This window comes from Delphinapterus leucas, chromosome 4 (genome assembly GCF_059928025.1).
Source record: "Delphinapterus leucas isolate spDelLeu-1000000601 "Yukka" chromosome 4, BTC_Dleu_Yukka2, whole genome shotgun sequence".
Lineage (NCBI taxonomy): Eukaryota > Metazoa > Chordata > Mammalia > Artiodactyla > Monodontidae > Delphinapterus > Delphinapterus leucas.
The window spans coordinates 15,734,149-15,796,000 of NC_143132.1; the positions used below are offsets into that span (position 1 = coordinate 15,734,149).

The following is a 61,852-nucleotide window of genomic DNA, read 5'->3' on the forward strand; positions in this document are numbered from 1 at the left end:
GTCACTACTCAGGCATCACTTCCCCTGCAAAATAATCCTTGATGTCTACAAGACAGAAATGTTCTTTCCTTTCTGCTCACACAGTGTATATGCCACAAGTGCTCAGTAATTGCTATTTATACATGGGTCTATATCTATAAGCGTGGTATAATGGAAACAACATAGAAGTTGGAGTCAAGTCAGAATGAATTCCAAAATAATTGCTAGTTGAGTGATCATAGATGAGCAAATAAACATTATGAACCTCAGCAAGATGTGCATAACAATTGTTATAGTATTATTGTGTATACTTATATATATATATATATATACATATAAACAATAGTATTATAGTATTATCGTCAAGATTAAGGGAAATTACATATGTTGTTACCTGGAGCATAGTGAGTGCTCAATAAGATTATACAAGTATTTCCACCATACTTATTTACATCATAAATAAGCTATTTTTGTCTGTTTCATTATATATTTTCCATAGAGCGTATTACCATATTTACTATAAAATGCTAAATAGATATTATAATAAAAAATTGGAAAAACCTAACATTACAAGTTCCTTTAACGTTGTTAGTATTGTTAGTATTTCTCACACCATCCCTCTTGTTTTGATAAGTCATCATTAGTATTCATTTTTTTCCTCGCCTTCACTAGAAATGGTGTTTTGACACCAGTGTTTGAAACAAATGAAAATGGTTGAGAAATTCATGATCCTTGCAAAATGCTCCTGGTGTGTCTTCTTCATTATTTACAGAGAGAGACTAATGCCCAAACTTGCTGAGCTGGGTAAGGATGAAACTTTCACCCAGGCTCCATCCTGCCTGTTCACAAACTTTGGCCTAGGTGAAGTGGGCAGGGGTGGTCAGAGGAGTGAGACTCTGACATGTGAGGAGTCACCCAGCCTGACTCAGCCATCTAGCTGGGTGGTGTCTCACCACCCAGCTCATGCATTCTCATAATGGCCAAACCAGATTCCAGCCAGTCCTGAACCTGCCACTGTCTTTTCCCCTGAGATGTCATCTACCTGAACTCCATTTCCTCACATTTCGGCCTGTGTTCTTTGCAGCTCAACTTACTTTCCATCTTTTCTAGAAAATCTTTCCTGAATTATCTCCCTTTCTCTAATAACCCCCTTGCACTCCCCACCCCACCACAAGAAACAAAAATAATCTCTTGTAGGCCATATTCCTTTCTCGTAGGGTTGACAGAATACAGGAAGTCCAGTCACATCTTAATTTTAATAAACAATTTAAAACTTTTAGTATTAGTATGTCCCAAATATTCCATGAGATGTATATATACTATTTGTTGTTTATCTTGAATTCAATTTTAATCGGGCACCCTGTATATTTGTTTAGTAAATTGTGCGCCCCTACTCTCCTGTCTTGCACTAGAGTATGGTACTATATCACTTGTCTTGTATCACACCATGAGTCATAAGTGTTATCCAGGCTGCAGGCTCTTGAAGGCCAGGAATCGTGTCCAATTCCTTTGTGTCACCACCACTTCTACCTCACCCTTCCTGATGCTCCACACCAGTGTCTTAAATGCCACTGAGAGAGCAGGACTAGGGTTCTCATTCATTCTTTCATTCCTTCCTTCAGTTAACAAATATCCATTAAATACCTACCAGCTGCCAAGCACTGAAGTATATTCTGCAGATACAACTTTAAACAAGATACAACTACTGTCCTCAAGGAGCTCCCAGCTCATTCAGGCAGACAGGCATGTCAGGAAGCCATTTCAATCAGTACGATAAATTCTAAAATAGGGTAAGACGTGAACACGGGGGAAAGGCACCAAACCCAGTCTTCAGGGGTCCAAGGAGACGTCTGAGAGGAAACAGCAGGGAGGCGGAGACCTAATCATTAATAAGAGTTAACCAGGGGATGGCAAAGAAGGCTTTCCAGACAGAGAGAGTGGCATGAACAAAAGCTGAAAGTAAGAAAGAACATGGCATCAATGTTTAATCACTTAATTAAATCTTCCTTTTAGTTCAAGTTTTTTCTGACCCATGGATGCCACTGTCTTTTGAGGACTCAAGCCTCTTAACAGGTTTTCTCAAGGAATTCAATGATGACAGCTCTTCTTTCTCTCTTACCTCATCACCTCTAGGCTGGTTTCTTTTCTCCTTGTAACCCAAGCATTTTGTTCAGTAACGTAGAGCTAAAAGTGACCAACTGTCTTGGCTTCCTCACCTTCCTTTCATCAGTCTCACTCTGCCTGCTCCATCCAAGGTTCTTTCTTATTTTTCCCTCTGTTTACTCCTTCCAGCTCTTGTTCTCCCATGGAGACTGACGCCTCTAACCATAGCTACTTTCTAATCCTCTTTAGGTGATTCCACTCACCCCTCATTCTCTCCTTCCTACATAACCCGACCGTACTCCATATAGTAGTGGTGAGACATTTGTAGGGTTCCAACACTAAAAGCGCAATCACAAGAGAAAAGAAAATCACATCCCAGGTGAGAGGGATAAAAAAAAAATGAAGAAAGGAAGTTTGCAGGTGAAACCCATTGAAGTAAAGCTGCTTCTTGACAATGCCTTTTGGATTAATCAGCTGTCCTTAGGCATTTCCACAACCCTAGCTTGTAGCACAAAGTAAGCACTCAGTAAACTGTTGATGTAAGAATTTACCTTTTTCTAATTCTCTAATTTACCTTGTTCTAATTAAATCTTCACTTATGGCAAGTGGTAGAATTGAACAAATATAATGAACAGTAGCTAGCTGTCTGTATAAGTGTGAAGCTAGGAATTTGAATATAGAATTTGTGATGACACGGTATTTGTGATGGTTAATTTTATGTGTCCAGTTGACTGGGTCGCAGGATGCCCTGATATTTGGTGAAACTTTATTGTGGGTGCTTCCATGGGGGTGTTTGGGGATGAGAGTAACACTTAAATTGGTAGACTGAGTAAAGGAGATTGCCCTCCCTAATTGGGTTGGCCTCGCTCAATCAGTTGAAGTCCCGAATAGAGCAAAAAGGCTGACCCTCCCCCAAGTAAGAGATTCTTCCTGCCTGAAAGTTATAAAACTGGGACATCAGCCCCTTCTAGGTCTCAAATGTGCTGGCCTTGGACAAGAACTACACCACTGGCTCTCCTGGTTCTCAGGCCTTCAGACTCAGACTGGGATGTATACTACCAACCCTCCTGAGTCTCCAGCTTACAGACTCACCCTGAAGATCTTGGAACTTACCTGTCTTCATAATTGCATGAGTATATATATATATATACACACACACACACACATATATATACACATATATATGTATATATATATATATGTGTATATATATATGCTATTGGCCCTGTTTCTCTGGAGGGCCCTAATACAGTATCACAGGAAACAAGGTAATCAGAAGCTACTTTGATTATAATACCTGCCTCTAATTTGCCTTATAAATTTTTCATGATCCAGGTACATCCCTTCTCCCTGGGTAATTAGATCACTCTTTATTACATGTGGGTGATTTGATTCTTATAGGCCATTTTTCCATACTAAATGTCAAGGTCCTTTGAAGAATATTCCTAATTTATTTGGTAGGAATCGATCCCTTACAAACAGCTCCACAATGTTTGCCACTTGTGTATCCATGACAATAAAGCTGCTTCAGGTACCACATCGTATAAGGGGTGGTCAGAAGACAGGGAAATGTCTGTGAGTTCTGATATTCAGGAATAAAAGGTAAAAAACTAGGTTAAAACCAAGTAATGCTTTCTCATCAGACACTCTTCTGTCCCATACTGTTATACAAAAGTAAAGATTGCAGAAGTAATAGAAGATGCAAGGACATGGGATGAGGGGATGAGGTGAGAGTTTAGTGAGGACTTCAAGGACATCAAAGTGCTAAACGTACAATGCTAAGCAGGGCCAACATCACAGATGTGCCGTCTGCACAGATGCTCAGAAGGGTCCTGCACTGACTTTAGCGCTCTACTGTCACCATCTTGAGACTCTTAATAAGTTTTGAAACAAGGGGCCCCAAATTTTCATTTTGCACTTGGCCTTGTAAATTACAAAATTGGTCCTGATGCTAAGTAAATCTTCCTTTAAGTTTGGTAACCAGTTATAAGTTCAAAGTAAATGTTTATTCAACTTCCCACCTACTGATTATTCTAATGGTCTTATGTTAGGATTCAAGAATAATAGCAAACCAAACTGAAATCCCATCATCCCATGCTCTTCCCACAGATGGAAAGAACAGCAGGCAAGAAAAGGCCTTGAGCAACAGCCATGAGGAACTACGTAACAACCAGTCCTCGTGCAGAGCTTGAGAAGAGATGCAAGTTAATTAGCAGTATTTACAAGAGCTTGGATAACTGCTTCTAAAATCAAGGACTGAACCTCTAATAATGGGATGATATTGGCCCCCCGCCAGTGAAATAGCTTCAAAATGCCCAGTCGAGGAACTGAGTAAAATAATTTGGCACCATTGTCAAAACCTTCTTTTGCCATCCTTCACTCTTGACAAACTTCCCTTGGTGTAAGAAAAAAGAACTGCCTACAATCTGCAAGTGTATTACTTGCTATACAAAAATAATCACCCTGACTTCCATTTCAGGCATTAAAAGAGACCAAATATCGTATTTCCAGGTTTTAGACAACACATTCATATAAACACAAATGTGCATCAGAGCTTTCCATTTGTCGAAGCATTTGTATTTAACATACTCTGCATAGGCATTAAAAGTGAAGGAATTTGTATATGATTAATATCTTCCAAGAACTCTCATCTGGTGGGACAGAGGAAGGCACTGCCACCCAATTTGATAAATGGAGAACTTGGCCTGCTGATTTGGCAATACTTCTGACCAGCTACCAAAATAAAAGACTGCACCAACATCACTGCTGACTCACAACTGTCCTGAAGGTTTGAGTTTCCCTCCTTTGGCAGAATATCTTACTTGTACCCTACATGTTTCACCCCCTATACTTCTCTCCTTCTTCAATGCTAAGTTCCAGGGAATAAGATTGTATTAGTCAGAGTTTGCAGAGAAACAAAACTAATAAACATACATATATAGAGAGATTTATTAAAAGAAAATGATTCAAATGATTATGAAGACTGATAAATCACAAATCTGCCATCTGCAAGCTGAAGACCTAGGAAAGCCAAAGGTGTAGCTCCCATCTGAAGACCAGCAGGCTTGAGACTCAGAAGGAGCCAATGTTTCTGTTCTACTCTAAAGGCAAGAAAGAACCGATGTCCCAGCTCTTTGTCTCTTCCTCCTCCAGCTGCCACCATCTTGGACCATGACAACAAGGGACATACCTAAATAATGGCAGAAAAATTGAGGGCTCTGAAGATTTTATGGAGCAGAAACACCATGTCAGCCCAGGACTCTATATCCCCAGTCTTCTACATCAGAGAAGAAAGAAACTTGCACCTCGTTTAATCTGCTGTTATTTGGTGATGATGGTTTGTGGAGAAGGAGGGGATCTGTGAAAGCTGATGCTAATCCTAACTGATATATCTCCCTTTTTCTCCCATTTCACAGTACAGGAGAGAATGATGGATTGGGCAACAAATTAGCTAAAATACCTACGACTAGAAAGAGAGAAAACCCTAAGACCTGTGTAGCCCTCAACTCTACAGTGAAGGTAACAATCAAACTTTATACAGCACAGTAAAGCTTTTGTGCAGCCTTTCATGACATTATATCTTTCCAAAAATAACCTTGTGAGGCAGAGAAGCCTTATGTTTTAATCCTCATTTTCCTCTCTGAAAAACCTAGGATTGTCCTTGCTTAGATGATAATTTGGTTTTGAATTCTTCATATTAAGCTAAGCAAAACCATGCAGTATCAAGTGGGCAACAATATCTTATTCAATAGAATTCTATCCCTTTACAAACATTTATGGGGAGCTTTAAAACTTCTTTATAAATGCAAATTAAGTCTTAAAGCAAGATGACAACAGTGAAATTCTGTTTTAACCTGATGGACACCAAAATGACTTTGCTAAATTTAAACTGCATTTTGATGGAAACCCATGGTCACTGTGGAACCAAAGGGTATTGAGCCTGTTGTTTGTTTGCTGTGATCGTTTGCAGATAAAGCAAGGGAACACTATTATTTGTGTCAGAGTGCACGTTAGCCTTAAATGCTAGGAGAAATCCTAAAGCTGCAAGAACTCTTTAATTTAGCCCAGAGTTTCTCAAATTTGTGTGACCATGAATCAGTTTTTTGTTTTTTTCTTTTCTGGTTTTGTTTTTTATAAATACTTTACACTTCAAACACTGGTGTTGCAAGAGCGTGTTTTCGGAAGCACTATGCCACTTTCTACTTTGAGGACACTTTCTTCTCACTAAACATACTGCAGGGTAGGAGAGGGTGGGAGGGGGCAGGGGACGGAGGATTACGTGGCTGCACTTGCGGAGTTTTCTCCATACCACCCTCCTTAATTAGGATTACCAGTATTAGCCAATAAGAATACAGGATTCTCAGTTAAAACTGAACTTCAGATGAACAGTAAAAACGAATTTTTTTTTGTATAAGTATGTCCCATGTGATGTTTGGGGCCTACATATACCAAAAATCTATTCATTGTTTACCTGATTTCTGAAATTCAGTTTAAGTGGGCACCTTGTACCTTGTCTGGCAACCCTACCCCTAATCCATCGCCAGGGAGGAGGAGCTTCTGGTCATCCTGGTTCATATTTCGAGGCATTTAATGGGGCTTTATGACTAGGAAGGAGTGCTGGAGTCAAATCACAAGCCTCTGCCCCCAAGTTTGTAAACAGTCTCTCCATGAAGTTCTCTTATTTCGGCCTCTTTTTGTGCTACGCTTCCTTACAAGGACCCTGAGTAATATCCTGTAAGACTAAGATTTAGGGCAAATGGAGCTGCCTTGCCTGAGCCTTAATCCTAAATCTCAAACTCAAACCTAGGTTTGCAGAAAGTCTTGCTTCGGGGGTTTTCGCACCAACAATAAAGAGGTTCCCTTTTTCTTATTTCTGGACCAGCTAGCTATAGGTCAATGCATGCCGCTCAGTAGGCTTAATATAAGCTATTGCAATCCCTACAACTATTATTCTTATTAGCACCTTAAATATCTGTATTGACAATTTTGCAATGGCTGTGTAACGGTTTGGGGGTGGGGGTCAGTGTACTCAAAAGCCATCAACACTCATCTCCCTCTACTTTAGAGAAAAGGAGAACAGACCACCAAATAGAGATTTGCACACAGACCACAACGACCCCGTGGTAAGTCTTGGGTCTTCTTTCTTGCCTGGGATCTGGGAATTGACCACTGTGTTCACTGTGTTAATTTCTAGAAATCATAAAACCCCAAAACTTGATTGACTGACCAGATGTTCTAAGAATACTTAGAGCTGGACACAGTAACAAGTTAAATTTTTTTAATCTTAAAAAAAGAAAGCACCCCAACTTACCCATAATCAATTTCTTACTTTTTTTCCCAGCTATTTTTAAATAATCAAATCACCATAGTCTCTATAGCATTCTGGAGATTACAGGGCTTGTGAGTCATATCCTTATTTACAGGAATGATGGGGGAAAGTCAGCACTTCAGCATTTACTCCATTTTTGAGAAGTGAACAGGCAATTAAAAAGCTCAGGGTGGCGGGAGGAAAGCTGTTTAATACATAATTTTACCTTGTCCTACTATTTCTTTATCTTTCCCTTTTCAAGACTCAGACCTGAGAGAACTGCCACTGCCCAGACACGTCCAGTGACAGATACAATATGTTAGTGTAGCAGATGGCAGACACATATTCTTCCTTGTTTGGCTGTTAAAAAACTTGATTCCTCCTTTTTTTCACACTAGCTCAGTCCTTCTGCTCAGAATTTCTTGTCTTAAACTTAGTCCAAAAGAACGAAAAGTTTTTAAAAGAGAAACTCCTTGGGGAAAACTTTGTTTTCCAGCTTGTGTGACTCAGACCATCACCTCATGGCCGTTACTGTAGCCTCGATAATCTACTCTCATAAAAGCCTCTTCTTTTATCTCCCTTCCCCAGAGCTGTCTGAGAAATGTGCAAATAGGAGGACTGATTAGGAACATTTCCAAAGTTTCAGGGAGCAAATTGAAATCGATATGATTTTAACACTAGAACTTAAAACCCCCCTGAGTATATAAGACACTTTTCTTTTGGGAAGCATTTGTTTCTAACCATGGGAAATAATATATTCCCCGTTAATTAAAACATAGAAGGTTAGAACTGGAAGGGTGTTCAAAGAAGCTAAAGGTTAAGGCTATCAGCTTTGTGGGTGATTTCATCTCTGCCTTGTGAACATTTCACATGTGTGACGTGGTCTGCACGTCCATCTTTGATTATTACCATTCTTTAAAAATAACATGGACAGGTGGAAAATATAGTCTCAAAAGTTCTAACTGCTTAAGAATATTCTCTTATGAGCTGTGAGTTTGGCAACTTTGAAACATGAAATAAACATTAAAAAACAGATCATAGAAATCTTCATTAAAAGGCAGGATTATTAGTGTCACTCAATTAAATATGTTAATGATGACAGCAGAGGTAAATTCTGTCTTCTATTCTAAGCCAGGCCACATGATACGATTAAGGGTTTACCTTCTCTCTAAGGAGAAAAATAGTCACTAAAATGACTTCTCAAGTAAAATGTATATAGTAACCCTATACAAATAACCCTATCAACTGTATAGCTAGCTAAATGTGTATAGTATAAATAACGCCACACAGTATAGCACTCTAAGCAACTTAAAATGAAGTAACTTAACAAAGAAAACCCTTGAAACATGTTACCCTAGAAGATAATGTGTTAACATGTTGTCCCTGTACTTGAAAGTCTTCAGTGGCTTCCTATTGTTTTTAGGATTAAGGCCAAAATTCTTAATGTGATATTCAAGGTCCTGCCTTATCCTGCAACCTCATCTTGTACCACACACTCCATACCTCTTCATGCTCAGCCACATGGGCCTCCCTCCAAGTCTTTGAACATGCCCCAGGGCCTTTGCACATGTTTCACTCTGTCTAGACACCTTCCTCCTCCTGCCTTCTTTGCCTCTTTAGCTCTTACTCATCCATCAGATCTCAGCTCAGTAGTCACCACCTTGAGGAAGTCATCCCAGACTCTAGATCTCAGTTAGATTCTCTTTTGTATATGAACTCATAGACTATATTTCTTTTCTGTTTGGCACTTGCCTCATTTATTTGTTGTATTTTTTTATCTATTGCCGCATAACAAATCACCCCAAAATTTAGTGGCTTAAAACAGCATTTATTATCTCAAAGTTCCTGAGACTCAGAAACAGGAGCAGCTTGGTGGGTGGCTTTGGTTCAGAGTCTCTCACGAGGCTGCAGCCATTTGCAGCCTCACCTGGGATTGGAGGACTTGCTTCACAGTTCACTCATGTGGCCTCAGGTCCTTACCACATGGGCCTCTCCGTAGGCCTGCTGGAGCCTCTTCAGAACACGGCAGCCAGCTGATCCAGAGCAAGTGATCCAAGAGAGAATGGAGGAGAAGGAAGCTCTGTGTCTTTGTGACCTGGGCGTGGAAGCCACATACTGCCACTTCTGCTTTATCCTGTTTGTCACAAACAAGTTAAGTCCACCCCACACTAAAAGGGAGGAGAAATAAGCTCTACCTTTTGAGGGGATTTTTGGATACATTTAAAACTACCCCAGGTAGGTTGTTAAGTAAATGTTTACCTTCCCTACTAGACTAAGGATTCCTTGACTACTAGACCCACATTCCTCTTGTGCACTGTTGTGTCCCTGACACCTTCCAGAATGCCTGGCAAAGTACAAGCATTCAGAGAAAGAAAGAAAGAAGGAAAGAAAGAAAGAAAGAAAGAAAGAAAGAAGGAAGGAAGGAAGGAAAAAAGAAAGAAAGAAAGAAGGAAGGAAGGAAGGAAGGAAGGAAGAAGGAAGGAAGGAAGGAAGAAAAGAAGGAAAGAAAGAAAGAAAGAGAGAAAGAAAGAAAGAAAGAAAGAAAAGAAAGAAAGAAAAGAAAGAAAGAAAAGAAAAGAAAGAAGGAAGAAGGGAGGAAAGAAGGAAAAGAAAGAAAGAAAGAAAGAAAGAGAAGGGAGGGAGGGAGGAAGGAAGGAAAGAAGGAAGAAGGAAAGAAGGAAGGAAAGGCAGAGTGAGGGAAGGAAGGGAGGCAGGGAGGGAAGGTAAAAAGTCAATTTGCATTTGAATCCCAGCCCTGCGAAACACTGTACAAATTATGTAACCTTAATTTCTGGCTTTAGGGAATGGGGATAATTATAGCTACCTCTCAGGCTGTTCTGAGAGTTAAATAATACAGCCTATATGATGAACCTGGATTTTTCTGGTACAGAAAGGGCTCATTAAACATTACTTTTATTCATCTTTTTGCTTCAATGACACCTGCCATCCATCCCAAGGCACGTGGATTCTCCTTCTAATTTTGTCTCTCCCAACCCTACTAGTCTGTTCCTCCAATCCAGCTGCTGCCACTCTCCCTTGTTGCACAGTCCTTCCTATTAGCCTGACAATTTCTGGTATCCATCCATCCTGTACACCGCAACCCTATTCATTTTCTTCAAGACCAGCCCTGACCATTCACTCCTCTTTTCAAAATCTTTATTTTGTCCAAACTCTCCCACAACCAGGGCCCAGTGGAACTTCTCAACTTAATTTGTCACTATCCCCCTACATATACCCTCTGAGAAGACTATCTACTGCCTCCCAAAGTGTGGAACACTGGGATTGTGTCATTCATTTTTGCTGTTATTCTGCTTTGCACTTGGTAAGTAAATAGTAAACTTCTGTTGAATTGAATTTGAATTCCAGATCCCTCTTAGTTCCTTGTTTGTACTGAGTTAATGATACATCCAAGCCCAGGTACCAGAATGACATCAAGATACCAACACCAATGAGAAGAGACTGGACTTTTAGTCACCTGTAACCACATTCTTTTATGTCTATATAAACTAAATGGCCCACAAATAGCAAATTCTTTAGCAGAGCAGTTACACAGTATAATGTGGGTTACATTTTTCTTAAATTCTAGCTCTAAAGCAAGCACTTCGTCTTAATACTAATAGAACCTCTGTACTCATTTTTAATGCTCTATAAATTTTTCATTATTGCTAATAGCAAGAACATTGTAAGTATATTTGAAGATATAAAATTCTTAAATGATTCTATGTTATACAGACAATAGGCAGCGGTAAATAAGATTGGAGGAAATTTGTCAAATGAATGAAAAGATGAAACTGACAATATAAGAAATTTTGCCTTTAGATTTCTCTGACAATGCTACAAATGTAGATGTTTTTATATTTTTAATGAATAAAAGTCTGCTTAAAACTCACACTCCTATGTTGAATCACTATGCTGTACACCTGAAACTAATATAATACTGTAAATCAGCTATACTTCAATTAAAAAATATTAAAACACATACACACCTATAGAAATCCTTACTTTTGAGTCATGAATAGATATCTTTTGGAAACAGTAAAATTCCAGGCTGAGACTAGAACAGATAGGAAAACTATTTACTCAGTGTCTCCTTAACATAATAACAGTGTGTTCAAATACTTTGACCTTGTAAAATTATTTTCATTCTAGTAGAGCAGAGAGATTTTGCAACTATATTTCCATGCCCTCCCCTCCTATTTTCTATAAGGTGCCATGACTGCTTGAATTCTGTAAATACGTGTAACCCTCTTCAGATGGGCAGTGATCAACAACTAATCGTTGTATTTAAAGCTAGGTAACTTACCCTTCATCCTTCCATTCCATTGACCTTAGATTTATATAAATTTAGTCAACAATTCCTCCTTTATATTAGTATATATAAGCCTTGGGGTTCTTTTAAAAAGAAGGCTCTACCAGGATAATAGGGACTTTCACCTTTAGTTAAATGTTAAAGCAGCTGAAAGGTGAATAGGCTCACATAACATTCATAGGCTCTCATAACATTTCGATGAGAGCTATCAAAAAGCTTCATTTTACAAATGAGGAGACTGAGGTTAAGGATGCTAAGGACCTTATGGAAACACACCATATGACAAGAAACCCATGGCCCTGCATCATGTTTCCGCTTGGCATTTGCCCAGCTGCCCAGTGATTAGTCTAACCCAAGGTTCATCAACCTCTGTGCCATTGGCATATTGGGCCAAACAATTCTTCTTTGTTGTGATGCTGTCCTGTGTATTGCAGGATGTCTAGCAGTATCCCCAGCCTCTACTCTCCAGATGCCAGTAGCACCCGCCCCCTCATCCTTGTCATGACAACAAAAATATCTCTAGACTTTGCCAAATGTCCCTTGAGGGTAAAATCACCCCCAGTTGATAAAAACCAGTCTATCCCAGGCCATCTTATTGCTTTAATCAACTATTCTCTTTTATGTTTTCTGGGCAAATACTTTAAGACACTAATGACCATATTCAGTATAGAGCTCTGAGTTATTTATATGAGAAACCACAGTCTTACAAGAAAAGGGACTCCACCGCTTTTTTGGCACTTCCAAATACAACTAAGAGCAAATTCTGACTAGGGTTAACCCATCCCAACTTTTAGCATAAATTGAGGTTAAGAAAGAGACAAAATACAGACTGAGAGTTTTGATCTATGTTTAATGAAAAAGAAGTTACAGGAATAGAAATGGACATAAAACAAAGAGATCAATTTGGAAAACTATGGTGATAGATAGAACAAGGGAAAAATCATTTTAATCTTAAATTTACTCATATATTCTTATTAGTTATCATTGATCCAAAACATCTCCTTAAATCCAAAACAGAGTAATAGTTAGAATTTTACTGTTCAAATTACTGGGCTGTTTTCATGGGAACTCACCAAGGTAATGTCCAAACAATACTTTTCCATTTCTCCCAGAACACACACAAGCAAAGGCAGAGATGTTTACCACGAGGTAACGTGGCATGGAGAAAATGCAGCCTTATCAGCTTTTTATTACAACAGCAAGTTAGCACTGGCAAATGTGCTTCTGGCACAAACATGCTTTCCGCTAATATTTTCATGAGAAAGCTTTTATGATATGCAACCATTTATTCTTAGTACAATCAATCATTGAGGGATTAAACCTAACTCTGGTGAACATAAATATATTTGGAGAAGTTTCTGACAGTTCAGATTAGAGCACCGTAGAAATATTGAAGGTGTGAAACTTTAAAATACACAGATAAGAAACTGCAGTGAGCATCTTACTAGTTTGTTTCATGGCTGAATTCTGTTCATGATTCTTAGTAGAATCAGTCAATGTTCTATTTCTATCATTTTCTACCCAGATCTACAGTATGATCGTATTTTGCTAAATAAGAAAAAAAAATATCTTTGGAAACGAATTATGATCTCTGAAAACATCTGGTAATAGGTTTGTTTTAATTACCTTATTTAAAATAAAATAACCCTTCTCTCAAACTATATCAGGCAAGCATTAAACTCGTTAGTATAGACGTCGGCCATGTGGGTAATAAGGAGAAGCAATAGATTTTACTCACTATCCCTTTAAAATAAAAATCTTTTGGCCAGTGCATAGCAGCCACCAACCTCTTATGCTCACATTGAATAATTTCAAGTTAGGACGAGCCCTGTCTCTTCTGATACTGTATTCTAAGTTTCTCCAGTTGTTCTATACATTGGGACTGGGCCAGCTTCAATGTCCGATTCTCCTCCGTCAGTGCCTCAAATTCCCGAGCCAGCTGAGCGGCATCCAGCTTCTCCTTTTCTGCCTGATCCAGCTTGGCAATGAGCTCCTTTCTGAAGATTCAGGGGGGCAGGTGAGGAAGAAGCATAAAACATAACGCAAACAAATTGAGTTATACAGCAACAGCATAATGGAAGTCGAATATGTCATTCTACTCTTCTAAATTTTACCCATCTCTGCTTGCCTCCAATGAATTACTTTTATTTTTCCAACTTCACAAATGTTAGATGCCTTTATTTTATTCCAGCACCTCGTCTAGATATATCCAAAATATTAAACATATACCAGCGCAGATACAGAGAACAAATGTATGGATACCAAGGGGGAAGGGGGGAATCGGATGAATAGGGAGATGGGGATTGACATATATCCAGTATTGATACTATGTAGAAAATAGATAACTAATGAGAACCTACTGTACAGCACAGGGAACTCTACTCAATGCTCTGTGGTGAGCTAAATGGGGAGGAAATCTAAAAAAGAGGGGATATAAATACACATAAAGCTGATTCACTTTGCTGTACAGTGGAAATTAACAAAGCATTGTAAAGCAAATATACTCCAATTAAAAATAAATAAATAGAAATAAAATAAACATATACCAGAAAAAGCTCAACAAATCCTTTGACAGTCAAAGGGGGTGATCTTTTAAAGAGTACAACAACTTATAAAAATTATGACTATTTTGTAGGAAAAAAACAGAAAAATTTGTTTATAATTTAAAATGCTATTGTCTTACGGATAGGTGAATCATAGTTTGTCCCTTACCTAAGTTTTGTCCTTCAAATTCAGTTATTATCTTCTTTTGTTTTCTATTTCTGAGTTTAACAAATCTTTACTAGGCAAAGTAACAAATCTTTATGAAGAAATTCCAGTTGCCTCCTGCAGATATTATTTTCCATGTCTTTCCCTAGCCCTTATATATATCTTGTCACCCTAACTAACAAAGCAATATCTCTATGTTTGGTGCTGTCCTGACTCCTGAATTTAGGAAGCAAGCTAAGGTTATTGGAGGGAACTTGTAGTGATAACGCCTAAAACAATAAATATTTGTAAATAATTCATTGATGTAAATACACATAATAAGGAACTAAAGATTTGCAGTCTATATTTAGATTTAATAAACATGACAACCCAAAACAGGTCCATTCCCCTTATATGTGTCAGTTAATCTTAAACTAGACTTAACTGAATTTTCCTTTGCCTCAACATAAGGGTATGTCATATTTCTTTCTCCTCTGTATGCAAAAGTGCAGAGACCTGGAAGACCAATTGAACCAACTGATTAAACTTGACATCATTAGTAATGAGACCAATAGATGCCCCATGCATCACAAAAGACACAACATCTTTTCTGTGGTATTCCTGCCAAAAAATACACACATCAGACAACCTCAAATTGAGAGAAACGTTACAAAAGCATTTGAAGCCTGTATGCTTCAAAATATTAAAACTGCTTCATATTTAGAAAAACTAAAGAGAAATGGCAATGAAATGCAATGCGCAATTCTGGATTGGAAAAAAAAAAGCTGTGAAGGACATTATTGGGAAAGTGATGCAATTTAAATATGGCCTGTGAATTAGATATTACTACTGTATCAATGCTAAATTTCTTAATTTTAATTATTGTATTGATGTCAAGTGAGAGAATGTCCTTGTTCTTAGAAAATACTCCCTGAAGTATTTAGGGCAATGGAGCATGATATATATATATACACATATATATAATTGTATATGTGCATGTGATATAGATAGATGGATAGACAACCCATCTCTCTAAGAGAGAGAGAGAGAGAGAGCCCCAGTAGTATGTAGCTTTGGGAGAGGGAGAATAAATCACAACTGGGGAAATTCTTAATAATTAATGAATGCAGTAAAGGAAGTATGAGGGTTCTTTTTACCATTTTTGTAACTTTTCTGTAAATTTGAAACTATCACACAGTTGCCCCAGGAAAAGGATAAAAAACAAATCAGAATAGAAGTTCTAGTATTTTCTTCCTGCATTCAACAGACTGCTTTGTGTACCCAATTTGGTGACCACTGAGCAAAACCAGGCACCGGAAAGAAAGTGCCCAACAGGGACAAAGGGAAGATAATCTGGAACATTCATATGCATATACACAAGGTTCCTTTGGGCTCTTATTGATCTTTGACTCTTCCATAGTATTTGGAATATAAAGGCTCCCAGAGGTAAATTAGAAGTTTGGGATTAACATATACACACTACCATATATAAAATAGTTAAACAACAAGGACCTACTGTAGCACAGGGAACTATACTCAATATCTTGTAATAACCTATAATGGAAAAGAATCTGAAAAAGAATTTATATCTATATATATATATTTGTATAAAACTGGATCACTTTGCCATACAGCTGAAACTAACACAACCTTGTAAATTAACTATACTTCAATTTTTTAAAATGGTTTAAAGAAAGAATATAGGGAATTCCCTGGTGGTCCAGTGGTTAGGCCTCCGCTCTTCCACTGCAGGGGCCATGAGTTTGATCCCTGGTCAGGTTCAGTGCGGCCAAAGGGGAAAAAAAAAAAGAATATAAAGTCTCCCAATAAATAGTTATTGAATAAATATAATTGAAGAGTACCTCAGAGACAACGTATATTTTAAAGATGAGGAAACAGAAACTCAAAGTGCTTAATATAATTGGAAAAAGCCACATACCTAATAAGAAACAGCCATGAATCGAACCTATCCTTCTGATTAAATGCTTAAGGTTCTTTGCCTCTAAACATAGTTTAAGCAATATATGTCAATAATTAAATATTAGTAAAATTTCTTATGTAACTATATTAAAGAAATTGATTAGTAAAATTTATGTAAGTAAAAAGGGACATGCCTCTAAATCCCTCACCCATCAGATCATCTACTCCTGTTCTTTTCTTTTCAAATTAACTGTGTCACACAAAAAATGGCTACTGTCCAGGCTCCATATCTAACCTCATTTAAAATTCCTGAGGATATCTGTTATTAGTTTTGACTAGCAGGGAAAATAAATCACAGATTTTACAACTGAAAGGAATGGTCATGATTGTCTAATCCAATTTTCTTGCATTGGAGAAAGTCAATAATAATTTCTTCCTTACTGGAATCAAGAAGACTCAACTGATAGGTTTCTAAATTAATTTCATGTATTTGATAAGCAGTTACACATCTATTTAATGAATACTGTCAAAACGTCTGTTGCCTCCTGTCCAAGACCTATTTATATAGAAAAATTGATGCTCATTCATCAGCAATTCATATTTAAACCCCAGCACATCAACCTACAAAGATCTTATAAATAGATGATCTGGGGAGCAAGTCAATATGTACAATTGGCTAGAATGTGGTCCTGCCTTTGATTTCTTGTTTATCATTTCCCTTCAGCGTAATGTGATAAAGGTGTAGAAGACCATCATTACAGGAATCTCATTTATACCATAGTTTTCCAGATGATGTACCTCAACAGTGAAAAGGTCATAACCTTGGGTCCACCATAGATCATCTGCTGGCCCCACCCTAAGCCACATGCCTGGAAAAGTTTTTATTTGCTAAAACAAATGGGGGAAGGGGAAATCCAAGTGAGTCGGTAAAGAGAACTTTAAAACTTTCTGCAAACTAATTTCAAAATTAAGGAGATTCTTTATGTTGTAGGAGGTTGGGAAATGGATTCATCATTAGTACAAGTATTTTTCTGTTTCTGGAAAGACCAGAACTCTTGGAACTTTCTAAGTTAACTAAAGACTTTTATTTGGAAAAGACAAAATCCTAGGCAGTTTAGTCCCCAGGAGCTAAAGTTTTGAATAATAATGTAACAAAGGGTCTTCCCTGGTGGCACAGTGGTTAAAAATCCACCTGCCAATGCAGGGGACATGAGTTCGAGCCCTGGTCCAGGAAGATCCCACGTGCCGCAGAGCAACCAAGCCCATGCGCCCACAACTACTGAGCCCGTGCTCTAGAGCCGCGAGCCACTACTACTGAAGCCCACGCACCTACAGCCCGTGCTCCTCAACAAGAGAAGCCACCGCAATGAGAAGCCTGCACACCACAATGAAGAGTAGCCCCCGCTCACCACAACTAGAGAGCACCTGAATGCAGCAATGAAGACCCAATGCAGCCAAAAATAAATTAAATTAAATTAATTAATTTTAAAAAATAATAGTGTAATAAAATACTATCTTCATCATAGGAGAATTTTAGCTTAAATCGTGATTTAGACTGTACTGTTAGTGGTTCTTGAAAGATGTGTGTTCTAGCACCAACATTTATACACAGGAGAGGAGTAGATGCTTCAAGATGACATAAAGGATGTGAAAGTTCACCTTCATCTTATGCAGGTGAAGGAACAATAAATGGTATTGAAATGGAATTTCCAAAACACAGTCTAGACTTTGGTATTGAAGCCCTACAAGTGAATGATGCAGGAAGAATAAATTTACCCTATCTTCTGGGAGCCAAAGGGCAACACCTTACCTTTGCAGGAAGAAGTAAGATTTGCTCTAGAGTTTCTCAGCCTTAACACAATTGATCTTTTGGGCCAACTCTTTATTGTTGGTGGTTGTCCCAGACATTGGCATTATAGAAGGTTTAGCAGTATCCTTGGCCTCTACTCCCTAGATGTCAGTAGCACCTCCCCTCACCCCACATCATCACAACCAAAAATGTCTCTAGACATCGCCAATGTCCTAGGGGTAGGAGGCTGAGGAATCAGCCTAGTTAAAAACCCCTACTCTATAGGAAATGGAGATTTCCACTATCAATCACCCGAAAAAGAGTTAAATTCTGGGTTAAGAATAAGGGGAAAGGCAAAATGTTTTCCTCTTCTGTTTTTTGTTTGTTTCCTTATTTTAATTAATTAAGTAATTTAATTAAAGTACAGCTGTACAATATTATATAAGTTACAGGTATACAATAAAGTACAGTACAGGTGTACAAGTTACAGGTGAACACTAAAGTACAGTACAGGTGTACAATTAAAGTACAGCTGTACAATATTATATAAGTTACAGGTGTACAATACAGTGATTCACAAATTTTAAAGGTTATACTCCATTTATAGTTATTATAAAATATTGGCTATATTCCCTGTGTTGTACAATATATCTTTGTAGCTTATTTTATACCTAATAGTTTGTAGCTCTTATGTGCCTACCTCTATACTGGCCCTCCCCTTTCCCACTCCTCACTAGTAACCACTAGTTTATTCTCTATATCTGCTAGTCTGCTTCTTTTTTGTTATATTCTCTAGTTTGTTGTATTTTTTTAAATTTCACATATAAGTGATATCATCAGTATTCGTCTTTCTCTTAGACATAGACTTAAAATAACTATGATTAATATATTCAAGAAATAGAAGAACAGATGATATATTTCAATAGAAGACTGGAGTCTACCAAAAATATCAACAGAATACATTAATTGAAAAATTAGATGAATTCCAAGTAAAATCTAGAGTTTGTTAATAGTAATACATCAATGTCAGTTTCTTAGTTTCGACAAATGTACCATGGTAATGTAACATGCTAACGACTGGGGAAACTGGCTGAGGGAAAAATGTTTCCTCATTCTGCTCCCCTAAAGATTGGAGTTTCTTTCCTTAGCAAGGGAGACAAAATTAAAGGCACTCTTACTGAAGAGAGGTAAATATTCTGTCCCTTTTAATGTGGTTCCAGGCAGAGAGGATTAGGTGGAGAGATACCTGGGAATGAGATTCCAGTTAAAAGACTGGACTGCCTATAATTAGGTGTAAAAGGCCCAAATCATTATGACTGGGGCATAAATGGAAAGTGTAATCTCACAGTCTAAAGAAATCTGATATATTGGGATTTCACATAAAACTAAATCCTCAAACAAAAGAATCCCCTTGTCCACACGGGGAGGGGGAAGGGTAAGCTGGGATGAAGTGAGAGAGTGGCATGGACATATATACACTACCAAATAAAATAGATAGCTAGTGGGAAGCAGCCGCATAGCACAGGGAGATCAGCTCGGTGCTTTGTGACCACCTAGAGGGGTGGGATAGGAGGGTGGGAGGGAGATGCAAGAGGGAGGAGATATGGGGATATATGTATATGTATAGCTGATTCACTTTGTTATAAAGCAGAAACTAATACACCATTGTAAAGCAATTATACTCCAATAAAGATGTTGCAAAATAAAAAGAATCCCCTTGTCCACACCTCTGCCTCTGAGTGAAGAGCCAAGACAGTTCTTTGGTCCTTCTACTCATTCATTTGACAAGTATTTGTTGAAATCCTATTGCAAACCAAGCCCTGTCCTCAATTCTCGATAGACTGTTAGTCTCGGGGAGTGTATCTCCACTGTTGGAAAATGAACTCAAAACCTATAAATTATACAAAAGGCATCTTATCCATATTAGACATCTTAGGAATGAGGATAGAACTTTCCACACATTACTACATACCCTGCAAACACTTGTGGAGAAATACCTCAATTTATTGTTTCTTTATGACAGTGGAAACCTGCTTTCTGAGGGCTGTGTAAAGATTTAAGAAAAATGTGCCTGGAATGAAAAAGTGAGGTTTGGTTTTCAATGTTTTCTAACTGCGGTATCGTTTTGCAAAGAAAATTGTACCCTGAAGTGAAGCAAATAAAACACATAAAATTGAACTTCCCCTGTTTGGCCCTTATACAGTGCCCTGCCCCCCCATCACCCTCACCATCCCCAATCTCTGAGAGGTTTCCTAGAAGCCAGTTTAAAAGCCTCTGCCTTCAGGAATGCCCATAAAGAAATAAATGTTTCTGATTAATAATAAAAACCTCTTGTTGGAAATTTCAGGATAAAGTAAATACCATGACTAAAAATAAATCAGAATAGGGCTATTTCTAGACTATGCCTTTACAAATTACTTATGCTCCCTTTTCCCCCATCCTGATATGTTCCCCTCAATGAGATGTTGCTCCCTCAATCATCATTTTGTGTATCTTAAAAAAGGCATGAAAATACAGGTCTTATACTGATTGTGGTACTCTCATATGAAAACACTTTTCTAATGTTTTGCAACTAAAATTATATACAACATTTTAAACTCAATAATAAAAAGACAAATAACTCAATTTAAAAATGGGCAAAGGACCTGAATGGACATTTCTCTAAGAAGTCATAGAAATGCCAAAAAGCACATGAAAAGGTGTTCAACATTTTTAGCTATCAGGGAAGTGTAAATGAAAACCACAAAGAAACATCATTTTACACCCACTAGCGTAGCTATAATCAAAAAGACATAATAGGTGTTGGCAAAATGTGGAGAAATTGGAAACCTCATACATTTCTGATGGGAATATAAAATGATGTAGGAATATTCCACTTTAGGAATAGTCTGGCAGCTCCTCAGAAGGTTACACATTGGGTTATCATATGACTCAGTAATTCTACTCTTAGGTACATACCCAAGTGAATTGAAAAGATACATCCACACAAACACTTATACATAAATGTTTGTAGTAGCATTATTCATAATAGCCAAAAGTACAGACAACCCAAATGTCCATCAACTGACAAATGGCTAACTAAAATGTGATATAACCATATAACGGAACATTATTTGACAATAAAAAGGAATGAAGTACAGTCATACCTCATTTTATTGCACTTTGCTTTATTGTGCTGCGCAGATACTGTGTTTTTGTACAAATTGAAGGTTTTTGGCAACCCTGCAATGAGCAAGTCTATTGGCACCATTTTTCCAACAGCATTTGCTCATTTCATGTGTCTGTGTCACATTTTAGTAATTCTTGCAATATTTCAAACTTCTTCATTATTATTATATTTGTAATGGTGATCTGTGATCAGTGATCTTTGATTTTATTATTGGAAAAAGACCACGATTCACTGAAGGCTCAAATGATGATTAGCAATTTTTAGCAATAAAGTGTTTTTTAATTAAAGTATGTATGGTTTTTTTTAGACATAATGCTCTTGCACACTTAATAGATTACAGTATAGTGTAAACATAACTTTTGTATTCACTGGGAAACCAAAAAATTTGTGTGACTCTCTGTTGTAATACTCGCTTTATTGTAGTGGTCTGGAACCGAACCTGCAGTACCTCTGAGGTCTGCCTGCACTGATGCATGCCACAGCAAAGATGAACCCGGAAAATATTATGCTAAGTGAAAGAAGCCAGTCACAAAAGACCACATACTGCATGATTCCATTTATCCCAAATATCCAGAATAGGCAAATACATAGAGATAGAAAGTAGACTAGTGGTTGCCAGTGGCCGGCGGGAGGGAATGGGGAGTGACCACTGAGGGGTACAAGGTTTGTTTCTGGGGCGATGAAAATGTTCTAAAATCGTGATGGTGGTTTCACAGCTCTGTGAGTCTACTGAAAACCACTGAATTATTTTTTAAGCCACTGATTTATTTCTTTTAAGCAATATAACATTTTTCAATCTGACTTTTCTAAGATTTTATCTTCTTCTGACAGTCTAAGTCAATCTTCTAAACACCGGAGCACCTCGCACAATTTTTCATATATAGAGCAGAAGAGTGGTCTCTCCTCTGAACCAGATAAAACATAAAGCAAGTTTTACTAATTGTAAATCTATTTGTAGAACTAATTATAGTTTAACCATATATTTTTTAAACTGCCAAACAATTCAGTGATAAATATCAAATGCCATAAAATATCTGTATCTCACTTCCATGAGTTTCCATTACATACACAAAACCTATATGTGTTCTATAAAAATGCTTATAATATTTATTGAAAAAAGTATGTATACATTTTATGTTACTATATAAGCAATTATATAGAAATGCCTATTCACATCCAAAAGACCTAGAAAAAATAGGCAAAAATGATAGTAGCAGTTCTGTAAAAATGTCAGAATTCTTGGTAAATTTTTAAAGCTTTCAATAAAATTGTCATTTTTTTCAGTTGAGAAGAGAAAAATTTCCAATGAAAGTAAGAACAAGCTTTTTGCATATCACTGGTCAATAAGCCAGAAGCTATTCTTTAAATTAAATTCATCCCATGCTGAATTTGTAATCCCAGAAAATGTTTGACTGTCTTTATCCACCCAACAGACATGATTTAAAACAATAGTTATAATCAACTCTTCTCCCCTCCCCTCTGCGAAGTCTCCCAAACTAGGCCCAGGGAGACCCCCTCTGGAGATGAGAGAGAAGTTCAGCTTAACCTGTGCCCACATGGCTCCAATATTCAAAAACTCTCTTTTAAAATACCTGATTTAGTGACTCTCTGTGTGTCCAGCGTATGCTAGCCAATCACTGGAAGCAACATAATCAGCCACACTTTATTAAATGATGGGGAAGAATTTCTCATCCAAATCATCAAAAAAATGGAGAGTGAATTTACTTGGGTCAAATCCATTTGGCCCAATTTATCTTGCTTGAACACAAAGACTGTTCAGGAAAATACCTGTTGTAAAATGAATTTCTGCTTCAGTAAAGTGTTAATGAAAACACGGATCACCCATAACCCTTGGAGGACCAAGTTCATTTATTTATAGATATAAAATATAAACCTACTTTGAATTTTAACAATTTATCTTAGCAATTCTTTACTGCTGATATTGACTCCATATTTTAAATACAGACAATACAAATTACAAATTTAAAAAATGCATACATGGAGGATATAACAGTTTCCTATCATCAGCTACTGTAAATCACCCCTATTCGTATTTTACCCTATGTGCAGCTTCCTATTCAGTGATTAGGATCCAAAGAGATGCTAAAGGTTATCCAGGTCTGCAGAGAACTATACATAGTCAGAAAGGACAGAAACTTCAGTGGATAGCTATTGATAACACTAGCCCACAAAAAGTGCCCAAAGAATCATTCCAGTGAATTTTCCTTCATCCAGGAAAAGCACTGATCACTGTGGGATGGTTGGGCTAGGGATACAGGCTAAGCTCTTTTCAAGGATAGCATTTGGACAGGTGAAGAGGAAGGAGGGAGACTCTATACTGAGAGCCTGGTGTGAGCAAGGGCACCGAGGTAGACAAAGTGAATAGGTCAACGTAGCTGAAGACGAAGGATGAGCTAGAACATTCTGCAAAGGTACTAAGGCCCAAGGTAGATCTTTCAATCCAGGCCAAGCACTGGGTGCCCTTCTCTGGCAATAGGAAACCATAGGTAGGGAAAGCAGTTATAATATTACATTGATCAAGATTTGAAGTAACAAGTCCTGATCCCAAATGGCAGAAGTGAGAATGAAGAAAAGGAACTTGAGAGACTTTATAAAAAAGAAAGGAAAAAAAAAATCAAAGAATTTGGTCTTTGTCTCTTATCTAGTCAATTATTAGGAAGAAAAGAAAAAAAAAAGACAACATCATGGTTTCAAGAAAACTCCAAAGTTCAAAGAGGTTTAAGGAGGAAGTAAGATTAGTTTTGCAGAAACAGCAGGAATATGTTTTAATAAAAGAGCAGATGAGTCACTCTCATATTGTTATCCTATTGTATTTTTTAATGCAATATACAAAAATATAAACTTACAAAATATATAATTTAGTGGGCAAGTCTTGCATTGCCCCCACCCAAAAAAGCTACACATGGGGTTAATTTAAATAACATTGTACTTCCAGCCTAAAGTGTTTACAAATAAATACATAATTACCTGGGGCTTTTTTTTCCTGTCACAACACCACAGTTCTCACACACACACACACACACACACACGTACACCCACTGGAAGATACCTTTATAGGCTACTGGTTATACAAGTCCTCCTTTAACTTAACCACTGGTCACATTATTAGTAAGCTTCCTCTGTTCCTTTATGAAACTGTTTTTAGGGCTCATATTGTGTGTAAATGGACAATCTAAGCATTCCGACCAATTTATGAAAACTCTTAGACCAAAAAGAAAGTCTCAGACATACAAAGGAAAAGTTGTATTTCTGATTTCCTCATAAGCATCCTTCAACGCCCTATAACCAAAAGTCCAGGTAAGACTTTATGCTTGAAGCAAGGAAGTGAGAAAATAACATGCTAACTGTGGTCTTACAGTGAATGTAGAAGTCTGACCCTAAAACCCATGCTGCTCCCTAGCATATTATACTGTGCAACCACTATTCTGGGGAGTCTCCAAAGAGTCCCATGAATTTCATAAATCTTTCAAAACAAAATATATTTCATTTATATTCATCTAAAAAATAAGTTTTATATAAATATAAATACAAAGTATAAATACTGATATAAATATGGAGTGATACCATGTATCACTCCAGTAAGAAGAAGGGAAGAAGCAGAAACTTACAGACTCACAGTATGTTTGGATTATGTGTCACTCATTCAACAAAAATTTATTCAGTATCTACATGCCATGCACTGTGCTAGGCTTCAGGAATATGATGGTGAGAGACACCTGACTATCCTCCCTTTTATGACACTTAACCACTTGGCAGGAGATGCAAATATTCATCAAAAGATCTCCCTAATAAATGTGTAAGTACAAACCGACCAGCGCTATGATGCTTTGAAAGTATGAAAGAATGGGGATCACTGGGTAGACATCAGCAGAATTTAGTGCAATCAAAAGGAGAATTCTGAAGCATAAAGTTATGAGTAAGTAAAGTGATAGTGCTTTAATTAATAGAACTGCCTAATTCCCTATAGCAGAACTGTAATGGTAATAGAAGCTATCAAGAGAAAAACTTCCTGGACTATTGGGCTATAAAATGTAGTTAGGCAACTAATCCTTTTACATTATTCCAAAGAGCCATCACAGTGACTTCTTTACTTCATGTGGGTACTCCACCATTCAAGCATTAATTAAAATTCACCCCAAGACAAAGTGCTCTGGGGCCTTTGGGCACATTCACACGGAACATAATGTGGCTCTAGGTGGTATTTTGGCATCTTTAATTTCCTGAACTAAAGAATGCTTATTAAAAAATTAAATTTGAGTAGGAAGCACTCCTGTGGTTCCCCTCACTACTCTGTAAAGCATTTCATCTAGCGCCGTTCCATTTGGATCATTTCTAGAATCAAACATGACATGCGTGTAACCTCTGAACTACAGAATGTCAGTTCTGCTCCCTGTACGTCTCCCTCCCTCTTGCTCCCATGCTCAGCCTTTTCCTCCCCTGCCACTCCCAATCCATGACCCCTGGTCCATGATCAGCAGTCAGGATTCAGGGCTGAGGGTGCTCAGGGGGACAGTACTTACTTTCTTTCCTCAAGCAGGGCGATTTCCTTTTTAACTTCACGGTATTCTTCTGCTATCTGGCAGTGCTGTTTGAACACCTGCATGGATTCCATGGAGTCATGACAAGGCGGCAGAGGCTTCACAAACAACAAGAAGAAGAAATTAGTCCATTTCCTTGTAGCAGAATAAATTACCAACCATCGTGCTCTACTGATGTTCTTTAGAAGGAGAGTTTTTGCATGAGAATAGCACTGTCAACCCTCATTGGACAGAGTTCAGCTGATTCTACTTGACTACAAATAGAGAAGTGGTCTGATCCTCCCCACATGTATCTTTCTGTGTTATGCCAGGGCATTCTCAGGCCCAAGCCAGAGCCATGAGACCCATTACAGATCAGTTACCTGCCATGCGCTGGAGGAAAAATAAGTCCCCTAATAATTCTGTACTTTTCCCCAGAAATCTTAGACTCTGCTTTAGAGAATTAGTGATGGGGAAATAGTTCAGTTATCTGTTTCAATCCCCCCCTTGTTTTCTGTTCCTGTAGCTCTATCAAATCTTGTAGAGTGGAGGAGCCCTACAAGAAAGGAATCCAATGAATTTATTCATAAAACAAAAATAGTCACAGATATAGAAAACAAACTTAGTTACGAAGGGAGAATGGGGCGGTGGGTAAATTGGGAGATTGGGATTGAGATATACACACTACTATATATAAAATAGATAACTGGGCTTCCCTGGTGGTGCAGTGGTTGAGAGTCCACCTGTCGATGCAGGGGACACGGGTTCGTGCCCCGGTCCAGGAAGATCCCACATGGCGCGGAGCGGCTGGGCCTGTGAGCCATGGCCACTGAGCCTGCGCGTCCGGAGCCTGTGCTCCGCAACAGGAGAGGCCACAGCAGTGAGAGGCCCGCGTACCGCAAAAAAAAAAAAAAAATAGATAACTAATAAGGACCTACTGTATAGCACAGGGAGCTCTGCTCAATACTCTGTAATGACCTATATGGGAAAAGAATCTAAAAAATAGTGGATATATTTGTATATGTATAACTGATTCACTTTGCTGGACACCTGAAACTAACAAAACATTGTAAATCAACTATACTCCAATAAAAATTATTTTTAAAAAAAGAAAGGAATCCAAACTGAAAAAATGATGCTGGCCTGGAAATAATGCTTGCAAGAATTAACAAAGCATATGAAAGACCAAACCCCAAATAAAACGATGCTTATAAAGCGTGTGGCCAAAGAGAACAAGGCTTCCTGTCTTTGCTTCTCTCCCATCCATGAGGGAAACAGAGGCCAGCATTCAAGCCTTTCTAACCGAAACATGTTGAAAATCTTCTTTCCAGAAATTACTTTTAAAGAACTAGCTTTCCCTGAGTTTGTAATCCTTAGCTCTAATTAGTGGCACATTATTTCTTTTTTTAAAACATCTTTATTGGAGTATAATTGCTTTACAATGGTGTGTTAGTTTCTGCTCTATAGTGGCACATTATTAAAAGCATTACTTGGAGAAATACTAGCTAATAGTCTTTTAAAGAGTGTTTTAATCCCCTTTTTCAATTATTTATAGAAAAATGTTATATAATATCTGAGAAATATGACTTAATTGCTAAATAGGCTCTTCTAATCCTCTCTTCACAATAGTCTTTATATGTAAACTATGTGTCTGACTAGGTCATAGTCTCACTAATTTTATATTAATTAATTTATACTAATGAATTTCTTACTACTTGCTCCTCTCACTATATATTCTTCCAGGACACAGATTTCTTTGGGTGTCATATTCAGTGACCTCACCCAGGATGCAAAAGAAATTCTGGAAAGTTCTACAAAATTCTATAAAATCTGATTGATAAGTAAGATGACCCTTCCTATTTATCATGAAGCCTCTGAGTAGAGATCTTCTAAAGGAAATAAAATTTGAAATAGACTTGGATGAAATTAACCTTTATGTGGAACATCTGTTGTGTTCTAATCCATGGAAATTCATCTAATAATTATATTATGTAGCATCTTTCCCTACTGCCCCATGAACATATTCACAGCATAAACTCAGCCTGTTGGAGCCATTACCTCTTTCTATAGTGAAATAAATTAAAAAGTAGTGCCCGGGAGTATTACAGTACAACTCACCACAGGAGATAAAGGCATTGCCATTCAGAACTCCTGGGTCCTCCAATCCTAGAAATCACCATCCCCTCATCAATTTTCACCTGTTACACTGGCAAATGACCAGGTATAATAGTAAGGGGAATGAAAGCAATTTACTCTGGGCACTCTCACCAAGCTGCTATTAAACCATCTGTGCCCTGTTAAAGGACTTGCATACTGGTAAGCCCCAAGACTCAACGTATCCTATTTCCTGTCCTCATGAACACTCATAAACTACACCCAGTCCAGCCCATAACTTGCCACATGGAGGTACCTGAACCACAAATTCAGCATAGTTACCTATGTGACAGCCGGAAGATTTTAGGAGTCTGTGTTTGCATGCCTAAGAGGATACAGATAAGAGCAGCCATGGAAAGGGAGAAATACCCTTTGCCGCTATAATTTAAAAGAAAAACTGAAAAATTACAGCTAATAATTTTCTTAAGAAGAGAGAGTCCTCTTTTCCCCCTTGGCTTGCCAACCTGCAATGCTTTTTACTAAGGGGGAAATGTTTTCATGACTTCTTTTTTCATTGGCACTATTTAATTGTGGGAAATTTGAAGATGTTTTTATGTACAGGTAACATGATCATGCTAAGGGGACATTAGGATATAGAGTATTTCAGGATATATTCAGTATCCTCATATGTTCTCAGCAGGAAGATCATGCTATACGTCACAATATTTTCAAGATTGCCCACAATTAAGAAGTAGTGCCAATTTTTTAAAAAGCCAAAAATACTTAGTGTTCAGTGTTTCAGGGAGTAAAAGGATGCCAGGTGTCACTTCAGTTTCCGGCTCCTAAAAGCTCTGTCTATACCCAGCCTGACATGTAACTCAGCAGCAGTACATACATGTTCTTCCAATTTGTATGAAAGCATTAAAGAACAAAATTAATTATTTTTTAAGCAAGAAGGGAAGTTATATTGCACAACACACCACAACACTGTAAAATTATCTCATTAGTTGCCAGGGGCTGGGGGTGGAGGGGAGGTGAGTAAATGAGGAATTATTATTTAATGGGTATAGAGTTTCAGTTTTGCAAGATGAAAATGTTCTGGAGATTGGTTGCACAACAATACAAATAAGAAAAAAAACAATATGCATATACTTACCACTACTGAACTGCACACTTAAAATTAAGAAGAGAACATTTGTGTTATGTGTTCTTACCACAATAAAAAAAAAAGTTTAATGCAAAAAAAAGTATCATTAGATCCTTCTGCTGCCCCCAGCCCATCTTCTAAGCATTGCTACCAGGATTCCCTATCTGAGACTCACTTCATTCACACCCTACCTTTCTCTCCTTCCCAAATTTCTCCCCAGGAAACTTAAAATTTCTCACCCCTTTATAATTCGGAGCCATGTACCACTAAACCCAAACGTTGCTGGACAAATCAAAGTGCCCTCTGATCAGCAGGACCCACTGTTCTTAGAAAGCCATTTGACATCATTGGATGTTTACTCCAGTTCAGGAAACTCATCAAAGAATTTTTTAAACACATATTGTTCTCATCCCAATAGGAATTTACCTGATATAAAAAGTAGAACTATAGAGTAATGAAATGTATTGTCCTGCATGACATAGCACACTCTCATTGTTTCATGATATAATGTGGGTTTGTGTGTAGCATCATAAGGTCCTCACTGAGAGTGACTCTCTCTTACCTTCTTATAAGCCCTGAAAACAGGAGAAAATATATGACCAACAGGGTTCACTGAATAAAGTGTTTACCCGAGGAAATAGGTTCCTAAAATTCAAGCACATGAATCAGGTTTCCAATTTAAAAATGGAACTACTAGTAGGCTTACATCATGTGACATTTAAAACACTGGCACCCATGAATTAATCAACTGTACATGGATTTAAGATACTATTTAACATGTGTTCACATTAAAAATAATAATAATAACGTAAAAGAATGCCTGTGATAACCCAGATGAAAACAGCTATTAACATCTTGGAATAAAAATTAACACAGTTTTAAAAAAAATTTTTTTAAGTATAGTTGATTTACAATATTTTATTAGTTTCAGATATGTACAGCAAAGTGGTTTGGTTGGTTGTATATATATATATATATATATATATATTCTTTTTTAGATTCTTTTCCATTATAGGTTATTAAAGATATTGAATATATTTCCCTGTGCTATACAGTAAATCCTTGTTTATCTATAAAACTTTTTATTTCAGTTCTCATTGCTTGATTTTGACTATTTCATCCAAGAGATCTTCATACTTATAATCCTGTGCTGGGAATGGGAAAGCAATAAATAAACTCCATGTTGATAGTGAATTTCTTTTCTCTTCAGGAAGAGAAAGTTTCCTTGTTATTTTCTCCACAATTACCCTACATCCTCCCATGGTTTGTATGCATTTATCACACGCTCTTGCTTAAAGAATGAAATATTGAATTTCAAAGAAAAGGAAGCCAAAGATATTTCACGTGAAAATGAAAAGGTAAAAGTATTCTTCAGGCACTAGGGGACAAACTCTGTAGGGTCACAGAAACAACTTTTCCGGTCCACTCGATGCCATGGTATCTGGTCTACTCACAACCCAGCCAGTTCTAAGAAGGTTAAATTAAGACCTTCTCTTAACAGTGTCTCAAGCCAACTTTGAAACACATTTTCCCAAGACACAGATTGGGGTTTGGATGAGGTCAGAGCCCAGGAGGAGGCACTTCCTCCACACCCCCTTTCCTCTATCCCCCCTTATCCTGCTACTGCCTGAGGATGGAGCTTGCAAGGGCTTTAAATTACATGGCAGTGTGAGAGAGCCGCTACTATCTCTGGTATCCACCCCAGTCATCTGGACCAATTTAACAAGATGAAGTAAGAGAGAAACCACAGGCTCCTGTTCCAAGAATGCAGGCTTGAGCCACACCATCCCATCCACCGGTTTATAGCAAGCTCCTCCCGAAATGGACTCTGTCCTCTGGAAGGAGCCCCGTGGGAAAAGACCCAGCCAAGCATCTCTCCGCAAGAGGCAAAGCCAGCTTAAGCGTTTCCGTTTTCTACTTGGCTTCTTCAAATACTACTGGCCCCATCCACTTCAAAAATGTAAGAATTTAATTTTCCTCTCCCAGCTTCCCACACAGAAGATATATTTAGGAAGCTAAATATTCTACAGTTGCTGAGCAGACTGTATTTGTATTTATTCCTTGATTCTCAGTGTTATCTTTATTTTGGGGGCAGAATGGGGGTGACTGGCTTAAATTCATGTTGCATTTTAATGTCCCCAAATTAACAAGCATAATTTGCTAAAACTAAATGGAAAAACAGACAGGACTAATTGCAATATTTGAAAACTCTGTTATCAAGAACTGTAAATATTTTTAAAATATTTTAAGAATTGACATTTCTATACTATCTACATTATGGTCAAAGTCAGCACTAGTACTAATTATACTACACATCTTATACATTATATAATATTGGAATGAAGGATATTTAAGTCATTTCTATCGATGTAGGCAATATTAAAGGGAGCAAGAACTCGAGCGCCCCAAACGCTTCTAACAATGCATATCCTAATGAACTGGGCTTCTCAAAAAAAAAAAAAAAAAATTAAAGGGATCAAATTAAGCTCCAAGATATCTATATATGTTTTCTGTGTGGTCCCAGCAGCCAGAAAAACGACTGTAAAATACTTTTCAACGTGTGCCTCAGAGAGAAAATGGCAGACATTTTTTCAGTGTTTTCTCTGGATGTTCAAGACTAGTGCAGTAGAATCTTAGAATGCTAAGACTCCTCCATTTTCTACCATTTTTGTTTCCCAGATAGCAAGTGATACACTGATGCAAGACCTAAAGGAAGTTTCTGGAGTGACTGCTCGGACAACAAGATACTATAGTACACAACCAAAGCTACGAAATTGTTTATTTGTGGAGGTGACATCAGTTTCTGGACTTACCAAACTCTGTCTGAGAAAAAAGCAAGTTCAATGTGTACCACAGAGACACCTGTTACTGTCTTCTCAGATTAGATGGTAGTACTTTAGGAGGGATTGAAGCTATTGCTCAATTTGGTTTGAAAAAATAGTCGTATTGTTTTCCAAGTACCTTAGCTTAAAGAAGAGGGCATCAGCATCTCTGTTCCTAACCCAAGAATCCAAAGAGATGTTTCTCTCATTTCATTTTACACGTATAAAGATACTAGTGCTTAAATATTTCATTCAATAAACAATTTCACTAGGGAAGGAAATTGACATTAATTGAGCAATTATTTTGCCAAGCACCATGCTCGATTTGCTCATTATCACATTTAATTCACACAACGATGTGAGATATTATGTCCACTCTGCAGGTCAGAAAAGTGAGGTTTATAGAAAGTAAATAACATGCCCAAATCACAAAACTAGTAGGTGTGGAGCTGAGGTCCAAATTCATGCCAGCCTAATGCCAATGCCTATGCCCCAGTCACTGTCACTCCCATTAGATTTATTACAATCTAGTTATCAGCATGTCCTCCACCTGATTACAAATAAAACATATTCTTCTTTCCGAGGCAACAAAGACCACAAAGCTTAGCTTTGGATCATCTATAGGTCAAACCACAATCTCCAAAACATTACAATGTGGTTAAATTTTAAGACAAATTTGGTTCTGACCCAGACCTTGAGACTATTAAAGGATTGTGCCATCCTTCAGAAAAGGGAGGGAGGTCAATCATTACCTCTTCTTCAAATAGAAGGAAACTGAGGCCTAAAGAAAAGTAGTGATTTTTCATTCATTCTTACAAATGGACATAGAATTGAACCTCCTTTCTTTTGACTGTATGGTCTAAACTAGCTCTACCCAAACATTGCCCCTAATGGACATGAAGAATTTAGAAGCCGAATTCCAGGAAAGGAATCCGCACAAAATAGAACCAACCTACCACCTGCCCCTGGGCTGAGGCCTATAAAGAGATGTTCATTTTAACACCTACCTTAGCCCAAGGTCTCTTGCCCAACATTTTGCATTAATAGAGACATCGAGAAAAATGTTTGTCACTGCTATTCTTGCCCAAGGCTTTTTTTGGCTTCTGTGAAAATAGAAGCCCTACGAATTACATGCTTAAACATGTCCACATTCTTGGCAAAGCAACCGAAAAATCTTGGGGGGTCAAAGTGGTGATAGCGTATCTACCAAACAGATACTTTATAGCTGCATTTTATAAACTATGAAAGAACGTGTAACGGATATCAGGAAGCCAGAAGAGATTTTACTAGGTTGTTCTATAACCACATTATGGCAACTTCACAAGCCAGAAACCAAAAACCCTCCACCTATCAACATAATTTAAGCATGCCATAGGTTCCACCAAAGCTGTAAAGAAATGAAGGCTACCTAGATTCAGAATCAGAGATCTAGTCTGAATTAGCAAATTTATGTAGACCAAACTTTGACCTCATATTTCTCATCCCTAAAGTGGAGACATAATAGTTAGCTTACACAGTTGTTGCGGGGATCAAATGAGGTCGTTTGTGGGGAAACCCCCCTTGCCTAGAGGTACTCAATATGCATGGGTAGGATTTAAATCTGAGGGTATTCAGAGAGGAAGGCCAGCAATAATCCGCTGGTATCAATTATTTTTCACTGGGCACATTTCTAAGGCTCTAGCAGAGATAAGTAAGGGTCAGTTCATCCTCAAGCAAATAGTAACAACCACAAGGCACTTCATATGCCTTTGTAACCTAACTTTTATTTTTCTGTAAAGGATTATGATGGTTGGTTAAATCCCAAGAGTCATTATTATGTGATAAAAGCACACTGGATTGACTGTAAAGACAGCCTGCTCCATGGAATGGATTGTTCCTTTCATACATAAAGCATCTTCATTGCTTTCAATAGAGACTTCCTGCTGCAGAATGTCTTAAATTTATATGCTTATGCTAAGCATGGAAACAACAGTCTGCTTTTAGATGTAGCTTTCTGTGTTATCTTTCCCCTCTCAATCCCCTCCATCTTATATTTTAGTTACTCACACCCTGGAGTGTAGAATAAAGGTAACTGTCTAAGTTGCCCTAGACAGAGGCAACCTTAACCAAATGGCTTGGCCACTGGTAAATGTTTATAACAAACTCAATCATATCGTTCAACCAAAAAAACAAGCCCTTACTGAAATGCTTTTAGTTATAGTGCTGGGAAGGTCCTCTCTGTTCATGAAGAGGCAAAGCAATACCATATTTTAGGGTGGGGAAGTTGGGGGTATCATAACCCCTGAGCCTGAAATCAGCTTCTCAACTGACTAATTCATTAAGGATCAATGAAGATGAAATAGTCTCATTAGATTAAAATAATTAAGTAGACTTAATTTCTAATATATGTCAAATGGAATTAAAGCTATAAAATTCAAAGGGATCTTGCGATGCTTTAATAGAAAAATTATCTGGATAATTGCCAGAGGTGCCATGAATCCTGGGAAGAATGATCCATGAGCCAGGGAAGACCATTAATGTTCCCAAAGGAAAAAAACTGTCAGCACAAGAAAGTAGAATTAATGATCCATAATAGTGGTGGGGGAATATGAATCTAAACATGCTTTCCCTCTTTTATTTGCAAAACGCATTAACTCCTTATTTTCAGCTGACTCCTAAGATAATAAAATAGCTTTGTGGTGACAGTAAAATAAAGGGGGAAAACTGTGACTGGGAAAAAAATATAGTTATTATTTTGCAATCCCAACTACACCATGAGCAGCACACATACAGCCCATCAGTCAGGACAGAACCCAAGCAAGGAAGGTTGTACGTCATGTAAGCACACCAGACGGAAAAGCAGAGGAACAGCTGAGTTGTCCTCCATGGTGAGAAGAAGAGAGGTTGGGGGATATGGTTAGACAGCAGGAAGCAGAGAGCTGGGCTGAAGACCCTGCATGGGGGACGGGAGAGGAAGGAGATACGATGGCTGATAGCTGCAGAGGAAATTTTAGAGGAGAACAGAGCTGTCTTTTGACAGCTGCAAGGTCATTAGTATAACCTCCTGAACAGTCTTCAGAAATCTCTACATTACTGATATTGCTCTGTTGGCAGGCTTTCTGTCGGAGGGCTGTGACGATGCCCAGGCCTGCGCAGAGATGAGACAAGAGCTCCTCCAAGAGGTCTGGTCACACCTGAGTTGTGTTGGATAGATCTTCAGAGGACCACCCCAGCAGTGAAACACCAGCTCTTCAGACCCAACCTAGTTGCTTCCAGGTTTTAATTCAGTGCACTGGGCACAGAGACAAGAACTGGAGCCAAAAAAAAGGATTCTATCTTGGGTTGCATAAGGGCTCATTCTTGGTTCTTCCCACCTCTGTCAAGGGCTGTTCTGGTCCAGGGGCCCCAAACTCAAATGACTTCAGGACGCCAAGCACACCCACACATGGGAAATGCTACCAAGTGTAAGACAAGAAGAAACATCAGTTGGGAACTGGAGGTGGCAGACCCCTCCTAAAGGCTTTCAGAATCAGTATTTAGAGAAAAAAGTGGTGACTAAGCAAACATCTGTGCACAGGATTCAAAACCCCTATTAGACTGGTCTAAATGTGACAGCAAAGTGAAGTACTCAGGTGAACATTTGACCCAAGGCCAGTATCCAGGTATTTTAAGCAGAGCCTCTTCCTAAAGCCATCTTTCTGGAATCACCATATATCACCTAAAGAAAATTAAAGGGTCATAAATTATCTTCTTTCAAATAATTCTGGTGTATTAAAATTAGATATCTTTGATAGGTCATCCATAGACTACACACACAAAATATTTTTCTCATAGGTCAAGCCAGACAGTATTCAGAAAAGCTTAACTTAAAATAATTACATTCTACTACAAATTGTCAGAGAACTGGGGAGAGGGTGAGCGTGGAGTAGAGAAAGGAAGATTATTCTGAAGTCTCGCCACACATGACAAGTGTCCCTTGTAGTTTATCACTAAATCGCTAATCCAAAATGGGCCAAAACTACAATAGCCCAGAAACATCCATAGCCAAGGAGAGCAGGGACCAGCCCTGTCCCCAGGCTCCAAAACTCCTTAAAAGTAGGAGCTTACACCCTAAGTTCTTTTTTTAAAAATTAATTAATTAAATATTGGCTGCATTGGGTCTTCGTTGCTGCATGAGGGCTTTTCTCTCTAGTTGTGGTGAGCGGGGGCTACTCTTCATTGCAGTGTGCAGGCTTCTCATTGTGGTGGCTTCTCTTGTTGCGGAGCATGGGCTCTAGGTGTGCAGGCTTCAGTAGTTGTGGCACATGGGCTCAGTAGTTGTGGCTCGTGGGCTCTAGAGTGCAGGCTCAGTAGTTGTGACACACAGGCTTGGCTGCTCCGCAGCATGTGGGATCTTCCTAGACCAGGGCTTGAACCCGTGTCCCCTGCATTGGCAGGCGGATTCTTAACCACTGTGCCACCAGGGAAGTCCCCTAAGTTCTTGCTATTCTCATGCTATAGCCACATAAACAGACAGGGGCATTACCTGAGGGCTTCATGACCTTGAAACCCTAGAAATGCAAACCTTGATGACGTGAAATGTCCCCCACTCTGTCTCCAGGTCAATCTTTCTCAATTAGGCCACTTTTCCACTCACTGTATTTTGTGAAACTAAGGAGGAAAGAGTAAAGACTGCAGAAAAATCCTTACCTGTAGCTGCTGGTCTAATTCTGGAAAGACCAGAGGAATGGCGTCTTCAGGAGGTGTATCATCTAAAACATGAAAATAAAGTGATTCTTCACTATTAGAGCCCTTTCTCTCAGGAGAGTTTTCTTGCTGTTACCATCTTTGGACTTGCACCGTCAGTATACATCAGTTAGGGACAGAAAGAATGCAGAGGCAATTTGGCTCATTTTTTGGTACAAACAGAAGCACAGAAGGCATAGTTGGTTTGACCAAAATTTTGCAAACAAGTATCAGAATCTTCAAATGTTCAGTCTAGTAGTTCTCCAATTAAGAAGTACTGCTTATCTTTCAATACTCCTACGTTAGCCAAAACCAAAAAATATGATATTCAGGAAAGTGCTTTATTTAACCAGGTAATAATGAGGTGACCAGAACAACCTCACTGGGACAGAAGAACGTGTTAGTGAAAAAAAGTGTTAGTTCTGCTCTGAAAGACTCCAAGGGTGGCAAGCTTTGATGGGTTTGCCCTCTGCTCTTACCACAAACCACCACTGACAGGCAGTTGACCAGAGCTTCCTCTGGGTTACAGTGGGTGACAGGCAGTAACCTGATCAGGGCGTTTCTTCCCAACGCACCAGGAAGCAATCCCAACCCGAGGCCCATACACTGTCCTGATGCGGGAGAGCACGCAATTCTGTCCTCAGCTGCCTTCATCTGGCTGACTGGCAACAGGCAGGTGTTGCTGGATCAAAAGAGGTGGTTCACAGAAGCATCAGAGGAAACCTGAGAGAAGTTTATCCGAATCTCTTCAAGAACATACTTCTGCTATCCTTGCCATAGCCATAAGGCTGACCTCCTTAGACTAAAAAGATGATGAGAATTGTACCATTCAATTCTTTGGCAAGGAGGAGAGTTTTTCTACTGCAGAATTTCTAATGGAATTCATGTCAATTGAATTCATATGGTAAGAAAAGGTAAGAACCTAGCTTAAGAAATAAGGTGAGTGGAGACAACTCTATTCCCCTTCTACCTCTTCATATTCAGAAGTAACCACTATCCTGATTTTAGAGGTTATCATGTATATGTATGTATTTATATTTTTATTATGTATGTATACACCCACAAACTATATAGGTAATATAGTATTACTATGCATGGATGATTTTAAACTATAAATTGAATCACATTGTAGATATTCTTCTAAAATTTGTTCTTTTTTTTCGATTAATATTATGTGTTTGAGATTGAACTAAATAAACTTAGTTTTAGTTTGTTCATTTAACTGATATACAGTATTCACTCATTCATTTATTATTTGGATGTATTTGTCCATTTTCCTATTGGTGAATATTGAGTTCCAATTTTTTGTAATAATAAATAATGCTGCAATGAAAAAAAAAGAAAAGGAAGAAAAGCTGTGCATACAGTCAGAATAAAGTGCTTCTCAAGAATAATATGATCTTGAAGTAGAGCATTTTGACCCTCACTAGGAAGTTTAAAGAGTTATGGGATCTAGAGCAGTGAGTAGCTATTGGTGTTTATTCCATTATTTTCTACAGATAAAGATAAAAGTGTAGCAGTTCAAGTTGGAGTTTAACTAAGTAATTTTAGCACTAATAAAGACTGTCCTTGGAAGTTTAAAAAAAAAAAAAGAACATACTGCTGACCTAGCTCTGGTACTAGAGGGTTGTCAGCAGAACCTCTGTATCTGGCTCTGTGGGTCCACTGGCCATAGATTTCCAATCCTCTCCTTGTTGACAACCACAGGTACCACAGGTATGACTATGAGACTATGATGAAGTACAGACTACATGAATAATTTCAATACCAAATCTATTTTAAATTATAAGAAAGAAAGATCATGCTTTTTATGTCCTCACTCCCATAAACAGATTTATTTATGAAAACTGTTGAAGTTCTCTTTGAACGAGAAGAAGTAATACGGGCCATACACAACGCAGGAGCAAGCATCCTCTCCCTACTCACTGACAGTACTATCCATAACAAAACACAGCACACGAGGAGCTCCTGGCTTCTAAGAGACTACGTTTCTTCGAAGGCACCAAAGATAATCACCAGAAATATCATTCAAACAAGGACAGTATTCACCTCTTCCAAACACCTTAAGGGCCTCTGCTATAATTTAGTCAAGAGTAGTGTAATAATATTGCCACTTGAGTGGCTTCAGACAATGGCAATGGGGCACCAACTGTGAATCCATTTGTTCCTGTACCTGCCAGACAATGGATACCCCCAGGTTCACCGACGCTATGTAGCTGCAGAGAGCAAGTAGAAACAGGGAAATCTTCCCAAGACTCTCGCTGCAGGTTGGAGTGCCATCTCACAAGGAAACAAGGAGAGTCAATCCCTTGGCCCTTGGAATGCTTTCTTCTACTCGGAGGTGACAACTTCTGCCAAATACTGTGGCTTTTTCAATCCACCCCATCATTTGCAAAGAATTGCACCAAAAAAACAGAAAAATTTTTTTAAAAAGACAGAAATAATCATTTGTTTCTACTGACCCTTTGGAGATAGCCTTTATTATAAAACCTATAGTTTGTATATAAAATGGACTTTGGTCTAAGGTGCATTTCAATTTACTTCAATAAAATATCAATAACCCAAACATCATGATTATTTCCACTCATTGAGTTCAAGGCTGGAACAACTTGGTACGGGTAAATGGGAACATATTATACTTTGGCACCCCAACCTTAATAGTCACAGATGAGCAGCCACTTTTTAGAAGGAGAAACCACTTCTACAAAGTACAGAGCAGATAGTACATTCTAGAATTCTAAAAGACAGCCAGGAATGGAACTCAAGTCTTCCTGGGACTTAATCCACCTTGTTCCCCATGAAGTCACGCTCCTTCCTGCTTAATTATAAAAAATTTAAAATAAAAAGGAAAAGAGTTATTCATTTGCATTACTATAGTAAATAGCAAATATCTGGTATGACCCAGAATTAATAAAGCCCATTATAAAAATCTGTCATTATTGATAGTCACACCATGTAAAGGCATATATATGGGACCAAGCCGATAATTTTGCAGATAAGTAAAGGCTTAAGATTAGATTCCTCGAGTTGGAAAAAATAAAAGTCTAATTGATTGACATAGAAATAAACATATAATAAATATTTTAGAAAGGCAAAATAATAGCAAGAGTTTTGTTAAAGTTGATTTAATCCAAGCAGGAAATGGCATTGAAAACAAGAAAACCAAAGACAGATGTAAGGAGATGACTGAGTTTGAAAGCCAGTCTGGTATTTCACTGCTTGATGCCATCTGGTTTAGCTGGCATCCCTGCCAGCCAGAAATTTCAGGGCTTGCAAAGCTGCTTACAAAGCTGCTCCAAGTTGATGTGTGGTGTGTTTACTTTTAAACAGTGGCTGCCTTCTTTGACTGGTTTTAAAAATAGGCAAATATTCTAAAAGCAGAATGATGAATCACAGGATTGGGCCAAAAAGAAAGAAGGAAAATGACTTAGGCAGACTAGTAGCACAGCTGTTCCACAAACATTTGGCCAAATCGTTGTAAAACATTTTGACAGTGATATCAGATCGGAGTTCCTAAGAGCAGTTAAGTTTGTTTTGACAATTCCAGAAGCACAAAGTAAATTGTACAGTAGCTATGCAAGACACCCCCTTGGAAAATTTGGCTTTTTTTAAAAAAGGAGAATAGTTGCTAGATATGTTTATAATGTGATAAAAAATCAGAATGCAAGTACTTTTTTGTTAAAATTTATTTATCAATCAAATATTTATTAAATGCCTATTATATTCAAGGCAGGGACTGAGGTTCTATGCCAAACTGGCAAATCACTTTACCACATTTTTTAATGCATTAAGAAAATAATTCATAGGCTTCCTTTCCAAAATGACACTGTGGGCTTGATGGACCAAGAAAAATGTATCTTCAGGAATTTGTTAAAGGACGAAAGATAAAGGAAAGAATGAAGGAGGAATTTTTTTTTTTAATAAGCAGATGTTCACTGCTTGTTTTGCAAACACAATGTGACTAAGTCAATGGTACTTAATATAGAACTTTCTGATTGGTATCCCAACCATTATGACATACCATAGTACATTTTATGATGGGCTTGTCTCAGTGTCTATTTAGCAGCTGTTGGGTTGCTTTGGTGGTTATTCTGCTTCAGGTTTCCTTAAATTGTCTGCTTTGTGCTTCTCCATGAATCAGATAAGGGAGGCCCATTGGGTCTGTAATCCAAATCCTCACTGTTATTTAGTAATTATGCAGCCAGAGCTCTCAGATAATGCTACAGCTGGAAGGAACTGCTGGTCATCTGGTCCCAGTCTCTCAGAGCAGAGCTGAGGACAAGGGCCCCACGAAAGGAAGAGTCTCGTAAGACTAAGGGGTGTCTCCCCACCCAGGGCTCTTCTCATGCTGCCCTGTGCTTCTTCACCTTCTGCTTCATGGGTTCCCATGCACTTGTATTGCATGAGCCAGTCAAATTTTCCCCAAAACATTGGGAATCATGCCCTTAGACTGTCCAAATTTTTATTCAGCTAGTGAAGATTCCAAAACAACGACCACATATCTTTAACATCTCTTTATGACAGAGAACATTTTAACACCAAAATTATAAGACAAATATAATCTGAGAATGCAAGTGTATCCATCATAATGGATAAATTTAGCTTTATAGACAAACACACACACACAACCTCACTGTGCTGTCCTTATTTCTTTTGTTTTACATCAGAGAGGAAAACTTCATCAGAACCAGACCAGGTCTGTGAACCAGTATTTGAGAACAACTGCTCTAGACAACATCTTGACTGGACTTTGGAGTCAACTCTCTCCCCATCCCACTGTGCCCTCCATCCTAAATATTGTACAACTGGGTCTATGCTGGGAAACTCTAAATCCTTGGTAGAATGAATGTCGGTTTCCACACAGAGACGAAGACCTCGGGAGAGGGAGAAGTCACGCTCAGAGAACATCCCCAAACCTCACTCCACTCCCCAGCCAGGAACTTTGAGAGGCAGCTGGCCCAGAATCCATTCAACCCGTCTACGCTTCCGACAGTCGAAGCCCGCTTCGTGGGAATGCACCTGCGCAGTCGCAGGAGCTCTTTGCTGAGGCGGGCCCGCGTTTGGTTTAATGATCCGGGTACACTGTCTTGAAATTCTTAATAATTTTTGAAGAGCCCCAGAATGTTTGCACTGTGCCTCTACACATTATGGTCCTGCCTCCAGGACAACCCCTGAGTGCCGGTCTCCTGGAGAGACTGTCCTTCAGGGCACCAGGGGCAAACTGACACTTAAGAGGCAAGTGAGTTGGGCAGTGGCTGCACTGCAGAGGCTCATGAAAAACCTTTCCTGGTAACTGTTTGCCTGTGAAGGCTCCTAACCACTAAGGACACAGCAGGTTGGTGCCATTTGGTAGGATGGATAAACCTGCCTTTGAATCTCTGGGTTGACCACTATTTTTTTTTTTTTTTTCTTTTTGCGGTACGCGGGCCTCTCACTGTTGTGGCCTCTCCCGTTGTGGAGCACAGGCTCCGGACGTGCAGGCTCAGCGGCCATGGCTCACGGGCCCAGCCGCTCCGCGGCATGTGGGATCCTCCCGGACCGGGGCACGAACCCGTGTCCCCTGCATCGGCAGGCGGACTCTCAACCACTGCGCCACCACGGAAGCCCTGGGTTGACCACTTTTTAATTGGTGAATGTGGACAATCAACATAATCTCTTTGAGACTCAGTTTTCTCCTCTGCAAAATGGACGTCACATTCTCTGTCTCAGAAACTTATTAGTAAAGGAATGCATATGTCAACCATTTCACCTGAAGCCTGGCACCTAGGAAATAATCAGTAGTAATAATGAATGCTTAATATAATCGAGTTTAAATTCCTTTTCACCATAAACTCAATCAAGTGGTAATGGGGAGGTAAGGCACGTGTGTGTGTGTGTGTGTGTGTGTGTCCGCATGCACATATGTATGTGTTTAATGATGGGGGTTAAGGGTATCTTCATCATCCGAATAATCCAAAGAGAACAGGTAGGGTCAAGATCACTGACTCTAATTACTGAGTTCTCCTCAGGCCAAGTTAAGGGAGATTTCCCTGGTGTGGCCATAACCTCAGCTCTCTTCATTTAAGTCTGAATTTTAAAAGTGTTTCTCTTTTACTTCCTTATCAAAGCACTTTCTATGTAAGATATTGTAAAAAAAAAATTTTTTTTACTTACACATGAAAGGTCTTTGAGTACTTTCCCTTTAAATCTAAATCAAGATTCACATTTTATTTTTAGAAATAAAATAAGTGACATAAGTTTGCAAATCACATTACCAATACATCAAAAAAAACTATTTTAAACTTTCTGGGTACCTTGGTTCTTGTTAGAGCATCATATCATTTTGAAACACATCAAAAGCTTTTTTAACCTTTGCTTTCTGCTTGTTAAACATTAGAGATGCGAATCTAATACACATTGAATTTTCAGGGCCCATAAACTTAAAACTATAGATATGGATATGGATAAAGGTAGAGCTTTCGTATGATACCTAGCAGATTGTCAATTGTTTATAATTAATAAAAATCACCATGTTACCTTAACCAGTACCTAAAACGATCAGGCAAACAAGATCATACATCAAATAGACTGAATGATATTTCTCTGCATGGAGAGACCTAATTCAGTTTAAAGACAGATTTTTCGTTTCTTTCAAACACTCATCTAGTCACTATTATTGTAGCTATAATTTTGTGAATCTTATTGATTTATCCTTTTGTAAGAATATTTTGACTTATTCAGCTTAAAAACATACTCCCTCACCCAGAAACATCTGCTTCAAGATGAACTCGTTGGAAGTATATTTATTTGTCAGACACCACTAAATAAAATTTACCTCTCCCTTTCTTCTTTCCTACTCTATGAAAACATATCAGAACTAACTTTCCTCCATCATTTCCCAGGATCACTGGGGAAGCCATCTGCTGAAAGGAACAATCATTCTTTTCTTTTATTACTTGGATCCTGCCTCCAAATGGGCAATAAAGTAAAAACAGCCCCAAGAGCCTGGCTTTGAATCTCGTCCCATTATTTATTAACTGCTTGATTAGAGGCAAGTTATTTAACCTCCCTTAGCCAATGTTTCCACATCTGTAAAATGGGTATAATAACATCTTCCTGCAGAGTTATCACCTATACTAAATTGATGAGATAGTACAAGTAAAAGCACCTAGGGACTCCATAAGCATTCATTTCCTTTTTGACCTTTCTTTACAGCCTTAAGCAACAGATTCCAACCAATAAATCCAGTTGTATCTCAAAGAATCTTCACCCGATATCAGAATAACAAACTCAAAGGGGTTATAGATACTGTATTATTGATTTTATAGTATTTGATAATTAAGTTCTACTGTGGTTCTCAACTCTGTAAAGGATGTAAATATAGAAGACCCCCCCACTCCCACCCCACTCTTGAGTGGTTTTCAACTTATTGTTATCAGTACATGCTGAGGCAGCCCTAAAGGTAGGGTCAGAGTTGGGACAGAATGCCACCTGGGAGAGTTCAAAGAGGCTCACCCAGCCCATGTCCCCAAATGCCATCCTTACCAAGTTGGCTGGTAGAATTCCAGTGGGAACTTTATCCCTAGACCTCCTACTGATACACAAAAATACACCCTGAGAGAGATAAAAAGGTAAACCTCGACACTTATTGCTTAGCGTGAATGAGGTTTTCCAGAATCTTTCCCAAAAGCAAGGATTGAGACTGTGAAGAGAAGAGAGTACAGAAACTTCTGGGCCCTGAAGAGGGAGAGAGAAATAACACCAAAAGGTACCAGAGGGAGGAAAGAGTTGAAGGAAGGGGACAATGACAAGAGACATTTCACCTGCATCACAATTTTGCTGAGAGCCAGTTTTGCACATGTATGCAAAAAGACATTCACACGATACCCAGTTAAACTAGATTCAAGGCTAGCTATTTCAGCTACTCCACATAGTTCCCACTGCCACACAAAACACCAGATGTGTGAGGACAAAATAGTATTACTTAAGCAGAGTGGGTCTTTAGTTTTTTTAAACTAAAGGTCTTATGATTAATTCATGCCCAGATATGAAAAATTCTAATAGCTTGAAAAAAATTTGTTAAACAAATTGTTGAAAGCTACCAGCTAAGGCTGATACCACTATCCTTGATTCTAAATAACAGCCAAAATTTTTTTTAAAAAAATCCAAGGTCTAGATTTACACAAGAATGTGCCAGATTTTGGCTCTGCTGAAGATAAAGAAAATTCTCAAGTAATTAACATCAAATCCTCACGTCTGTCTAACTCTAAATCCTCTCTAATTGGAGAAGGACCAGTGAGTCTCTAATAACCCAAGAAGTGGGATTCCTATTTCTCTTCTGCACATTTTCTATTGAGAAAAGTAACTTCATGAAGGTCCCAATTTAGAAAGTCAACTCTTTGGAATTCCCAGTTTGGAGGTAATACCAGTCATATCATAGTTTATTAAAGACAAGCATTGCTGGGAATTTCCTGGCGGTCCAGTGGTTAGGGACTCCATGCTTTCACTGCCGAGAACCCGGGTTTGATCCCTCGTTGGGGAACTAAGATCTCAAGATATCGCAAGCCTCTCGGTGCAGCCAAAAAAGTAAATTAATTAAATAAAATATATTCTTAAAAAAAAAAAGACAGGCGTTGCTGCCTCTGGGAGTTATGGCTAGCTAAGTGTTACTTAAGGACGGGTTCTAATGGTAGGCTAGAAATGGTGATTGTATTTTAGAAGGCTTTTTTTCCCTAACGACTTGCTTCCTTTATTTAAGCCCCTAGAGGTCCCTAGTCTTTTTGAAAACTTGTGGCTCATTCTGCTATCAATGATCAATAATCAATTCCCCATCTCCCAGGTCAGTCTATCACCAAGTCCTTTCAACCCTTCCTTCCAAATGTACTCTGAATTCAATCACCCCATTCCATTCTCTAATCCAGGCTTTCATCACTTTGTCTGTGTACCATGATAAAAAGCCCCTTGCATTCTCTCATCTCCCCACATTCTAGACTATCTCAGTTGAACACTCATCATTTTCATCATATTACTCCCTTGCTCAAGGACTCTTGAAACTCTATTGCTTCTGATCAAATCCAAACTCTTTCACTAAACTTTTAAGATTGACTTGGTAACTCTAGTCTACTGCTATCTAAAATAGACATTCTACCTAAGACTCCAGCACAATGCCCAGCTCAGAGAGGGGCCCAGTAAATGGCAGGAACTCTTCCACAGTTCAGACCTCTGTTCCAGCTGAAGAGAGTTTTAGTATTTCCTGAACAAATTGTGCTCTTCCTGACTTAGGTTTTGCTCACGCTTTCTGTTTGAAGGGAAAAGGAAGAAGAATTGTTAGAAGATGTGTAGCTTCCTTTTCTTATACGTGGTATCCAGAAATGGCACCTTTCCTACACTACCCGCCTTCAAGCCCAGGATGACTATTACATCTTCCAAGAAGCTGTTCCCATCTGCTCTGGGGGACAGATTTTTCCCCACAGGAGAGATCATATTGTACTTCTCTTTGCACATATCACCAGCCTTTGGCAGAAAGCTAGAAATATAGGAACTAAGTAAAGCTCAGCTAACTGCTAAGAGCAGAAGCAGAGGTACCCACAATCCAGCAACTGGATAATTACTCCCTAAATAATTACAGCTCAGTTATACTATAAACTCTACATTGACAAGAAGTAGAAGTGTGAGATGTAGGTGAAACACAAAGCTGCTTCATGCTTTATACTTTCCTTTATTTTCCAGAATCAATCATCATAAACACAGGGCCTAACTGAGTCCTTAATTTATGTCAAGTGCTATGCTACATGTTTTATCTATCACAAGAACTCTGTGAGTTATTACTATACACATCTTATGAGAAACTGAAGTTCAGCAAAGTTGAGTGACTTACCCAAGATCATACAAACAGTGATGGAAATGGATCTAGAAACCACAGCTCACTGATTTCAAAGCCATATTCCCTTAACCTCTACACTAAATTGTCTCAGATAAATATGCAAAAAAATTTAAAAAAAAGAAAAGAAATGGTCCTAACATGACCAGAGGAATAAGCACTGTATTAGGCTCGTAAGAAATGAACAAGTCAACGTTCACAGGCAAAGACATCTCCTTTTATCATGGACTCAATAATAAGGAATTACTCCCTAAAAGTTTACCTTAGTTTTCCCATTTATTGTAAAAGTCTAGGATTTTTCCTTTGTTTTCCCCCAAGTGTGTGGTCTATGGACCACATGCACTGGAATTCAAAAGGCATGCATAGTGTGTATGATGGCAAGTGTTGCTTGGTGTGACACTCCACACACTCCTTATTTGAGAATTCAGAGGGAGTGTCCCCAGATATCTGCAAGGCATCTTTCTGTGCACTTGTAAGCTCAGGTGCATGGGAAAATACAGATTGCTGGGCTTCAGTCCGAGCCTACTGCAGGAGGAGTGGGGCCATGGAACATATGTTTTTGTTGAGTGCTCTTGGGTGATTATTTTAAGAAAGATGGAGAAACACAGAACCCCAGCTCCTGTCTTGGATTCTCTTGTTAGATGCCCTTTCGAGAGATATGGGGACACATTGATCATTTTACAAAATTTAATTTTAGAAGGTTCTTCATAAGGCTTCGTGAGCATCTTTCTGTAGAACTGGAAGTCAGAAATTAACTTGAAATAAATGACAACCCTTATTTGAAGCTACTGTATCAAAAACTGTGAATTTCAGAAGTGGGCATTCTTGGGACATTTGAAAGAGACTGGAACAAACCAATCGAAAATGACTGATGAAAAACATGCAGGAATTCCCAGTCAGGGGCCAAGAGGGTTCAAAGGATGGTGGCAAATTAATTACAAGTTGTACATATTGTACTTCAAGGAAGAGTCTTTCATGTAGCCCAAAGAGAAGATCCACCTCTCCATGGTTCTTTTCTGTACATAAATTAAATTTTGTTAAAATGAATATGAGGGACCAATATGTTTATTTGTGTTGCCCAAAATTATGATATAATAATATTGTTTGAAATAAACAAGCTTTATATACTAGATTTTTTCTGTAACACTGTTGATTGCGACAGGACTTGTCCTGCTCAGGTGGGACACGAGCACAGGGAAGAAAATTGTACATCTTCTTTCTCCCTTGGGATTTTGGGTTTACATGTGTCTGTCTTGAGAGCTAGCCACTCAAGCACTGATTATTCCTCAAAATCTTGCATTTATGAAATGCGTAAAAACAGAAGGAGCGGGCTTCCCTGGTGGTGCAGTGGTTGGGAGTCCGCCTGCTGATGCAGGGAGCACAGGTTCGTGCCCCGGTTCAGGAAGATCCCACGTGCCGCGGAGCGGCTGGGCCCGTGGGCCATGGCTGCTGAGCCTGCACATCTGGAGCCTGTGCTCCGCAACGGGAGAGGCCACAGCAGTGAGAGGACCGCGTACCGCAAAAAAAAAAAAAAAAAAGAAGGAGCTTTTCTTTTTTGTTTTGTTTTTAATTATTGACTTTATTTTTTAGTGCAGTTTTAGGTTTACAGATAAATTGAGCAGAAAGTACAGAGAGTTCTTACATACTCTCTTTCCCTACAAACATAGCTTCCTTTTTCTTCCTAGAGATGCATGATGGGATAATGAAGAGTTCAGACAGTCCAGTCTAGGGACCTGAGTTTAAATCATAACTCTGTTACTCACTAACAGTGGGGCCTCTGGACCTTGATCTCTGTCTCTGCAAATTGGAAATAGTAATGCCTACACTGCATGGTTATTTTAAAGATCAGAAATAATATAAGTGAAGATCTAATGCAAAGACAAATGCAATTAGTGGCAGTTGTCATTTCTTAGTTGAGACGGATTGGTTTGCCTTTTGGGAGGTTTCCCCTTCATCATTGTCTTGCAAGGCAACCTTGATTGGGAATATAATATAACAGCGGCCATGGGAAGAGTGTTGGAAGAACAGATGATGAAGAGTCAAGGCTTCACCTCTTCCTACTCTAGAACGAATTCTCCACTGGGGGCTGCATAGTCCAGGAACCCCAGGGCAGAGGTGTCACCACCATAATCACTTGGTATAGTAAAGTCTAAATGGGTTGTGTAGTGTCAGACTTCACAGAGCCCAGATCCTTACTTTGCATTATTTTGGGGAGGAACCTGTCCCTTTTCAATCATTACTTTTTAAAGCATTCCTTCCTACAGGAGCATTGTAGGAGGGAAGGAAGGAAGGAAGGAAGGAAGAAAGGAAGGAAGCAAGGGAGGGAGGGAGGGAGGGAAGGAGGGAAGGAAGGAAGGAGGGAATCAATGCTCAGAAGATGCAAGGTTTAAATGATAATGTTGTTTAAGCGTATGACTATGTGATTTTAACAGATGACATTAGACTGAAAGCAAAAGATGACACCAGTGGAAGAGATCCAAGTCTTCCCTTCCTCACTGCTGTGACCTCACATCACCTGAGGTCCCCTGTCAAAGACGGTGGAACTGAGTATGTGTGTTAAGAGGTCATTGAAGGAAGCCATGACAAAGGGCTCTAAGTACGGCAGCCTCACCTCAGACCATACTATTTCAAGAAGGTCCGCCTCACCTGTCCCATTCATCACTCCCGCTGAAGTCTGTTTACTAGCCGGAAGTGTGGGAGCACCAGTGAGAAACCAGCATTTGGAACTTAGGCTTCAGGAAATGCTGCTGGAACAGGGACAGTGATATTTTTATATTACCTAGCCAACTGCCAGCTCTTAATAAACATTTCCTCATGCAGTTTTAACAATGACATAATTTGTTCTCATTAGAAATTGTTATAGCTCCATGAATTTTATAATAAAAGAAAACTAAAATGGAAAAAGTAAAAAAATAAGAAGACGAACTTCCCTGGTGGTCCAGTGAGTAAGACTCCGTGCTCCCAATGCAGGGGCCCCGGGTTTGATCTGTGGTGGGGGACCTAGATCCCGCATGCATGCTGCAACTAAGAAGTCCACATGCTGCAACTAAAAATCCTCATGCCGCAAGGAAGGTCCCGAGTGCTGCAACTAAGACCCGGCACAGCCTAAATAAATATAAATAAATACTTTTTTAAAAAAGAAGAAGAAGAAATGTGCTCAAACGACCAAAGGTTTGGAGATGGAAGCGTCACCAGAGGCATTTCTGGAAGCCACTCTCCAACGATGCATGATGAAGAATCACTCTCCCCAACATTGGCTCATGCCAGGCATGCATTTTTTTTTTTTTTTTTTTGGCCACACAGCCTGCAGGATCTTAGTTCCCTGACCAGGGATCGAACCCCTGCCCCCTGCAGCGGAAGCTCGGACTCCTAACCACTGGACTGCCAGGGAAGTCCCCAGGCGTGCATTTTTAAATGCCCTTTGTGGAACTAGAAAAAATGATGGTAAGAAGGCAGCAGGCTGGGGAGGCAACACTTTGCCTCAAAGCAGAGCATACCTGAGGCATTATCAAGGCTGAAGGCAATGCGTACTGGCTTATCTGCAGGTACCCTGGCTGTGCTGATCATGTGGGCACCTGAGCCTTGGCCTTCCTCCTGGTCTTCCAGCTGTAATGACAAGAGAGAGCCATTGTCACTTTACCCAACATTACCCCTCGAATACTCAGAGGCCTTTGGAACTTAGAGGGGAAAGTTAGTAAGCACTGCTTTCTTATTTTAAAGATATTCCTAGCTCCTAGCTTGCTTTCCCTACACCTGTCCCATTTATAATTCTTTTTCTGGCTTATAAAAACATTTGCTTTGGAAATACATCTAGAACAAAATATAAAAGATGGGGCAAAATCTCCACCCACCTCACTTTTTTAGTATCCCTTACACTGACCAGTCCAACCCTGGCCCTTTGAGGTCTTATATAGTATTTTATTTTTAATTGAGGGGGATAAAGAAGTCTTAATAAGGCAACAGACATCTTTTCACACTCAAAAGCCTAAATTGGATCTGAATTATTGATCTGGGAGTGGTAACAAATACCTATCATGGAATTATTTCAAGAATACCAAAGACTATTTTAAAATATCCCCCGGTTATATTCTGAATAGTATGTGCTTTAAATATCTGATTAACTACCTATTAATCTACCAAACATTTCTAAGGTTGTGTGATATGAGCAAAAGACACATCCTAAAAACATCCTATTGATGATCTACATCACCTACTAATTTATCATTTAATAAACTAAGATAGAATGAATGGAAAAGCATGCTACAGATAATATGGGTTGGGGTGGGTGAAAATACATGAAAATTTCTTTGTATAATAATTTAACCAAGATATTTGATAATTTTTGTTCAATGGGTCTAGGAAAAGATATTATTATAAACACAAGTTATCTTTGTCATTTAAATCCATATATTTAACTTTTCTATTTTTAGTCATGCTTTCCCCTAAGCCCTCTACTTTCCTTCTCATGGAGACAGTAAACCAAAAACTCTGAATAATATTTTAAAGAAAATGTCTCTAAAAATGGCAAAATATAAATCATCTCTTTAACCATCCTTAGCGAGATTCTGGGAACTGCTTTAGAAGGACATTTTCTCACAGCAAGGTTTCTGATTCTTTCCCATAACTTTTCTCTATCTAAAAATAGTGTCTAGAACACTGAATTTTGTTTTTACAATTATTTATAGAGCCAAAACGAATGCATATATACATATAATATATATATTTAGACATACATACATATGGAATCATCTTATCACCAGTATATGAAAAAAGAACATGCTTATATTAAACACCTAGTATAGCTTTGGAGAAAAACCAGCAACTGTTCATCACCCAGTTAGAATCATATTTGGCCCATTCATTGAACACTACAAGTAGCAATGAACCATAAAGCACTCCAAGTCATGTCATTCTAAGTTAGAAAAGAAGTATTAATGTGAAACATTCGACTCAAGAAAATGGTAATATAAAATCACTGTTACTTGACTCAAAATTTGTTTTATCTTAGCTCTGACATACATTTCTGTGTAGTCTCGTCTGCTTAGAATCAACCATCTTGTTAGCCACCTGTTCCTAGGGAATAGAACAGACTGTCTCAAATTTAACAAAACAGACAATAAAAAACCCCTTAAAGTTGTAGCCAAAAGAAAAAAATCTTATTGTTACGCCCTGTACCATCACCAAACCATTTTATCGTAACATCTGAGGATGAAAAGCTTCACTCCTCTTTTGGCTAAATCTCCCAATGCTCTCCTGCACCAAGAAATAAACCAGAAGAGGTGGAAGTTTGCCTCCTGGGATTTTGTAAATAGATCTCTGGCAGGGTTTTCAGCCACGGGAAATGGAATTGATCAACACAGCTAATTAGAGTCCCTCCCCTCCACACAACAGAGAACATCTGTCCGCCTCCCAAAGGATGGCGGCGGCAAAGTTGGGTGGATTTTGAGTTCCACACGGTGTCAGCCACAAGAGCCCCTGAACCAACTTGCCTTTTCATCACACCGCCTGGGAAAATGGGCCACTGATTCCTCCTCTCGGTGGTAGCAGAGCTTTGGTTAAGTTGCTGGTGCTCTGAGCGTTTAGTTGGGTTTTCACACCTGTCGCCTTACCTCACTTAGTTGAGTGTCTGCACTTGTGTAATCCAGGGCCAGCCACTGCCTTGGCCGGTCGTTGCCTTTGTGGAGTACAGACCTAGTGGCAGAGCAGGCTGCACCTGCCGCATAGCAGCCGCTGACAATCTGAGGAGCAGTGACAGCTGGGAGGGCGGCTCGCTGCTACCTGCTGTCCCACAGACTCCGGCGTCCCACGGGGCCTCCCTGTTGTACTTCCCTCCACGACCCCTCTCTCCTTTCCTTGTCTCTCCAACAGCCAGGATGTTGTCATGCTTCTAGAAAAAGCAAGAGCAAAAGAAATCCCTCCTCCTGTCAGAGGCATTGATAAACAGCAAGTCGTGGAGAGTCCAAATGTTTTAATTCATTAGTCCTGGCAAACCTAAAATACAAACAGACTTGCTTCACAAGACAGGAATGTCTTCAGCGTGACCCAATCGGTGTCTGTGTCTATTCCAGCAAACTGGCAAAGATAGCATGACTCCAGTCAGCAAAAATGTCGGCCGCTCCAGTCAGCTCCCCGGGACCCAGCCAACTTGGACAGGCCACAAGCCGACTCTCAGATGATGGCAGCGATGATTCGGCTTAAGAACGTGAGGTCTGAGGTTGAGCTGCTGTTGGGCTTGATGACTTGATCCCATCTACGATGCAACCGACCGCAAACTGAGTCAATGGTAAACAGGAAGGGAAAGTTCAAACTGTTCAAACTTTTTAATAGCTATCAACCTGAAGATGGGTAGAACTTTAAAAGAGTTGGATGTTGATGTTGAGGTTAAATAATTAAAGATAAACAAGTATCCAGAGAATGCACAGACTGGGAGAAAATCTTTGCAAAATACATACCAGGTAAAGGATGGGTATCCAAGATATAAACAGAACTCTTAAAACTCAACAGTAGGAAAACAACCCAATTTAAAAATGGGCAGGGCTCCCCTAGTGGCGCAGTGGTTGGGAGTCCGCCTGCCGATGCAGAGGACACAGGTTCGTGCCCCGGTCCGGGAGGATCCCGCGTGCCGCGGAGCGCCTGGGCCCGTGGGCCATGGCTGCTGAGCCTGCGCGTCCGGAGCCTGTGCTCCGCAATGGGAGAGGCCGCAGCGGTGAGAGGCCTGCGTACCGCAAAAAAAAAAAAAAAAAAATGGACAAAAGATATGAACAGACACCTCACAAAAGAAGATATAGAGATGGCAAATAATCATATGAAAAAATGCTGAACACCATAGGTCGTTAGGAAATTGCAAATTAAAATAACATTGATATTCCACTACATCCCTCTTAGAATGGCCAAAATCCAAAACACTAACAACACCAAATACTGGTGAGGGTGAAAAATGGTGTGGCCACTTTGAAAGACACTTTGGCAGCTTCCTACAAAACTAAACATGTACTTACCATTATGATCCAGCCATCACACTCCTTGGTATTTACCCAAAGGAACTAAAACTTATGCCCACACAAAGACTTACACACAGATGTTTATAGCAGCTTTATTCATGATTGCCAAAACTTGGAGGCAAACAAGAGGTCCTTTCATAGGTGAATGGATAAACAAACTGTGGTACATCCAGACAATGAAATATTATTCAATAATAAAAAGAAATGAGCTATCAAGCCACAAAACACATGGAGGAAACTTACATGTATATTACTAAGTGAAAGAAGCCAATTTGAAAAGGCTACATATTGCATGATTCCAACTATACAACATTCTGGAAAAGGCACCATTATGGAGACAGGAAAAAGATCAGTAGTTGCCAGGGGTTTAAAGAGAGGGAGAGAGAGATGAATAGGGAACATAGGATTTTTAGGGCAGTGAAACTATTCTGTGTGACACTATAATGGTGAATATATGTCATATGTTTGTCAAAACCCATAAAATGTACAACACCAAGAGTTATAAACTACAGACTTCAGTTAATAAGACTGTGTCTGTATTGACTCATCAATTGTAACAAATGTACCATGCTAATGCAAGATGTTAATAATTGGGGAAATAGGGGAGGAGAAGTGGGGGGGGAGGGAATAGAAGGGAACTCTGTGCTTTTCACTCATTTTTTTTTTCTGTAAACCTTAAACTGCTCAAAAAATGTTAAATAGGTAAAACGATTTAGCAGGTTTCCTTGGCCTAATGAATAAAAGGTTAATTTGTCATGCTATCCACAGTAATAAGGGGCATAGATTCAGATGATTAAAAACATTCACATATAAACCTATTTGCATTTCTAACTGCAAATCTTTCCAGGAATTATTATTACTGTTTGATGTTATTTTATGGTTAATAATATCGTCTTACATATTGCATTAAAACTGATTAAAAAGACTCTTGTTTTAATAAATTTATTTATTTGTATTTATTTATTTTTGGCTGTGTTGGGTCTTCATTGCTGAGCACAGGCTTTCTGTAGTTGCGGCGAGCGGGAGCTACTCTTCGTTGGAGTGCACGGGCTTCTCATTGTGGTGGCTTCTCTTGTTGTGGAGCACGGGCTCTAGGTGCACGGGCTTCAGTAGTTGTGGCTTGTGGACTCAGTTGCTCCGTGGCATGTGGAATCTTCCTGGACCAGGGCTCAAACCTGTGTCTGCTGCATTGGCAGGAGGATTCTTAACCACTGCACCACCAGGGAAGCCCCAGAAAGAGTCTTATTCAAAAGAGTTTATCTTCATCTTCCCAATAATCCTATGAAATAAACATGGCCAATACTGTCAGCCCTATTTAACAGATGAGGAAACTGAGACTAAAACAATTTAAGTAAAAGGTTCAAGGATAAATGATCATTATGGAATAATGACCCAGATAAGATCCAGGTTTTCCAATTTTTAGTTCATGCTATTTCCACTATACCAGGATGCACTGTATATGAAATATCAAATTGAGTTGTTTCATTATCGATGCCTGACACTCAACTTTTGGAGTGAAGGAGACAAAGTTATAACTTTCTTCATGATCTGTTAGCATCCAGGTTCATCCGACACCAGCCATCTTTACCGTGACACCTAAATTCAACCTCAAGGAAACCGAAGTTGTGGATCTTGTGTGTGCTGGTGGGGAAGTGGATACCAATTCTGCACTGGCTCCCAAATCAGCCCATGGGTGTGACTTCAGAAAAGCTGGTGGTGACAAGGACATTGCCAAGGAAATCCATAACTGGAAGCATCTGGATTCCAGTGAAACTGACCCTTCAGAATGGAAAGGCCCAGAATGAGGTAGCACCTTCCTCCTCTGCCCTGATCATAAAAGCCCTTGGCGAACCAACCAGAGCTAGAACACGGCAGTTATACATTAAATACAATGGAAATATCACCTCTTATGATATTGTCAAAAGCACCTGACAGATGCAGCATAGATCTTTATCCAGAGAATTCTCCAGCACCTTTACAGCAATCCTGGGGACCACCCATTGTGTGGGCTGCAATGTCAGTGGCTGCATCCTCATGACATCAACAGTGGTATGGTGATGCCAGTTGGTAAAGAGATACAAAGGAAAAGATATCATTAAAGGATAATATGACAACAACAACAAGAAAGAAACAAAAAGAATACATCTAAATAGTCTAAATGTGCTCTGTCCAAGCCTGATCACATAAATTCAAGGCTTTAATAATAATATTCACCAGTTCTTCTGTTCCCATGGGAGCAGTGATGTATTTCTTGGCTCTTTATCTAAACACTTCCAAGAGGATAACAAATCTGAAACTCAAGTGAAATCCCTTCCCACAAATGTAACCCAAAATAACTACATGGTATTTTAAGAATTCAATAGAATTATACTAATTCAATCCAGAAAGGACAGTGTGTGTACATCAAAATATTAACAGATTAACAGCATGTCTCTGGATAAAAGCAATATGTAAACTTTTTATTTTCTCCTTTTCAACAGTAAATGGATTTTTACTGTTACATGGAAAGTTATTTTTAATGGAATTCAAGGAGCTTTTCAAATGATGAACCCTTGACTTGCTTCTGAATTATGGTCAGCAGCTCATGGTACGGACTGTTATCACAATTAATGTGATCTCAATTTCTTGGTACAATTCAATAAGCATCTTGGGAAGACTTGGTGTGTGCCAGTCTAGCATTTCCCAAATTTGCCTCATTGTGGGTTCATGCCTTTTAAAAATACCTATTCCCAGACTCTGCCATGGGGGTGACTCAGTAGGGCTGGGGTATGTCCAGCGTTTTATAAATTTAAACAAGAAGTGCTAATATTTGTGTACAGCATTTAGAGAATGGTTTAAAAGACATTTTCATCAATACTTTAAAGTTAGCTCTCCACTGCTGTGTGATGTAGGTAGCCTATAATCTCCAAAAGTAATGTTTCACCATGGTGAAGTAATGAGTTTTCCCTTATAACCGTCAGTTTTTATTAAAAAAAAAAACAGTTTTTATAAAAAAAACAGCAGTTTTTTTTCTGTAAAGGATCAGATACTAAATGTTTTACACTGAATGAGCTCTTACAATCTCTCTCAGATTTACTCATCTCTGCCATTGTAGCACAAAAGCAGCCACAGACAAAATGTATTTGAATGGAGGTGCTCCAACTTTATTTACAAAAATGGGAAACAAATGGACATGTCTGTGTTCCAATAAAACTTTATTTACAGAAACAGACAGCAGCCTGTATTTGGCCCACAGCCATAGTTTACCAGCTCCTATCTCACCTCACCACAGTCTGAAGCTCCAGTGGACATACCTCTCCCAGAGGGGCAGGGCAGAGTCTCCTTGGAGAAAATTAACTTTTCATTTTTTGCCGCTCTCAGTTGCCTCTCTTTTATTCATCCCTCCCAACTCCATCCCCACAGAAAAACTCTTACATGTCAGACTTTCCTTCACAACAGCCCCAAAGTTCTTCCTTTCTTTCTTTTAACATCTTTATTGGAGTATAATTGCTTTACAATGGTGTGTTAGTTTCCTCTGTATAACAAAGTGAATCAGCCATATGTATACATATATCCCCATATCTCCTCCCTCTTGCATCTTCCTCCCTCCCACCCTCCCTATCCCACCTCTCTAGGTGGTCACAAAGCACCGAGCTGATCTTCCTGTGCTTTGCAGCTGCTTCCCACTAGCTATCTATTTTACATTTGGTAGTGTATATATGCCCATGCCTCTCTCTCACTTCGTCCCAGCTTACCCTTCCCCCACTGTGTCCTCAAGTCCATTCTCTACATCTGTGTCTTTATTCCTGTCCTGCCCCTAGATTCATGAGAACCATTTTTTTAGATTCCATATATGTGCCTTGGCATCTGGTACTTGTTTTTCTCTTTCTGACTTACCTCACTCTGTATGACAGACTCTAGGTCCACCCACCTCATTAGAAATAACTCAATTTCGTTGTTTTTATGGCTGGGTAATATTCCATTGTATATATGTGCCACATCTTCTTTATCCATTCATCTGTCGATGGACACTTAGGCTGCTTCCAGGTCCTGGCTATTGTAAATAGAGCTGCAATGAACATTGTGGTACATGTCTCTTTTTGAATTGTGGTTTTCCCAAAGTTCTTTCTTAACCCTGCTGTTCTATAAAGCACAGATACATCTGTTTGAAACAAACACAGGGGAATAAATACTTAAATAAGCAAATAAGTACAAGGATTTAGCATGTTTCCTTGGTCTAATGAGGGGAAGGCAAATTTTTATGAGATGCACCACAATAAAGCTGTAGAGATTCAGTCGATGAGATTCTTCCCTTTGTTCACGGGACTGCAAGCGAAGGGCGGGAAAGCATTGTGAGGACCTGTTGTGTGCTGTGAGATGGTCTCATGCCACTGTTCTTTTGAGTGGTCTCTTCCTCTCCTCCTGACCCCAGTCAGGCCTCAGATAAGATTTCCCACGGTCCCAAAGAAGTCTCTTTGCAATTCTTACTTCCAGTGGTGTTGCCATTCCTTCCCAAACCTCCTTGTCAGGGTAATACAGTGAAAGATCACAAAGCGAGGACTGAAGCTCCAAAGCAAAAACAAGGTAGCCCTCCTCCAAGAACTTCTGATCATACACTACCACAGCCTTTCATTTTAAAGGTGACTGGGAGCCACTTTCGTAGTCCAAGCTCGCTTCAGCCTTAAGATAGCAGAGTGACAAACTTTCTATCACTTTTACCCTAAAGCTCAAGAGAGGTGTGAGTAGGATTAGAACCTTTAAACCATTCGAAGAGTTCTAAGTAAAGTACTTACAACAATGCCAGAAAGACAATAAGCACTATGTAAGTAGAAATTATGAATTCATGGGGGCAAAAAATATAGGGAAAACCACACCCAACAGTATTAGAAGAGTTAGAAGGTCTAGGTTTGAATTATGATTCTGCCTTCAAAAGCTGTGTGAGTTTAGAACAGACACTTTACATCTCTGAGACCTGTTTTTTCATCTATACCAGTGGTCTGCAAACTTTTGCTGTAAAGGGCCAGAGGGTAAATATTTTAGACTTAGGAAGCTGTACAATCTCTGTGGCATTTCCAGTGGACCCTCCATATCTCCGGGTTCCACATACGTGGATTCAGATGCAGAACAAGGAGATACAGAACCCGTGGATACAGATGCTGTACCACACTATTTTATATAAGGGACTAAAGCATCCATGGATTTGGGTATGGGGGGGTGGTCCTAGAACCAATCCACTGCTGAGGGATAAGACTATACTCATCTCTGCCATTTCTATTGTGGAAAGCAGCAATAGACAATATATAAATGGATGGATGGATGCCAATAAAACCTCATTTACAAAAATAGTAAATAAATGGGCACATCTGTATTCCAGTAAAATTGTATTTATAGACACTGAAACTAGAATTTCACACAATTCCCAAATGTCACCAAATATTATTCTCTTATTAATATTTGTCAATGGTTTAAAAATTTAAAAAGCATTCTTAGCTCATGGACCACACCAAAACAGATAGTGGGCCAGATCTGAACCAAGGTCCATAGTTTTCAGACCCTTAACCTATAGAATTAGCCAACAAGCAAGCAAAGGAAAAGTTAAGGTTTCCCAAATTGGAATAATATAGTGTGTGTGTGTGTGTGTTTGTGTGTGTGTGTGTGTGTGTGTGTGTAGCCATTGTTTTGCCTTTTAACCTTATGTAGAATTTGAATGGTTTTATATTATAAGCATATCATATATAGTTGATTAGATTTGACTTACATGTTCCTATTTCTAAAATAACTTAGACATCAGGCTCTTGGAGAGAGAATGAAATTTCCTTTAATATTGTTGACTATGAGAAATCATATTTATCTTATATATCAACATTTGCATCTTTCCCAAGAATACAATCTGGAAGGATTACTAAAACCAAGTTTTATAACTTGTCACTATAGTACAGATAGATTTAGCTTATTGTTTTCATGTTATCCTAAGGAAAACATAAACTTATTATTTGTAAAATTCCCATCGTGCACCCCAACAGGTGAGACCACTCCCGTCTTTAACACAACCAAAAACACTGTCATGCCAAACAACAACCACCACAGTCATAACTCTCCCCAACATCATCGAACATCCAAACAACATTCAAACCTCCAGTTTTCTCACAAATGTCTTAAATTATTTTTTTGGGTTACCATTTTTGTTTTTAGTATTTTTTTTGCTTTTAATTAATTTTTATTGGAGTATAGTTGCTTTACAATGTTGTCTTAGTTTCTACTGTACAGCAAAATGAATCAGCTATATGTATACATGTATCCCCTGTTTTTAGGATTTCCTTACCATTTAGGTCAATCAAGGCCCAAACAAGTTTCAAATATATAATTGATTCCTACTATTCTTACATTTTTAAAAATCTATAGGCACCACCTCCAACTAAGTTTTTGGAAATTTATTTGTTTTAAAAACCATAGAGTTTCCCACAATTGCACCCCCATAATGTCATTTAACATGCCTCTCTGTCCTCTAGATTACCTGTAAATTGACAATGAGATCCAGAAACTTGATCAGGTTCAAGCCTGATTTTTTTTTTTTTTTTTTTGCAGGACAACTTCATAGGCAGTGAATAATATTCTTAAAAGAAAACAGGGGACTTCTCTGGTGGCACAGTCGTTGAGAATCCCCTTGCCAATGCAGGGGACACGGGTTCGACCCCTGGTCCGGAAAGATCCCACAGGCTGCGGAGCAACAAAGCCCGTGCGCCACAACTACTGAGCCTGCGCTCTAGAACCAGTGAGCCACAATTACTGAAGCCCGCACACCTAGAGCCCGTGCTCCGCAATAAGAGAAGCCACCACAATGAGAAAACCGTGCACCACAACAAAGAGTAGCCCCCACTTGCTGCAGCTAGAGAAAGCCCGTGCACAGCGGTGAAGACCTTAGATGATTTTGATAATAATGTTATTTAAGTAAGAACAGCATAAAACTATGTGTAAGCTTCTTACAAAACTTTTATAAAACCAAATTTTTAAGGCTCTTATAAAACCAAGTTTACAAATTGAATACAAATGAAGCACCAAAGCTAAAATAGAATTTGACCACATTAATGTAACATGACAGAATGCTTTCCTGAAAATAAGCAAGTACACACAGCTTGAACATAGGACTCCTCGAGTGCTGATACATTAGGACTCCTCCTCTCCACAGTGACATGGGCATGATGACTGGTTCCTTGTGGCACTTTTCTTCTGTGACCTGCTTTGAAACCCATGTTTGAGTGGTACCCATGACATTCTTGGCCTTCATACAACAAGCACACATTTAAGGAAATTGCGGAACACCTGGGGTCTGTAAACTTTGGCCTCCTTTATTGTACCACATGTATTTATTGTACCTTTATTGTACCACATGTACCACAACTGCTTCATTTGTACTATATTAACACATGAACACAAGCCTGTTAAAAATCAAAAGGCCTAAAGCGATGTATCCCAAATGCCTTTCTGACATTTCTCAAATGAGCTTCAATTTTTTTTTTTTTTTTTTTTTTTTTGCGGTACGTGGGCCTCTCACTGTTGTGGCCTCTCCCATTGCGGAGCACAGGTTCCGGACGCGCAGGCTCCGCAGCCATGGCTCACGGGCCCAGCCGCTCCGCGGCATGTGGGATCTTCCCAGACCAGGGCACGAACCCGTGTCCCCTGCATTGGCAGGCGGACTCTCAACCACTGCGCCACCAGGGAAGCCCTTCAATTTTAAGGTCACATTTTTACTAAAATTATTAAGGAAACTCATTGAACTATTTCTAAAAATCCCAAATACTGAGCTGCATGATCCATTAAATATGGTGGCTTTCTGCCCTTTTAGTGTATGTCTTTACTTCAAAAGCCTTCTGTGCAAGAGAGGACCAAATGCCAGGCAAACCTCCCGTGTGAATGAGAGAAAAGAAAAAAGTTTTAGATCTGATTTAGGGTTCTTTTAGTTGCAAGAGTCAAAAGCCAATTCAACACTGGCTTGAATAACAAAGAGTATTTACAGGCTCCCATCACTAGGAAATCCGGAAGGCTTCTTGTTTCAGAAATGGATTTATTCAAAGGCACAAAGACATCAGGAATCGGTCTTTCTCCACCTCCTGGGTCAGCTTTCTCCTATGTTAACTTCGTTCTCAGATGGAGTGTCCCCATGAGGTAGCTACCAGCTGCCTAAACATACATCCTCCCAGCTCAAAAGCCCAACAGAAGGATAATATCCTGTTCCTCAGAACACTTGGTTAGAATAGTCACTGGTCAAGCTTGAGTGCCATGTCCATTGCTGTGGAAAAGGAGTAGAGCACTTGGACAGTGTCATGAGTAGAGAGAGAATAATTCTCCAAATTGATAAATTAATGTTGGGCATATGAAAAAAAGAGAGAGAGAGAGAGAGGGAGGGAGGGAGGGAGGGAGGAGGGAAGAAAAGAGGGAAAGAAGG

The 61,852-nt window shown here is 39.0% G+C and overlaps 1 protein-coding gene across 1 annotated transcript; it reads right to left on the reverse strand.

Annotated features, from left to right (window-relative positions):
* Nucleotides 1–12,557: 12,557 nt before the first annotated feature.
* On the reverse strand, nt 12,558–51,499 carry MAP3K7CL (MAP3K7 C-terminal like). Its single transcript, XM_089910349.1, has 5 exons — nt 51,449–51,499; nt 49,927–50,035; nt 36,535–36,596; nt 25,807–25,922; nt 12,558–13,696 (listed from the first exon to the last, which is right to left on the reverse strand). The coding sequence occupies exons 1-5, from the start codon at nt 51,482–51,484 to the stop codon at nt 13,516–13,518; spliced, it is 504 nt and encodes a 167-aa protein (XP_089766475.1). The 5' UTR covers nt 51,485–51,499; the 3' UTR covers nt 12,558–13,515.
* Nucleotides 51,500–61,852: the final 10,353 nt, after the last annotated feature.

Excerpts from the sequence above, each read along its gene's own strand:
- MAP3K7CL (XM_089910349.1), bottom strand. The coding sequence starts at position 51,484 with ATGGTTGATTCTAAGCAGACGAGACTACACAGAAAT. Across the intron at positions 50,036-51,448 it reads AGACGAGACTACACAGAAAT|CTGGAAGACCAGGAGGAAGG; the intron begins GTATGTCAGAGC and ends TTGTCATTACAG. Across the intron at positions 36,597-49,926 it reads CAGCCTTGATAATGCCTCAG|ATGATACACCTCCTGAAGAC; the intron begins GTATGCTCTGCT and ends TTCATGTTTTAG.